At 38.1% G+C, this 53,484-nt stretch overlaps 2 protein-coding genes, 1 long non-coding RNA gene and 1 pseudogene across 3 annotated transcripts; 3 read left to right on the top strand and 1 right to left on the bottom strand.

The window, feature by feature from the left end:
- Positions 1-6,993: 6,993 nt before the first annotated feature.
- On the bottom strand, positions 6,994-22,278 carry LOC114302943 (cysteine synthase-like; annotated as a pseudogene).
- A 15,673-nt stretch (positions 22,279-37,951) lies between these two features.
- Positions 37,952-43,555, top strand: LOC145820729 (serine/threonine-protein phosphatase 7 long form homolog). Its single transcript, XM_082917331.1, has 7 exons — positions 37,952-38,023; positions 39,949-40,611; positions 40,711-40,917; positions 41,011-41,451; positions 41,552-42,625; positions 42,802-42,905; positions 43,417-43,555. Exons 1-5 carry the CDS (start codon positions 37,952-37,954, stop codon positions 42,608-42,610), a joined length of 2,442 nt encoding a protein of 813 aa, XP_082773457.1. The 3' UTR covers positions 42,611-42,625; positions 42,802-42,905; positions 43,417-43,555.
- Positions 43,556-43,769: 214 nt separating this feature from the next.
- Positions 43,770-45,060, top strand: LOC145819629 (B3 domain-containing protein Os07g0563300-like). The gene is made up of 3 exons (XM_082913565.1): positions 43,770-43,864; positions 44,230-44,569; positions 44,708-45,060. Exons 1-3 carry the CDS (start codon positions 43,799-43,801, stop codon positions 44,845-44,847), a joined length of 546 nt encoding a protein of 181 aa, XP_082769691.1. The 5' UTR covers positions 43,770-43,798; the 3' UTR covers positions 44,848-45,060.
- Positions 45,061-45,179: 119 nt separating this feature from the next.
- On the top strand, positions 45,180-49,302 carry LOC114323567 (uncharacterized). The gene is made up of 4 exons (XR_014360390.1): positions 45,180-45,562; positions 45,809-45,943; positions 47,462-48,175; positions 48,258-49,302. It is a non-coding gene; the product is annotated as an uncharacterized LOC114323567 (long non-coding RNA).
- The last annotated feature ends 4,182 nt before the right edge of the window (positions 49,303-53,484 follow it).

Here is a 53,484-nt window from a genome sequence, read left to right on the forward strand (position 1 = left end):
TTTTTTTTTCTTGATTTTTTGTATCTTTTCATTCTCTTTTTTTTTTTCTTTCTTTTTTTTGATTTTATTTCTTCTCTTTTTTGCATTTTTTGTATTTTTCTCTTGCTCTAACTTTTGCCTGGGTCGCCCTTCCGGGTTTTCGACCCAACGAGCCTCTCAAAAGGGTAAAAGTGTAACAAGACCATGCCAAATGGTTTTTGAATTTGAAGCCTCTCTGTATCTAGGAGAACGGCTGTTGCAATGATTTGCAGAAGAATCCATCATGGCTGCTCCACGAGCTTCTTCTGGTGAGATCTAATCTTTTTTATTCGACTTTGGTGCCTCTTGTTCGAGGGCTGCTTCAAAACTGGCCACACGGGCCCCCTCCGACAGTTGACCGTTGAATGTTCCGAATGAGTTCGAGGTTCAAAACGAACAGGTCGAATCTTGAGGCTGAGAGCGATCCAAGGCTGCACAATCTCAAGAGCGATTCCACACAGGTCTTCATAGGGCCGCGTAAAACATTTGTTTTTGAAAGTTTTTAAGAAAGCAACAAATCGCTCGCGCCGAAGATAGTGTGGAACCAATCTGGATCAAGCCAGGGTCCTTCTCAGTACTCACGCTAACAAGCATGGTCTCATTCATTAAAGGCTTAGCATGCTTCTCTTTCTCTCAATTGATCAAATTTTTACAAAACCGGAGGAATTCCTTCCTCTTTGTTTTTAACACAATGTTTTGAAAAAAAGTTTTGGAGAACTTAGGTCAATGCGACAATTCTCAAGGCACAAAAGAGCAGGTAGAATGCAGGACCGTTCCATTCAAAACCCCTGGCACAACTAGCCCAAAACAAACAATAAGCACGGAAACATGATAGCCGCAGCTGTTTCATTCAGGTTTCTCGGATGTAACTGGCTCCTCGACAGAAACAGACTCAAAAAAAAAAACGCCTAATTACAAGACAAAACGGTGTTCGAGGCAACAACCCCGGAATCACCTGGTATTCTATACAAAGGGGACTGACTTGCTACAATAAGACAGACCGTTAAGCAAAAAGACTGACTCAAGACAAAGAGACAGACTCAAAACAAAAGGCTGACTCGATACCCGAGCAAGAATTTACAAAGCTAGCGTTCGCAGATGCTCAAAAATGCGTGCCAGACGCCACATCCAAAATATACTGAATGCCGCCCGCAGGTGGTTCACTTTCTGATTACATACTTGCAGTATCTGCGTCCTCAAAATCCAATAACTGGGTGGTAACGGACTTGGCTGAGGTGGGCGGGAGGATAACCTCATTGTCAATCAAATCTTGCACCTCATGACGAAGGCGGAAACAATTGTCGGTTGCATGGCCTGTCTGCTGGTGGTACGCGCAATACTGGGCAGCATCATGCGTAGCAGGGAGATTCTTCGGGAGAGGCCGAGGCTCCAAGGGTTTAAGGTGTCCCCTCTCGGCAAGGATCTAAAGTGCCTTAGACAGAGGCATGTAGAGAGCATAAAAGACCCTGCGCCCTCGGGGCAGGTATTTTGAAGTCTGAGCGTTCTTACTAGACGCACAAGCGAAAGGGTCGGCAGGCGCCACCTTGGCTTTCTGATCTTTCCCAGGTGCAGGGCTGGGAATAGGAGGAACTGTTCTGGCATGACGGGGCCTATCCCGATTTTCTGACTGACTTGAACTACCCTCAGGTGGAGTGGGGAAAGCATCCTCCACAGTTTTTGCCACAACTGCGGATATCTGTTGCTTATTCATCCCCCCGGCTTTCAAAGCCTCGACTGCCCGCAACAATGGTTCAATGGGATCGGCATCTGCCTTCGCTTTGTCTTTTCCTCTGGCCTCAGCCTGATCGAGGGTTTGGGTTGATGTTGATATGTCATTACCATAGCTGGAGGCCATCTCCGGTTGGCTAAGTTCAATCACAATCCGCCCCAGTAGCGGGGGCTCCTGTGGCATGAAATTCCCGGCATACGGTGCTGCTAGTGGCGAAGTCGACATTCCATAGGCCAGATCGGCCATGGATCTCTGGAGATCACCTATCATCCCCATCAATTCAAAGGTGGTGGGCTCACGAGCCTGATACAACTGGGGGGCCCAGACTGGGTGTGTGACAGGTGACCTAGGCAGATGCGATACATCAACATTGGTTTCATCCCGCGGGGTGATCCCTTGATCTAGCGTAGCTGTCATAACCACAATCTCTTCTGAATTCTGCGTCGTCATAAGTCCTGCCTCAATCAAAGGGGAACACTAGCTATTCTGTACCAATTCTCTGGATACTCTGAACTGAAAGGAAAAACAAACAGTATTTCAGCCCAAACAGATCAACCACAGGTGTAGCCGAACAACTGCGCTCTATTGCCGATCACTGTTACCCAGAATCACTGTTCCCAAAACTGAACCTGATACCCGCAGATAACTGATTCTCATAAACTGATACTGATGCCCTCAGGTCTAATACTCAATCTTGCAAACTGATATGTACGTTCCTGTAGAGATACACTCTAAAAGCACATAGTAAGTAAAGAGAGTCAAAACACCCCTATGTTGGGGTAGGGTTTCCCTATCCTATTTTGTCAGGAGCTAGGGTTCCACTATGCATGCAGCAGTTTCCAAACAACCTAACATCGGGTAAACAACCTGTCCTAGTTTGGAATGGTCACTATGGATTCCGAATATGCACTAGGTCGAATGGTCAAAAAGGGTGTCCCGGTAAAATCAGGGTTTGTGTTCCCATACTGTCAGAGACCACAACCGGTCAGCCTTATGGTCATGCCTTGACAAGACAAGCCTCCGGCAAACCGTTCAGGAATGGCAGATGGCAAACACGGTGTCCTAGGCGCACCAATGCACATGAAATGCAAAGAAACACATAAGTGCAGTCAAAACAAGATATCATGAGTTCGAGTCAAGTTCTCTATTATCCCCAGCAGAGTCGCCAGAAACTGTAGATGCGCCCGCGTGGGGGGCCCTCGCTACAGTTGGGACTCAATTGTCACGGTTCTTAATCTGAACTAAAGAGTCCAGAACCGGCAAATCGTTTTGAGAAACAGATTTTTTGAAAGAAGTGCCAAACATGGACTGCTTTGCCAGATACAGAGTCGCCACCTAAATATTTTATAAGGGGAAATTTAGGAAACCCTGACTCGGTGCCAAAGGCCACGTGTCCGTCATCACCAAAGTTGCCTCGGCTCGGGAACTTGGGTACGATTGGGGAAAGTCAGCTATGAGCACCCCCTCTCGCCCGATCCGAAGATCGGCCTCTACTAACCATGATATCCGTTTTTGCAACGTTATGTGCTCTTATTCCAGTTATTAGCCTAGAATTACTACGTTATGCGCACAGCAAACAAGTATAGACTAGATTGCCTAATTTGGAAATAAGCATTGCATATCCGTTTGTCTTAAAAAAAAGCACTTTGGAATTTGCTACTCGCAAGTAGGCTAAAATACGGATTTCAACGAGTTTTTCCAACTCAGACAATCCAACCTTCACCCACAGGCATTCAAACAGTTTATCACATAAGCATCTAGCCACATGGTAAGCATACTGTCATGATAGCATTCACACGCATGCAGTATGCTAAAGCATGAAAACACTTACATCGTACTCCGTGCCAAAACAATAAACTAGTTAGCCAACATGCATGGTCCTAGTTCATGTCAAATTGACTAATGCAACACATACAGGATGCAATTAGAGTAGGCTCGGCTAACCTAAACATGGCATGTGAAATGCAATTAATTGATGCACGTATTCAGTTCGGAATTGAAGTACAAATGCAGTTAGCATGATGTACCGAGCCCGGTGCGTGCGAGACAAATGTATGGATGCACGCATGCATAGCATAAGGTATGCTAATTTAAACATGACCTATTACTAACCATCAAAGCAGGTAAGTAAAAGGGAGAAAGAAGTGGGGGTTGGAAGACATGCACACACTCACCCACACTTATTACAAATTCGCCCTCACTCGGAGGGACCGAAAGAATAATACAAATTAACTAACTCGCAAGCTAATTAATTATTACAAATCACCTAATTAATTAACAAATTAACTAAGCATAAGAAAACAGTAAAAGGGGCCTCGGGAAGAGGGTTCGATGCGCGCGTGCTCGGGTCTTGCTCGGAAGTGCACTGCCATGCATAGGCTGCCTCTGTTTTCCCTGCTCTGCCTCTTTGAAGACTGCCAAAGTCTCAGAATTGCTTCCTTGGACATTAGGAGACACCACCGGCTGAGTAGAATGGCCACCGGCAGTGGTATGTGACCACCGGCAGTTGGTGAAGCTATCGGCCCAGGAAAGATTGCCGGTCGGCACTAGACACTACCGGTCGGCATAAAGTTCCTATAGAATCTGCAATTGACAGCAACAGAGGGCAAGGCAGAGCATGGCAATGCAATTCAAGCAATGTATGCACCAATCATGTCCCTTATCATGTTAGTGACTCAAATGGACATGCTCCTTGGTTCTCGGACCATCAATCGCGCATTTCCATGCGTTATGGCCCAAGGGACCAAGTGTGCACATTTTGATGTCAAGTACAATGCAAACCATCAAACCAAAGGGGGCCAATCCCTATCACTAAATCAAGGGACAAGGCATGCATGTTCAACGCAACCTAAGCATGTTAACTAACATGCAACATGGTATAAAAGGGAGCATGCAAACATGCAATGCACATTAGGTACACAACCTAAGCAACAAGGCAAACAAGCATGCCACAACTATGCAAACTACTTAGAGCATGCAAGATGTGATCTAATCATGCAACATGCTAGTAGTTTGACCAAGGGAATGCATACCAAATGCAAATGATTTCAAGCATGCAACACATGCAGCCAAGGCATGCAAACATTAGGTAATGTAATAGCACTTGAATGGCATACAAGGGATGGACTTACACTAATTGGACGGCTCTAAGTTAGATCCCAAAACAGTGGCCAAAGCTTAAGAAGATGGGACCAAACACACATACACACATGCACATGTTAAGGCCTAAACACTTAAGCATCAAAGGGCATCTTTTAAGCACAATTAAAAGGGAATAATCATGGACATGGGGCATGCATTAAACTCTGAAAATCATGCAAGAACATGGCGCCAAACCAAGCAAACAAGATAGGCTAAACATGCAACAAATGGCCCAAGCATTCAAGGTAAGCTAAAGGGGTATTTGACCACACTTAGCAAGACCAAACATGGCATGAATTTAATGATCAAAAACAGAGTTTTAGCACATAAAACAAAGCCCAAAAGACCACTTAGATGGCATCTAAATGGCTTGAATTCAAAAGCATGCACAAATGCACTTTCAAGGAGCATGCCACACAAGTTCATAAGACATCAAAGGGGCATCCAAGGCAAGCATACAAGCATGCAAAGGGGACTGAAATGATGCCATAAATGGTGCCAAACCATTAAAATAAAGCAAGTAATGCATGCTGTACACTCACACACTTAAGGCCAACAAGCCAAAATGCAAAGGGGCTATACTAAACATGCCACGACTGACCAAAATGACTAAGGATAGACCTCTAGCATGGCAAAATAAGCATAAAAGCTTCACAAAGTTAGGCCTAAAACATGCTTGAGCAATGGTTTACAACCTAAGGCATGTTAAGGCCTAAACATGGCATTACAAGGTAGGTATGCTAAGCATGCATGGTGTACCAAAACCAACATACAACAATGCTATTTCATGGCAAAATAAGCATAAATAACAGCCAAGGTATGGTCAACATGAGGCTTAGCTAGGTGCTCATTAAAGAGGCAAAAATGGCCCTTTTCAAGGACAACAAGGAGAGGGGGTGACCCTCTCCTTCTTGGGACTTCAAAGCACCATTCTTACCACTGAAATCCCTTAAGATTTCAGTGGTGAGGAGGCCCAAACACCAAAGTCCCGGAGCTCACTCAAAATGGCTCAAAATGGGGCCTCTCAAGGCCTAAGAGGGGTCAAACACCTCCAAACCACAAAACACTCTAAACAAACTATTTAGAGGGCCCAAAAACAGAACTTTTTTATATTATACACTAAGCTCAAAAATAGTTCTAAGATATGCAAAAATAGTATGCAAGAATGGGGAATAAAGGAGTAAGATTGTTACCCTTGAAGACCCCCTTCACAAATGAAGCTCCAACAGCTTCTTAAACTCCAAACCAGCTCCAAAACCCTTAAAACAATCCCTTAGAACCTCAATACCCAAGGGATGGTGTAATGGTAGGTGTTTGTGTGCAATACTATGAACAAATACACCTAGAACACTCAAGAGAGAGAGATATAGAGATAGAATGTATATAAATTCTAACCCTAGAACCAGAGCTTCTAACAATATTTTTTCTCTCTAAAATGTCTAACCCTAAAGCCAAGAGAGGAAGGCTCCTCTTATAGAGGAGCCAATCTTGTAAAGCTTACAAGGTAAGCTAACAAGAAGGCCATCCCCCCATACACGTGTATGGAGGGGAACAAAATGCCAGCCAGCTGTATTAAAATATCTGCAAAAGCAGATGAACAGTAGTCGGCTGCTCAAAATTGCCATTTTGACAAAATGGACTGCCGACCGGCAACAAAGAATGCCGACCGGCAATAAACATTGTCGATGGCAACAAAACACCAGCCGGTGGCCTCTGGCCATGGCCGGTGATGTGTGGGGATGCCTTACAAGGCATTCTCTGCCCCTCCAAGGCAAAACACAAGTGTTTGGTGCAAAACCAGACACTAAACAGTCGAGTTCGGAGATCCTGGGCAAGGCGCGTAGCCGAGACCTCCGGGAACTCCAAACGAACACAAACATGGATGGTCACCGGGTGTTCAAACGGTGACGTCCAAGTCTTGAGGACGGTCAAAAATGGGGTGTCTACACATACCCTCTTGCAAACACAAACATCAACTAAACTAGTAATAGTCACAAGATTTATTTAAAAACCAAGAAGAACCAAAGCAAAATCGCCCAGAACAAAACTGCATTGCAACCTTAAAAACTTGGCATATTATCACCTTTCCAAAGCTAGGAAAAATCTCAGGGTTCAAAAGTCATATTCTCTGCCTCACGCTTCGAGGAGTCAAACAACACAGATGACAAATAACGCTCTCCAAAGCTGGGGAACACCACTTGTCAAAAACAAACAATAGAATATTTGTAGGTGGTTAAAATTCTGAGATTTGTCCAATGTTGTGTTCTGCCAAATTACGATGCAATATCTTCTAGTACATTAAAATTTGCCCAATTGAGAACAAAATATACACAAATGACATAACAAAACAGCAAAGCTGAACTTGTATGCAGAAAATCAAACATACAACAATGAGTTTTCCAGCATTTTCTGGCCTCTTAGCTATCTAAATTGCAGCAGCCGCAGCAACATCAGATGATATTCCTACCCACAATACATGTTACCATAAGCACCATCAAACTTGAGAACTAAAAAAAAAAACAAAAAAACCTAAGACATGAACTTAAGAGTTCCGTAATTTTTAGAGAGGAAAGCAATATAAAAATGCCTGTAAGACCCACAGTTGAATAATTTGGAGAATTATGTTCTTACCAGCAAACCTTCTTTCAATGCAAGAAGCTTGGCAGTTTCAATAGCTTCCTCACTTGATATTTGCAAAGTTCAAACATTAATAACTCAGCAATAATTATCAGAGATTGGCCTTTGAATATGAAAAGCAGCAAAGAATGATGGAAGAGTAATAACAATTACATAAGCTTTCTCATACAAGTAAACATGCTCCATTAAAACACGTGTTGTTATCACTATTGCACTGGAAAAGTACTTTAGCAAATCATAGCACATGTCAAAAGGTAGACCTTTTTTTTTTTTTTTAATCTGTTCTAATGTATAATGTAAACTGTTTTATTTGATAACAGGTCTTGGACTTCTCACTCACTCTAGTCAACGGTCACAAGAAATCCTGACATACATGGGATAAGTTATGAATTCCCCTTTCCATGCACTTTGACTGAACAAACCAGGAGTATTTCGCTTAGACAATTTCAAGAATCTTTTTTTTCGATGAATAAACCTATTTCAAGAATCCTACAACTTGTTTTAGGCTATTTATTCCCTATGCTAGCTGAACTTTAACAGGGTTTGTAAGTTTTCTGAATAAAACTATATATTAGACTGATTCAATAAAACAAAGAATACATCACTTATATAGAACTCTAATTCTTAAGCCTAAAAGAATACATCACTTATATAGAACTCATATAGAACTCTAATTCCTAAGCCTAAAAGGAAAAAAGAGAAACCGAATATAGGCAATATTCTCACACCCTCGCTCAAACTCAAGGTGTGTTAGCAGAAAACACTGAGAGTTTGTCAAGAAGAAACAGAAATTGAGCAGTGGTGTGAGTCTTGGTGAAAAAGCCAGCAAGTGGCAGAGTCGAAGAGATAAAAGGAAGTGAGATAGAACCAGACTGCAGATGCTAACGGACAAAGTGACAATTAATCTCAATGTGCTTTGTCCGTTCATGGAAGACAGTGTTATGAGCAATTAGAATAGCATTGTGGTTGTCACAATAGAGAGAGGTCGGAGAAGATTGAAGGACACCCAAATCAAATAAAAGACTACGAAGCCAGACAATTTCAATAGTAGAATGAGTCATAGCATGATACTCAGCTTCAGCAATAAAACGGCCAACAACAGTTTGTTTCTTACTTTTCCAAGAAATCAGGGAATCGCCAAGAAACATACAGAAACCAGAAGTGAATTTACGATCATTAACATCACCAACCCAATCAACATTAGCATAGGCCACCAAGTCTAAGGAAGAAGTAGAAGATAATAGCAAGCCCTGAAAGATAGTACTGCAAAGATAGCGAAGAATCCGAATCAAAGCAGCCCAATGTGTAAAACGAGGAGCAGAAACAAACTGACTAATCACATGGACAACATAAGCAAGATTAGAGCGAGTAACTATCAGATAGACTAAGCAACCCACAAACTCGTGATATAACGTAGGATCGTCTAGAGGAACACCATCAGTAGTGTTGAGCTTCACATTAAGCTCAATGGGGGTTTCAGAAAGCTAGTGTTAGTAAGACCGGCACGATGGATAACTTTGTTGGCATACTTGGCCTGAGACAGAAAGTAGCCCTTGGGAGAAGAAGCAACCTCAATACCAAGAAAATATCGCAATAGTCCAATATTCTTCATTTCGAAATTGCGAAAGAGATGCTGCTTGCTTCTTGACCTCAAAGATAGTAGAAGAGTCAGAACCAGTGATGATCATATGATCTTCATATAATAATAATAAGGCAATAAAACTAGCAGAGGTGGGGAAGAAAAACAATACAGAGTCATGGGCACAAGGATGAAACCCAAGCTCAGTAACAGCTGTCTGAAAACGATCATACCAAGCACGATGAGATTGCTTCAAACCATACAGAGCACGCCAAAGTCGACAAACCTAACTCGAGGAATGGTGAAGGCCAAGGGGATGATGTATGTAAACCTCCTCAGTGAAATGGCCATTAAGAAAAACATTCTTAACATTCATCTGATAAAGAGGCCAATGACAAACAGAAGCAATAGAGATCAAAGTATGGACAATAGTCATCTTGACAACAGGAGCAAAAGTCTCCTCATAATCAATACCATATTCTTGTAAGAAACCTTTGGCAACCAGGTGTGTTGTATAGCGCTCAAGAGAACCATCAGAATGAGTCTTGACTTTATAGATCCATTTGCAACCAATCAGATTCTTGCCAACAAGCAGAGGAACCAACTCCCAAGTACTAGTCTTTTATAATGCAGATAACTCATCCTCCATAGCTTGAATCCAATCAAGATCCTGACAGGCCTCCTTGTAAGACTGAGGTTCTGAAAGAGAGTAAATAGCAGACAAAAACGTACAATATGAAGGAGAAAAATAGGTTTTAGCAAAACCAAGTTTGACTACCTATTTACAGACGCGAAAGGGATACTTACGATTAGCCAAATCAGGGTCGTCAGAAGTAGGAGAATCAGCAACAGGGGCAAAGACAACTGGTGGAGGGAGAGCCTTGCGACAAAAATAGACTAACAACAGAAGAGGAGAATTGAGTAGACGAGGGAGGAGGTGAAGATGATGGAATAGACTCATGGGGAACAATAGAGAAGAAGGAACAAGCTCATGGGGAACAATAGAGATGTACTCATCAAGAGGGACCTCAGAAGGAAATGGATCAATATGAACCAAATCTTCTTTAGAAACGGAGCAATGAGAGAAGGAAGTTGAAAATAAGCTAGACACTCTAGGAAGGCAACATGGTAAGAGACATAAAGGTAGCGGGAAACAGGATCGTAACAGCGATAGCCTTTCTGAGTAAGACTGTATCCCAAAAAGACATATCGGGCACTAAGTTTTGTCCTATCTTTCAGGAAGAAGGACAAAACATGCAAATCCAAAAACACAAAGGAGAGAGTAATTGAGGAGTTGGGAAAATAGAGCCTCATAAGGAGAACGACCAGAGAGTAGGGGGTAGGTATACGGTTGAGAAGAAAAGCAGTTGTAAGAACGGCTTGCCCCCAAAAGGGAGCCGAAACAGAGACAGAAAGGAGAGATCTAGCTGTCTCAAGAAGATGACGGTGTTTACACTCAACACGACTATTTTGAACTGATGTGTCAGTACAGGAAGTTTGGTGAATGGTACCTAAATTAGCCAGATACTCACAGAACTTAGTTTTAAAATACTCCCCACCTAAGTTAGACTGTAACAATTTAATGGTAGATCCAAATTGTGTGGTGATCATAGACTAAAAGTTACAATATATTTGGTAGAAATCAAATTTATGAGTCATAAGATAAACCTAAGTATAGTGGGTGCAATCATCAACAAAAGACACATAGTATGCAGAACCCCTTTTAGTAAGAATGAGAGATGGTCCCCAGACATCAATATGCACAAGAGAAAATGAAGAAACAAAAATAGACATACTTTTATTAAACGGTAAAGCTGACGTTTTGGCAAGTTAACACCCCCAATATTCATCAATTTGACTAGGAGAAACTTTACCTAACAATCCTGACTGAGCTAAAGACCGTAAGCGATCAACAAACAAATGACCGAGGCGAGAATGCCATAAGTAAAACTGACTCAACTAAGAATCTAACTGAAACGAAGAAAGTGCAGCTAGAAAGGCGGATGAAGGGAGATGCAAGCTCCACCATATAGAGATCTCCAACTCTACGGCCAGTTCCAATCTGCTTCTTGGACACCCGATCCTACATACAACAGACAGAAGAGGAAAAGATAACATCAAAACTAGAAGCATCAAATTGACTGATAGATAATAAACTGACAGATAATTGAGGGACATAAAGAACAAAGGAAATAGTAACAGCAGACATGGCAGAGGGTAAGAAAGACCCAATAGATAGAACAGACATACCAAACCTATTAGCAATATTAATAGTAATAGGAATAGGAGAGGGAATACAGTTTTGAAGTAAGGAAATGTGAAGAGTCATATGATGAGAGGCACTAGAATCAAAAAGCCAGACAAAAGAAGGGATACCTGAAGAGGATCCAAGCAAACCTAAATAAAGAGAGGTAAGAGCAGAGGCAGATGGGGATGGCTAAGAGGTGGACAGGATATATTGAAGTTGTGCAATCTGAGCACTCAAGGAAGCCAAGTCAAGATCAGGAGCCAGAGTAGATGTAGTATAAGCGGTAGGAGGTCGAAAACTACCAGGAGTAGGACCGTGGAATTATGTTTGAGAAGATAGAGCAGGTTAACATCCCTTCTTGGGACAGTTGTTCTTCCAATGACCACTCTGATGGCAAAAAGCACACTTATCTGGATCTAATGGTCCTTTTTTGGGTTTCGCAGTGGCCTGAAGCTAATGAGGAGGTGAAGTCGATAATAAAGGAGGCTTAGCAGGAGCCAAGAACACAGAGGGAGGCAAAGTCTGATTGGTCGTCTTAAGTCAGGTTTCCTCGGAGAGGAACTGACGAACAATAGCATCCACAGGGGGAAGAGGAGACCGATGAAGGATGTCACCTCAGATAGCCTCATACTAAGGGAAGAGAGCCATTAAGAACTGCACTAAATAACCCTGCTCTCGAAACTCAATATAAGCGTCCAGTATCTTGAGACTAAGTGGTTCCATAAGAGCCAACTGATCCCAGAGACCTGTCATCTCAATATAGAAGTCCTGAATAGTCTGATCTCACTAACGAGCACTTTACATAGCTGTTTCCAACTCATACCGCTTGGCAAAGTTGAATTGTTGATAAACACCTAGTAAATAATCCTATCTCTCCTTGGCAGTACTGTACTTGGAAAACATCATTTCAATATGATCATCCACAGACTTATGAAACCAAATCAAAACTTGGGCATTATCACAATCCCAAGTATCACAGAAAGTCAGATATATTGTCGCCTTTGGGTCCGATGGACGAGGAACAGAACCCGAAACATAGCCCTATTTTTTCTGACTAAGAAGAAAATTCTTTATAACACTGGCCCGATAGGCATAATTGTCACCGGTGAATTTGCATTTGATGGCTTGGATTTTAGTGTTCAACAATGTAATAAAACAAAGTTTATAGAATGTTATGGGTCAAAGTATAAATAAAACAAATTAGGGCTTCAAGTGTAAATACCCAGAACCAGCAGCAAAGAGAGAAGTCAAGAAGGAGAAGCTAGAGTCAGATAGAGGTCGCAAGAGAGAGAGAGACCTTCACGACAGAGAGAACCACCTTACGAAGCCAAATCGTGAGAGACTGAACCCGATGGAGTCAATCGATTTGAGAGGAACAAGAGCAAACCAGGATCGCGAGTCTGGTGAGAGAGGAGATTGACCACGATCGACTTGAACAAAGACCAGACGAACCAAATGGGTCGACTCGAACCAAGACCAGATGAACCGAACCCAATCTCGAATAAGATGGGTCGCACGTATTCACAAGGTTGAACTAAAGAGTTCAATGAAACAAAAAAGCTTCAACAATGGCTGCTAGGGTTTCGAACCAAGCTCTGATACCATATAAGTTTTCTGAATGAAACTGTATATTAAACTGAATTAATAAAACAAATAATACATCACTTATATAGAACTCTAATTCCTAAGCCTAAAAGAATACATCACTTATATAGAACTCATATAGAACTCTAATTCCTAAGCCTAAAAGGAAAAAGGAGAACCCGAATATAGGCAATATTCTCATAGGGTTACCCTAACACCCTGATTTGTGATGGTTTATACACTTTGAGGACTATATAAATGCCAAGCTGCAGATAAAATGAAGCACATAACCACCAATCAATTCTCTTCATCTTTATCATTTCTTTCTTTATTTTTTTGCTTTACTTTTCATCATGATACACAAAGCGTGATGCATGATTAGATTCATTCACATGTTTACTAAATGAATGAGACTGCCTTGTTAGAAAGATTTTTGAGGCTTACTTGAACAACTTTATCAACTAAAGTGACATCCATTACGCCAGGGATGAAACCAGCACCAATTCCTTGAATTTTATGAGGGCCTCAAACATTACAGCATGTAATATGTCAAGTTCAAATAAACAAAGATATTGCTCTTCTTGAAAGCTCAAAGATTAACAAAAATTTGCAATTATAGAAATTCTAAGTATTAGGTAATGCTGTGATGGCCACCAGAAAAGAAGATAAATGGCTATTGCACATGCAATAAGTTGGTTAGATGTTCTCATACATGGTTTCAAATGTTGATACCAAAAAAAAATAAAAATAAAATTGCAGCTCAAATTATTAAAGTGAATACAGATATATCAACAGTGAATTTGATGTCATCAACAAAGTATGGATTTTCTTTTTCATGCTGGAAAATTTTACTCAACAGTATTTCCAAACTCATAACCAAGCACAAGAATATGAGACAGTAATACCCACATTGAATTTTCAACAATGCATTTCAAATTGCATGCAAGAAAACCCATATTTAAGGTTTTCTTAGTCCCTGTTAACAACCACAAACAGTATATTGGCAAAATGACATCACATATTGTACATGAAATCCATCCAAATATAAACCATAATAAGGAAGCAAATTCTTTGAAATCTCTAACTGTGCTGTTTTTGGCATAAATATTCACATAACTGAATCACTTTTAGGCATTGTTTGTATCATTATTGCAAGCACAATTCTTACGAACTTGTGCTTAAAAACATGCAGGTGTAGCATGTAGAGAGCAATAAAAAGGAAAGGGCAAACTTCACTTTACCCCGTGGTTTGGGCCATGTACGGTTTACCCCCCTAACATTTGGAAATAACCACACAACCCACATGTGGTTTGTGAACTAAAGTGTACTGTTAAACATTCCATCCAACTTGGCAAACATAAAGGGATTATATGCTCATTTTCAAATTTCAAGGGGATAAATCACACATAGAATAAAGCATAGGGATTAAAGTGCACTTTGCCTTCTAAACAAATGACGAAAATATAAAGGTATTTTAGTCTTTTTCATTAAATCATCAACGGGCCTAATGGTGCACTTTAGTCCACAAACCACAAGGGGGTTATGCGGTCATTTTCAAATGTTAAAGGAGTAAACCACACATGGAATAAAGCATAGGGGGTTAAAGTGCACTTTGTCTTCCAAACAAATGATGAAAATATAGAGATATTTTAGTCTTTTTCATTAAATCGTTAACGGGCCTAATGGTGGACTTCAATCTACAAACCACAAGGTAGTTATGTGGTCATTTCCAAATGTTAGGGGACAAACAGTACATGGCCCAAACCATAGGGAGGGTAAAGTGAAGTTTGCCCAAGGAAAGATATGCTGCTTGATTAATCTAGGGTGTACAGAGGGGTGAGCCCCAGCCTTTTGATAAAGCACTACACTTAATACAAGAAAATCAACAATAGAAGACTAGAATGATTAGCAGCCAATCTTTGCTTTTATCCAACAAATGAGAAAATTAAATCTTTTACAGAACATGTTAAAGAAAAATATTCATACCAGGTCATTCGTGACACTCAGCACACAATTTTTTGTATAAAAAATGGTGATAGGATATTCACATGACATTGACCAATGGCTAGTTACAAAGCATGTTGATCGATGGTTGTGATACAAGTCTAACATACAAAACATTCCCAACAATATTAAAACTAGAAAATTAGTCCCTTTTCTACATTCAAAGATAAGCACTAAAGCCTCCCCTTTACGACAGGAGTATCTGTGTGTGTGTGTGTGTGTGTGTGTGTGTGTGTGTGTGAGAGAGAGAGAGAGAGAGAGAGAGAGAGAGATTTTGGCATGAAAAATTATTAGAGTTTGCTAATGAAAAAAGCCAATAAAGCTTGATAGCATCAAAAGTGCTGTTAAGCATTTAGAAAAAGAAAATTGTGAAAATCTTATCGTGCTAGAAAATAACAAACAAACATTTTATAGTTTACATATCATTGACATCACTGGTCATTAGATACATTATAGACATGTTGAGATGCAACAGACAATCTGAAACTAGGTCAAGCCTAAGGAACGTGTCGTAAGTTTAGTATTTAACAAGAGAGCCTAAAGATTTTGTCACAAGGTTACTATCAGTACTGAACAAGCTACACCAAGCATGTTTTGTAATTTGCCACACAAAGCGAATCATTAGGCAACTTGAACTTTAAAAAAGGATAACATTATTTTTGAAGCAGTAATGATCCTCAACACAAGTATTGAAAGTCTTCATTATATATGAAAGCACCAACAAAATTCAGACACAAAATAACCACTGCTTATCACTCTCTCAAGTAGTGAAAAATGGCATTTGTTTGTAAGACAAGCCATTTGAAGTAGTTTGATATCTATTCACTCTTTTTTTTTTCCAATTAATTGGTCAATTTATTATGATCATCACAGAAGAATCATGAGTTTGGTCAATTAATAATTGGTAAGCCCTTGATCTATGGGAACCGACCTACACTAGCCAATGAAAAAACCTCAAAACATATAAACAACAATAAATCATTTTAAGCAAATATATATATATATATATATATATATATATTACATTGTAAGTTGTACTTCCAAGTTCGTTTCCTTGATAATTGTACATCTGATTGTAAATGTACTTCCAAGTTGTACTTTCAAGTTCGTTCCCTTGATATTACATTGTAAGTTGTACATCTGATTATTCTAATTCTTTAAATTTGAGTCGGTCAAATGTTGAAGTTTAAGGTTCACACCTAATTAGGTGAATGCTTCTAATTTAAAATGTATATTATGATGAAGCTTTAAACATTATTCAACATTACTAATGTTTGCATTGACATATTCCATAGCATATCATAGGACTACTTTGACAACAGTTTAATCACCCGAAACCCCCGCAATAGAAGTGGGGGAAAAGCCCCCAACAGACAAGTACTCTCTGCTGAAACAATTAGACTGCTTAGGTGAACTAGTCCACCTATCTAGCAGAGCAGCAAAGTACACCAGGTCTTCGTTTTTGTCAATCCTGTTACATAATAATAACTTTGTTTTCTATCATTCTTCTGCGTACAGAAACAAAGTCACAAACAAATAAGTTCATCATAGTAAATCCATAACCAAATACACAGTTGTGTCTACGTGCCCAGATGTTAGAAATTATCATGTCCAAAATCCTAGCTTGTTTCCCAAAATCACATGTAACAACCATGCCTAATGATGATTGCGAAACACAAGTTCATTCCAAATCATATATTCCAACTTGTCAAAGCCAACAAAATATCTAAAAGAAGAAAGAATGCACCAGAAATACAAGAATATTGTTGACACCAAACCAGGATAGAAAATGGGGAGACATGTTGGAAAGCACAACTCACTAGGTTTTCCTCCATTTAAAACTGCACTTTCAACTGGTTCTACACCAGATAGCTATATATGAATAAAGAAGGGCACCAGCAGCAATACAAGAAAAAGAACACAGATTAACGAGAGAGAGAGAGGAGTTCATTAAACTTTACTTTTCCAATAAAATCAGAGAATGAAAAAGATTAACCTTAATCTCAGGGTTTTGCTCTTTAAGGTACCTCCTAACACCTGTAATTGTACCACCTGTGCCTATCCCAGAAACAAAGGCATCAACTTTCCCACCTGGGCCTTTCCAGATCTCTGGTCCAGCGGTCTCTGAAGTTTTTAGAGAAGAGAAAGAGTTAGGGAATGAGTGAGACCTCATCCCCTTTTATATTGATAACAATGCGTAATTACAAGAGTGTTATCAGATATAAATTACGGGCCAGCCCATTACATCAATCAAGGGAAAATAAAATCAAATAAGAATAAAATATATGCAATATTATTTCCTATTCTAACACTCCCTCTCAAGCTAGTGCGAAGATATTTCTCATACCCAGCTTGGTGAGAATGTCATGAAATGGTTTATTCCCTATTCCTTTGGTAAGAACATCCGCCAGTTGATCACCAATCTTCACAAATGGAGTGTATATGATGCCACTAGTGAGTTTTTCCTTGATGAAGTGCCTATCAATCTCAAAGTGCTTGGTTCTGTCATGCTGAACCAGATTATGAGCTATGTTGATAGCCGCCTACAACCTCATGGAATCAGTCTGATGAATCCCCAAGTCTCTTAACAATAATCTAATCCACAACAACTTGCATACACCTTGAGCCATAACCTTGAATTATGCCTCGGCACTGGATCTAGTAACCACATTTTGTTTCTTACTACACCAAGTGACCAGGTTACCTTCAACAAATGTGTGATATCCAAAAGTTGATCGTCTATCAATGACTGATCCAGCCCAATCTGCATCAATAAAAGTCTCCACACTAAGATGACCATGTTTTGAGAAATAGAGACCATTTCCAAGAGAAGATTTCAGGTATCTCAAAATCCTCATAACTGCCTCTAAGTGAGTAGTTTTAGGAGCATGCATAAACTAGCTAATCATATGTACTGCAATAGTAATGTCTGGGTACGAATGGGATAAGTGTATAAGCTTCCCTACTAATCTCTGGTATCTCCCCTTGTCCACTAGCTCTCCCCCTTGATCCTCACTTAGCTTCTGACCCGATTCTAGAGGTGTGTCACATGATCTAGTTCCAAACATCCCAGTCTCCTTTAGCAAGTCAAGTACATACTTCCTCTGGCATATGAAAATACCATCCTTGAACATAGCTACTTCAATACCCAGAAAGTACTTCAAAGTGCCCAAGTCCTTGATTTCAAACTCCTTGACGAGGTACTCCTTCAACCGACGAATTTCTTCAACGTCATCATCTGTCAGAACAATATCATCAACATAAATAATTAAGGTTGTAGTCTTACCAAGTGATGAGTGTTTGACAAATAAGGTATGATCAACCTAACTCTGCTTGAACCCATATTTCAACATAACTTGAGCAAACCTTTCAAACCAAATCCTAGGAGATTGCTTTAGTCCATAAAGTAACTTCTGGAGCCTGCACACTTTACCCTTGGACCTAGCATCTTCGACCCCAGGGGAAATATCCATATAGACTTCTTCTAAATCTCCATGACGGAAGGCATTCTTCACATCAAACTGATGAAGTGGCCAATCCAAATTTGCTGTAAGGGATAGCAGTATTCTCACAGAGTTCATCTTAGCAACTGGTGCAAGTGTATCCTGATAATTTACCCCATAAGTCTGAGTGAAGCCCTTAGTAACCAGTCTTGCTTTGTACCGTTCTATGGAACTGTCTGCTTTGTGTTTTACAGTGTACACCCACTTACAACCAACTAGATTTTTGCCACTAAGTAACTCCACTATCTCCCAAGTGCCATTCTTGCTAAGGGCTCTCATTTCCTCCATCATGACCTGTTTCCACTTAGGAATAGAGAGAGCATCCTAGAAATTGTTAGGCAAACTTACAAATGAAATCTTAGAAAGAAAGACTTTATATAAGGGAGATAAATTAGAATATGAGACATGATTAGAAATAAGATGCTAAGTACATGACGTAACCCCCCCTCCTATTAGCAATAGGAACATAAAGATCTGAAAACTCAAGAATAGAAACATTAGGATTAGAATTACCTGGACTCTCAGGAGAGAGGAATTACTCTGGACACTCATCTAGAGAAGAAGTTGGCAGTAGAGGATTAAAAATAGTGTCTTGCATCCAAGTGACTTTATGTCTATCTTTTTCCCTGGCATAAACTTTTCCTTCTTCCTTTTCCATAACAATTGTTGGCTCAACATCCTCTATCTGTTCAACCACTGGTGGTAATGGAACAGGAATCTCTTCACACCAAGGCTTCCCTTGAAGGGATGACTATAACATTGGGGAGGTTTGAAAGTAAGACTGAGACTCAAAGAAAGTGACATCCATGGAGACAAACCATTTACAAGATGGAGGATGATAACACTTATAACCCTTTTGGGTGGCAGAGTAACCCAGGAAAACATACTTAAAAAACCTAGAATCCAATTTACCACACGTGGGTGAATGATTATGGACAAAATAAACAAATCCAAAGGACTTAGGGAGGAATAGAGAACCCAGAAGAGGTGGATCCGAACAAAACCTGAAGAGATATTTGTTTTTGAAGGACTTGAGTGGAAAGACGATTAATCAAATAAGCTACAGTGAGAACTGTTTCCCTCCAATATGCGCGAGTGACACGCATTTCAAAAAATAGGCAATGGGCCAAATCAATGAGATGTCGATTTTTTCATTCTGCAACACCATTTTGTTAAGGGGTATTAGTGCATGAAGTTTTGTGAATAATACCATGAGTAGCAAAATAACTAGCAAGACCAAAGTCAATATATTCCCCCACATTATCAGAATACAAAATTTTTACAACCGCCCCAAACTGAGTACAAATCATTCTATGAAAGTTTTGAAACACAGAAAACTCCTCACTCTTGTCTTTCATCAAATGTAACTAAGTGGCCCTAGAATAGTCATCTATGAAAGTAACAAACCATTTTTTTCCCTTTAAAGACACAAAAATATGAGGGACCCCATATATCAAAATGAATCAAAGAAAATGGAACTGAACTATTATTAATAGAAGGAGCAAAAAAAACTCTGTGTTATTTTCCACGTTGACATGACTCACTAAAAATCAGACACGTTATTTTTCTCAAAAACAGAAGAAAAAGATGCTTAAGTAGTAAAAATGAGGGATGTCTTAAGCGACGGTGCCACAGCCAAAGGTCTTCCTTGGTGGATGGTAACTAAATAGATAAACAAGCCAGCTTATCAGTCTGATCCAGAATGTTGAGACCATGGTCCTCTCTACCACTACCAATCCTCTTTCTCGTGATAAGGTCCTAAAAAAGATAATGATTAGGAAAAAAACGTCACGCTACAATTCAAATCACGAGTTATACAACTCAAAGATAAAAGATTAACACTAAAATTGGGAACATAGAGTACAGAGGATAAAGGAAGGGAAGAGGTGACATGAATTAAACCTTTCCCTTACACAGATGAAATAGTACCGTCAGCAATACGCACTTTTTCCTGACCTGAGGAGGGTATATACTCTGAGAACAAATTAGAGGAACCAAACATATGGTCGGAAGCACCCAAATCAATAATCCAAAGAACAGTCTTATGAAATAGCAATGCACTTGTAAAGGAAGCCAAGTTACGTGAGTTGGCAAAGGAAGAAGAGGATGCACCGAAGACAGTAATAGAGGCTCGACGGTCTAGCAAGTGGCGAAGAACAATCTCAAACTCTGAGGCAAACAACCCAGAAACATCAGCAGCCAGTGAGACAACGGAAGCTGAAAGTGGTGCTTAACCGTGTCAGAAAGATGTACCTGAGCATTGGTCCCTCGGTCTCTAGACTGGCTCGACCTACCCCTCAAGAATCAGGACGATCTCCTTGGCCACCAGATGGAGTCTCATGTAGCTTCCAGCAAGTCTCACGTATGTGTCGAGGTCTACAACAGTAGTCACAAAAAAAGAGCATCCTTCTCAGAGGAAAGACGAGAACCACAAGTCATACGCTCTCCATCTTCAGGGGTGCAAAAACCAAGGCAAAACGATTAATAGTGGGAGAAGCAAGCATCGTGGAGCGGCGATCCTCCTTATTCTGCACATAAGAAAAAGCTTCCTGGAGAGAATGAAGCATATCCATACCAAGTACTCTACTTCAAACTGGATCATACCGCACACTCATGCCTTCTAAGAACTTGAAGACTCGTACATGTTCTACAAACTTTCGGTAACTAGCAGAATCCATGGGGCAGACAAGTTTATAATCTTGAAGATGGTCAAATCGCTTCCATCCATTGCTAAGGAAGGTAAAATACTGGATAACAGTCATCTCACCCTATACCGACCTTTCAATGGAGCAACATAACTCAAAAGTCTGTGAGAAGTTCCTTTTGCGGGAGTAAGTGGTAACTATAACCTCCCGAATGTCCTGTGCAGTGTCCATAGCCAAATAGCCCTCTTCAATCTCACGGACCATAGAGTGGATCAACTAACCCATGATGAGAGAATTGGTGATTTCCCACTGATTATAACTAGGGTCCGTAGTGCTAGGTCCCTGTATTCTACCATCAACATACTCCATCTTCCCTGTGCTCTTCAAAAAAATAGTCAGACTTTGCGGCCACGCTAGATAATTCTGACCATTGAATAGAGAAGATTGCTGACTAACCCTAATAGGCAGTCAGGGAGCCTAGGAGGACTGTTCTAGAGTGCCGAGGGCCTGGGCAAGGGGTGTCAGAGGGTTGGGTGGGACTGGTGTTGACTCTTGGTGTGAGAAGGTATGAAAGAATTAGGTTATGGCTGGATTAGGGTTGCTAGGGTACGGATGGCTTTAATACCATAAAGATTTTAGAGAAGAGAAAGAGCTGGGGAATGAGTGAGACCTCATCCCTTTTTATATTGATAATAAAGCGTAATTACAGGAGTGCTATCAGGCATAAATTATGGGCCAGCCCATTACAATAATCACGGAAAAATAAAATCAAATAAGAATAAAATATATGCAATATTATTTCCTATTCTAACAGTCTCATAATGGACCTAAACAGATGATATATATCAAATAATTAATCTATCCAATCAACTACCAACATATGCTGATAAGTGATAATACAGAAACTGAAAAATACTGGTGCCATAATACCTTTGGGTTGGCAGGGTTTTCAAATTGCTAAAAAATGTAGGCATTGGGGGTCTTTTCCTTTATTTCTTCCACCTTTTGAACAGCCCCTTTCATGTCCCTAGCAGGATCTGTAAGAACCAACTCAGCTTCAAAAGCTCAGAGAATAATTCTCCTTTCCAGACTCATAGAAGCAGGCATGGTAATGATTAGTTTACAACCCTTAGCTACTGCCATAAAAGCCAAGCCAATACCAGTATTACCACTGGTAGGCTCAATGAGGACACTCTTCAGCAATTATCATTTGGGCAGACAATAACAAAGGAAAGTTTGTCAAGCTCCCATGAACATTGTAGAAGGAACAAGCATAGTGTACAAGCATGTTTACAGTAATTAAATAATTCCCTTTATCTGTAGCAACTTAATACAGTTCATATAAAGGCACATTTCTGTATGCGATTAATCAAATGAACTTCTCATTTTCAAAACCATGGTTTTGTGAAATAGCAATGATAGCCACATTGGTACTAAGATGGAAAGAAGTGAACATACATAATAGAGGAAGAGTAATCCCTTTATCTGTAGCAACTTATTTTTGGATTTTTCAAATTTTTTTAGAATTTTTAAATAAATAAATATATATATATATATATATATATATATAATTTTTTGGTTTGTCTTGTCGAGCTGAATCTAGAACTTCAAAGTTTTTTGATTTTTTTTTAAAAGCTCACTAAAAATGAAAATAAGCCCAAAAAAAAGAGTCAAAAAATAACAAAATCCCAAAACAACACTTAAGCGTTGTTTTGGATGATTTAAATAAGTGCACATTTTGATTTTTTACGAAAGGATATTGAGAAAATTAAAGAGGTGACGTGATCCAAAAAAGATAAAAAATAAAAAAATAAAAAAAGGCTATTTTAATGTACCCTAAACAAGCTCTTAATATAGATCATGAAAAAGCAATGTGGCCTTCGAAAATTTTCATACAAAGAAAATTTCAAGCAGGAAAAATGAAAAAATATTGATTCAAAACTAAAATAGAAAATTGTTGAAAAATCCAATCTAGCAATTACGTAAGGCATTAGGTCTAGTAGATATTTTTTGTTGGTAAGAGTTTCACCATTTGTGAAATAGTTTGGTGAGAATTCCTTTTGTTATTTTGGAGGACATTTTATTTTCAATGTTACCCTTTAATCTATCTATTGAATTTTTTTAACTATTTGTTCAAATTTTTTTTTCTGTTTAATATTTTGACTATATGTTCAATTTTTCCCCTTATCTATGCAAATATCTATCCAAATTTTATTATCTGTTCAATTTTTTTTCTTATCTATTTAAATCTATCTTTCTAAATTTTATTATCTGTTTAATTTTTTTCCCAGAATTTTATTTGTTGATTTTTTATCTATTCAAATCTTTGTTATTAAAATACACCAAGGCACTGTCTGTTCAAATTTTGAATAGATCTATTCAAATATTGAACAAATCTGTTCAACAACAACAATATTTATATTTGTTCATTTTCTTATCTATTTAAATTTTTATTTTTTTCCTATCTGTTGAAAATATCTGTTCAATTTTTTTGGATCCACTATCTGTTGATAGTTCTTTGCTCACATCTCTCTCTCTCTCTCTCTCTCTCTCTCTCTCTCTCTTTTATGATTTTGTTTTTGAGTCATTTCAACAAACACTTGGAGGTCCATACCAGATCCACCGATCTTATACAATGATCAAACACACACACATCAAAATAACAAAATTAATAATAATAATAACAAAAAATGCGACATATTACAACACAACATAGAGGAAGAGAGATCTGAAGAGAGTTTATATGTTAAAAACACAATAGATTTGTGGTTATTCATCACTAGTATGAACTCTTGGAGGCTCCAAACTCTCTAAATTTATGTCATCGTAGACTAGATTGGATTCTCTCTGTAAAACCCTAAATTTTCCCAATTCAACACCAACATTGTTCTCAAACTATAGATTATCCAAGTTCTTACCCAAATCAATAGCTCTTTTCGCCTTCGTACAACCACCGTCGACGATCACAATCTTGACTCTATTGACGATGTTGATTTGAGGTAAAAAGTCTTTTGTAGGGGCAAGAAAAGTCATCTCTCGAACTCTTCGACAGAGACACTATAACGATCATAATGGGAAGGGGCTCCGATGATAGCGATTCAACAGAGAAGATCAGTGATTTGATAGAGAAAGGGAAATTAGGGCATGGTCGATGAAGATATTTTTGGAATGACATTGTGTGGCAAGATCGACGATAGTGCGATCTGATTATCGACGGCAGATCTCGATCTGACCTGATCGTTGAAGGCAGATCTCGATCTGACCTTTCACATCGCCAGTACCGTCATTAAAGTCTTGCTTTCTTGCAAAAGGGTGGAGATCTCTTGACGCCGTTTTGTCTCTACCAGCCGTGAAGTCTCTGTCTGAGAGGGAGAGAGCAAACATGCTCCTCAAGAGGGCGAAGCTGCAGCAATAAATAGTCAGAGGAAAGTCGACTTAGCGCTGAAGGAGAAAGAAATGGGGGGGAGGTGATTTAGAGAGAGAGAAGGGTGATTTAGAGAGAGATAGTAAGGGTTATTATTGTTGCGACCCTAACCCGCCCCTATGGGTTTAGCATCGTAACCGGCCAGTAATCCTTGGATTACTAAAGGCCTCTTGGCTCAAATAACATATAGTTAGGGGCTACAGAAGTGAATATACAACATATACGTAGTCCAGTGAGCTGTGGAGACATACATGGGACAAACAACTTAAAACTTTTATAAACTTGTGAGTGACGACAAAAGATATAGTATTTACACATCACTCCATGCACATGTTATCAGAATTCTTGTCCAAATACAAAACATGGTATAAACATGATCTAGTACTATTACAAAAGCAGCCACTAAGCTTGACTTCATCAAGAACCTCCTCAGAGGCACAAAGGTTGGCTGACAAAAACTGTAACATAGGCCGTCAACTCTGGGCCTGGTCACGTGCCTGCTCACCTACATACATAATATAAAGTGAGCAAAAGCCTAGTTAATAATAAAGAGTAAAGATTTTATTGAATGATGTCCATACATAAACAGATTCATAGGTATAGTTACATTTGTATTCAAAGCTCGTACATATATCAAATCATAGTACATGGTACATCCATTAGCATTAACAAATTTGATGACTCACAAGGGACGGCCGTGGAGGCTTTCTGATGACTCATGTGCACAGAGACGTTTCTGATGACCCATAAAGGGACGCATATCATATGATACTAAGGATGCCACGAATACATTTCAAAATCTGGGACAATCATTCATTCATTTCAAACATAGCGTAGCATTTCAGGAAACTAATCATTTCATGTCATAATGTTCAGAAAATATTTAACATTGAACATAACTTTATAAAGTTATTACTCACAGATAATTGGTAGCTCCAAATAGATAGCAGAGTGAGCAATTCACTTATCTTGAGGCGCGTGACCTACATAACATGGCAGATTCATACATTGAAACATACGCTCGGTTGCACATAACTTATTTCATTTATTCTTAGTGTGTTTCTAGCCTTTAACCTCATTATGGAGTCTTAATCATGGCCTAGGAGTGCTTAGGATGGAATGAGGATGCTAAAATGCAGTTGGAACACTTAACAAAAACTTTGCTGAAACAGGTGTCTCGCTCGAGAGTGGCTTCCTTCGCTCGAGCGGACATGCCAATGTAAGTGGTCGCTCGAGCGCACACTCCTTCGCTCGAGCTGTCCACAAAGCATGAAAAAGTTCTGGTTGCATGCAATCTCCGCTCGACGGTCGTTCGAGCGTGAGAGCCAAGTCCTCGCTCGAGCATAACTTTTGTCGCTCGAGCGGACTGCAAAACACGCAAACTTCTGAGAGCATGCAATTTACGCTCGGGCCACACTTTTGTCGCTCGAGTAGAAATGTGAAAATGAAAGTGGTCGCTCGAGCATGGGAACCTTCGCTTGAGCATGGAAGCAAAATTCTGGGTTTTCCAGATTTGCTTCCAAAGTTCAAAACAAGAATTCAACACTTCAAAACTCATCCTTTTGGGTCAAAATTTTGGAAAACATTTAAAAACTCACAAAACATCATGCTTTAAAGATCATTTCATGAAATCAAGGCCCAAAAACATGTCAATTGCTCACAAATTCAACTTAAACTTCACGAATACTCCAAGAACATAACATCCATGGAATGATTTGAGCCACAAGTTTCCAAATCATGATAAAATGAAATGAAATGATGTAAAACATGATAAATTCCTACAACTAAGCTCAATTTATGACATACATGAGAGAATTCCTAGCAAACATGCTCCAAATGTAATGAAATGTACATGCATATATGAATTGATCTTCCTTCCTACTTCTTAAGCTTGATTCTTACATCTCCTAGCTCAATTCACTTAAATTCATGGATGAATCAACTCAACTTCTAGACTGAAGGCTTGGTTTCTTACCTAAAGTCTTCAATTCTTTGAACTCTTGGTGAATCCTAACTCAATTCTCTAATTCTCCTTTAATTCCTAGCAATTCTTCCCTTGCTTCTTGAGATCAACTCTCACTCTCTAATTCTCTCTTCCTCTCACGTTTATGAGCTCAAGGGATAGGAAATGAGGGTGTAAAGTAAAATAAGAGAGTCAAAGTAGCCTTATATAAGCTTAATTAAAGTGGCTTAATTAAAATTGACTTAGGTAAATCACATTGACATTAATTATTCTAATTTAATCGTTCCAAATCGAATTTCAATTGAACCTACCATAAAATTCTAAAAATCTCACATAACATATATACCAAGTCAACTTCTGAATCAGATGCCGATGAGGCCTTCAATTCGCAAAATATAGCAAAATCTCAAATAGATATTCTTACAATAAACAGATAGGAACACAAATAATGCAACATATATGTAATAAATCCAAAATTTGATCTTGGTAATTTATTAGGCACATGAAATCATTGATTAAACGTTAATCATGGGTTGGGGTTGTTACAATCTTCCCCTCTTAAAAGAGTTTGGTCCTCCAAACTCGAATTACCTTCATTCTGGAAGAACACCGGGTCCAAAAGGAACAGTTCATGATATCTTTTCATTATGTTTTCTTCCGTTTCCCAAGTTGCATAAGTACCTCCATGGTTTTGCCAATCAACTTTTACTAATGGTATTTCTTTATTTCTCAATCTTTTGACCCTTCGGTTGACAATTTGAATTGGCCGTTCTTCGTACGTATAATCATCTTTCAAGAGTACATGAGTCGGTTCAATGACATGGAATGGATCTCTCAAATACTCTCGAAGCATAGATATGTGAAAAACATTGTCCATGTGTTCCATTACTGAGGATAAGGCCACTCGGTACGTTACCGGGTTGATCCTTTCGAGAATCTCATATGGCCCAACATACCTTGGGGCCAGATTGCCCTTAACACCAAACCGAGTTTGTCCTTTTATAGGGGTCACTTTTATGAACATGTGGTCCCCGAGTTCATATTCTCTGTCTCTACTTCGAACTTCTACATAGCTCTTCTGACAACTCTGTGTAGTTTTCAACCTTTACTGAATCAATTTCACATTTTCGGTTGTTTCTTGAACAAGTTCCGGTCCCAACAAAGGTCTATCACCTACCTCAGCCCAATATATCGAAGATCGGCATTTTCTCCCATACAAAGCTTCGTAAGGAGCCATTCCAATGCTTCAATGGTAGCTGTTGTTGTACACAAACTTAGGTAATGGCAAATAGGTCTCCCAATTTCCTTGGAAATCTAACACGCACATTTTGAGCATAACTTCTAAGGTTTGATTGGTTCGTTCAGTTTGACCATCTGTCTGTGGGTGATAAGCACTACTCAACCTCAGTTCTGTCCCCAAAGCCTGTTACAAACTCTGCTAGAACCTTGATGTAAACTTCGAATCTCTGTCAGACACAATAGATACTAATACGCTATGTAATCTCGCAATTTCATTCACATACATATTAGCTAACTTATCTGCATTATAAATAGTTTTGACAGGTAGAAAATGGACATATTTAGTCAAACGATCAACTATAACCCAGATAGAATCCATACCTCGAGAAAAGCAAGGCAATCCTACAATAAAGTCCATGGTAATGTGCTCCCATTTTTATTCCGGTATTGGACCAGCTGTAACAAACCAGCGGGTCATTGATGTTCAGCTTTAACTTGTTGGCAATGTAAACATCTAGTCACAAAATCTGCAATGCACTTTTTCATTCCAGGCCACAAAAAATTTTGTTTCAAAGCATGATACAAATTCTTTTTCTCTCTCATCTCTCATTTTCAACCATTTTTTCTCTTACACACATATCTATTCAAGTACAACAAAATATCAAATCATTCCAAACACCCAAACTCTAAAACTATTTTTAAAATATACAACCAAACAAACTAAAAAAAATTATAAACTCTCTTCCCAATTATTATTATTATTTTTTAAAATTTATCTCAAAATACAAACCAAACACACCCATAGGCATCGAACTCAATATATAGGTAGGTTGGTCATTTTGCAAAAAATGTCCTTATAAATATATTGGGCTTGCTTGGTTTGTATCTCAAAATATAATTTTTGAGAAATTTTTTTAAATTTTGTTTAGTTCAAATTTTTTGAATTTTTTTTTTCAAAATCACTTTTTCTCTCCTATATATCAATTAATAACTTTTTCTCTCTCCTCTTTCATTTTCAATCATTTTTTCTCTCACATGCATCTACTCAACTATAACAAAATATAAAATTATCTTAAACTCCTAAATTCCAAAACTATTTTCAAAATATACAATCAAACAAACTAATTTTTTTTTTAAATTCTCTTCTCAATTTTTTTGAAAAAAATTTATCTCAAAACATAAATCAAACACACCCACTATTTTCACACATACACTTTTTGGGTAAAAATAAATTCAAATTTAAATTTATGGTATGAGAGCCTAAATTTAAAAACATGTGAGAGGAAAAATGCGAATTGATTTAAAAATTGAAGAACTGCAAACGGAAACGGCAAACAGAGGCTGTTTGGTGACAAGGATGCCAACTAGTCTATTATTGAATTTTGATTGGTGGGTTACACCATATCATTATTGTGACATGGATTACCAGGGCCAATTTCCCTCTTTGTGCCATTTTGAACATTTTAGTCCCATTTTAGGGTGTACTTTTATCTTTATTCCCAAAGTAGGGTAAAACGGTTTTTCAAATGCCGTTTTTCAGAAACCGGCTTTCCCAAAACCGTTTTCATCGATTAAAATAATAATAAAATTTGAAAATGAAAACCGGCTTTTCTAAAGCCGTTTTTGATTAAGATTTTAATTATTTTGAATTAATTAAAAACGGTTTTTGTAAAACCGTTTTCCAATTAATTTTTTTTTAATTTATATTTTCAACATAAATATTTTATGGCCAAAATTTTTTTTTTTAAAACCGGTTTTAGAAAAACCGTTTTTTAAATAAATATTTTATGACCAAATTTTTTTTTTTTAAAAACGGTTTTAGCAAAGTCGTTTTTGAGAAATTTTTTTTTTTTGAAAACGGTTTTACAAAAGTCGTTTTTGAACCAAAAACATTTTTAATAAAAACCGGTTTTAGAAAAGCCATTTCATTCCTTCTTCTCCCTTACGAAAGCCGTGTTTGATCCAAACCAGTGTTTGCTCCAACCCATCTTCTTCTCTCTCTCTCAGCCGAAGAAGACCGACGAAGAGGCCATGTTTGATCCAACCCATCTTCTTCTCCCTCTCTCAGCCGAAGAAGACCGACGACGAAGAGGCTGTGTTTGATCCAACCCATCTTCTCCCTCTCTCAACCGAAGAAGACCGGCGACGAAGAGGAAGCACACCACCGGCGGAACACCTTCATCAAACACCCACTTCAGGTTTGTATCGCATAAATGAGGGATTTCATTTTAGATTTGGGATTTTAAATTTTGAAATTAGGGTTTCAGATTTGGGATTTTAAATTTTGAAATTAGGTTTCAGATTTGGGATTTAAAATTTTGAAATTAGGGTTTCAGATTTGGGATTTAAAATTTTGAAATTAGGGTTTCAGATTTGGGATTTTAAATTTCGAAATTAGGGTTGTAAACTTTTCATTCAACAACGCCAGAATTTTTTGAATAATTTTCTCGTCAGTTCCATGATATAAAAATGATATTTGTGAATAATTTTTCAAATTAATTTGATAGGTTGTGATCACATATATGAAAATAGTTTCCATGATATTTTAAAGAATTTTGTAAGATTGATGAAAACTTAGTTAATATTAGGAGCTGTAATGATGAATAAATCAATCAAATGCCTATATTTAGATGAATAGCATGATGATTCCAACCATTTCTTCCTAATAACAAGCCAATATCTTATTGAAGACCTAACAACCACCTTCAAAATGAAGTATGTCTTGAGATTTATCATACAGAATGTGATTGAAATAGAGATTCAAGGAAAAGAAAGAGAGAGAGAGCTTACATGTGCAAATGTAGTTATATAAATGTATCAAGAATAAGAGCTGCAAAAGAGAAACCCAAAGAAAGAGAAAGCTCTCTCACAGATACAAATTGGTGTGAGAAGCGAAGCAAAGATAAGCTCACAACCAATATAGGAGAGAGAAGTGCAAAGATGATTCTTCAGTTCTCTCTCTCTTTTAGAACAAAGCTCAAGATAATCAACAACAAATGACAGTTTTTCTAATTAATTTGAGAGAGAGAGAGAGAATTGCTGAGTTGGGGATTGTCAATGAGAGTGTGGTGGATTAGCTTAAATAGAATGGAAAGGAATGATTGGTAATGATTTGCTCTAGTTGAAAAGTCAGGTTAGGGTGTCAAAGAGGGACAAGTGCACATAGAAACATATAATTAGAGAGAGATAGAGAGAATCCATGTGAAAGGAAAGTGAGGTGGATTACGATGATAGAAGAAGAGAAAGAAATGGATGGTAGAGATTGGTTTTTGTAGAAAAGAGGTAGGGGTGTTAAAGAGGGACAAGTGCACATACAAACCTATAGAGATATAGATAGATACAAAATAGTCAAAAGAGTATTATCAGCCACGTTTTATATTGATTCATTCAACTCTTTATTTGTTTCTTAGCTATTCACACATGCATCCCTACCCTATCATTACACAAATTTTTCTCCTATGTTTCTGCCCAACTTCCGGATATGGTAAGAAACACTCCCCATGCAAATATGTCTCCAATCTCTCTCTCTCTCTCTCTCTCTCTCTCTAGAACTTACGTATATCGCACGTCTCTCTCTCTCATCAATTGATATACGCGGCAAATACAATTCTTAACTTGAGAATTTGATGCATATCGGATACATGCTTGCTATAGAATTTTTGAAATTTAGGAAAAACAAGATAAATGTTAAAACATTAATAGACGTAATACGGCATGTCTTTAGAATCATGTGAAATTTGATCGAAATATGAAAAATTACATGGCCAACAATATTCATTGCTTCGTCATGGCATACGATGAATTTTGAACAATTTTTAATGTTTATGTCTTCAATTTTGTAATTTTGCTAGTTTTGAAAATAATTGATTCACATATAACTCAATTTAAACGAATCCAATTGGGACTAGATTTTTTTTTGTTCATAACATGTATTTTTCATTGTAATTTTTAGATTTGAGCTTAACGCAAATATTTTCATTTTTAATAATTTTTATAATTCCTTTGATTTAAGATTGATGAGCACATATTGTTTTTTTCATTTTATCTTTTAGCTTAATTAGAACCTCGTTCTATTATAAATAACTATTGTAAACTTTAGAAAAAAAAAAAACCAATTTATTTTGGAGAATTAGTATTATTACCAAAGAGAATATCTTTTTATTAAATTTGTTGTTGTTGTTTGTGTTCGAATGTTCATCTCATTACCTTCCCTGCATCAATACCTCTGAGACCAATTACCGTAAGGGGCCTATGGTGGCTGTATTGCTGTCAAGGGAAAGACAGGGCAAGGGTAGTTAAGTAATTCATTTTACATCATGAAGGGCAATAGAGTAATTTACTTATCAAAGTTAACATCGTCAATATTCTACTTGTTAAATATAGTAACTATATATTTTATCTATTATACATACCATATTATATTCATTACTATACTTAGATTTATCTCCTTCTATATGAAGCAATCTTGTATACATTATTACAACATTTAATATGATACAAATTTCTCTTTCTCTCTCTCTCTTACATATTCTAATATAGTATCAGAGTTAGGTTAACTACTAAGTAATTTTTTGTATAAATCCTGCGTTGGGATTGATCTCTCATATTAGTTAGTCAATACAGCCGGATATCAATCCAAATATATATATATATATATATATATGTATTTTTGAGATCATATTAGTCAGTCATTACGGCCGGATACCAATCAAAAAATATATATTTTTTTGTAAGTGGGTTGAGGAAAGATTAAAAACAAAGGACAACAATGAGTTGCTTGGAGTTTTTGGTGATTGAACATCACATTGTTGTCCTCGAACCCCCTACGGCCATTGATGGACACTTGGACTTCATAATTTTCTGAGACTTTACCTGTTGAGTGATCAACATGGAATTAATATGCCAAATGACCGAGGAATGGAGGGCTATATTTTAGAAGATTTAATTTTAATTTCTACATTTGGATTTTAAATTTGTCAATAGAAATGGCAAGAAAAAAAAAAGAAAAAACAAGATAAAAAAATTCATAATTCTACAAGTTTGGGAATAACAAATGCCTTCAAATAATAATATAATAGGTTTGAGAAAACTTCACAACAAACTTAACATATTTTTCCTTGTATTTTAATTACTTTTTTGTTAGTACATAAAAAGAAAATTATAAATATGTGCAAGAAAGATCCTCAAAACACATATAAAAAGAAAAAGCCCACATCTACAAAGGGAATCAAACCTTTTGTGAAGAAAGGAAAATTCTATAATTCAGAGCCTCTAGATATAGAAGTCTGGCCCGTTTGGACCAAGCCCTACAATAAGCCCACAATTTTCTTGTATGAGCCCACAGCCTAGCCCAACCCATTACATCGTATGCAATAACAACAGATCTAAATCGAGCCCACAGCCTAGCCCAACCCACTAAGCTTTTTTTTTCTTTGTTTGTTTGTTTGTTGTTAATTTTGGCTAGTACTTTGTTTGGTGGTACTGTATGGGTGTGCTTATGTGATGTCAAACTTGGGTTATAAATTGATGTTAAAGAAATCAAATGTTGTTATTAAAATGTGATAATTTTAATAATCTTCTCTAATAGGATCAAAATTTCGTTTCCCTACGTTCTTTCGGTTAGGTTGGAAATGAAAATAGAATTGGAAACTTTTTAAACTTTTCGAAAAGTTTAAAAAACAACAAAAGGATTTGAAAGTGTCTGAAAATATTTAGGAAAAAAAACAAAAACTTTGATTGATGTTAATAAATTCTCAATAGTTAATTACTTAAACATGTTGAGTGTTATGCACGCTTAGTTGGATAAAGGGGTTTCCCATTTTAAGAAAAGTATATTTAAGTAAATTGCGAAATTCTTGTAACAGTAGGTATGGAAAAATAAACAATCGGTGCATTGCTCCTTAATGGATTTTATACTACGAGCACAATTGGTAGCTAATTTGTTCTCACAATAAAGTCTCAAAAAATCTTTTTTGGTTGGTCTTAATTGTTGTGGTGATTTTTAGCCAAAAGACCCATGCCTAAAGGCACTCCTGTGTAATATATGTGGTGTTTGGTCTCAAATGTGCTTACTTCATTATTTTGAAATAATTGAGTTACTTTGAATGCAAAGTGTAGGTATGGAAGTTGTGAGCATTATGTTCTATTGGGGTGGAAAGATTTTGAGCAATCGCGATGAAGGTGTGTCCTACGACATCGAACCTCAGGGGTTGTATAATGTGTACAGGGGGATAACATTGTCCGAATTGGAGGCTATGATGGTGCCGAAGGTTGGTACGCATAGGGAAATAATGCGATTAGAGTTTAAATGTAGACTCCCATGTCGGGGGCAGTATAGGTTGTTGCCAATCAAAGATAATGAGACCTTAAGTAATGTCTTAGACCTCCCACATAAATTAGGCCCTGATTATTTTTTGGAAATCTATGTGGAGAAGGAGAGCAATTTTGGTAGCACAGGGATGCCATTTCCGGTGGGTGGGACATTCACTCAAATGTTGACACAATTGCAATCCCCTGACAATACACTTACACAGTCTGCACACATGTTCCCTGCAGATTACCCTCTATTCAATCATTCTCAGAGTTACAATGAATTAAATGCATCACAGAACGTAGATGGTTATTACAGTGCCGAAGCAGGTCCAAGTGCTCCGACAACGTATAATCCGATGGTTCTTACAACCCCATATCCCCACTGGAATGAAGAATGTCCACCGGTTTGTAATGTTCAACGTACACCGGAGACGGCTGTCCAAAATTATGCATACTCCGATGATACAGTGCCATTGTCTGACGAGGTTGGAGTAAGTGATGAAGATTCTGTGGAAGATTTGGATGTCGCATGGGAAGGTGCAGACAATGACTCCGGCGATGATGAAGTTGGAGGGCATCATGATATGCAGGAGGTACACACAAATGTCCATATCCCTTTCTACCATAATTTGCATTTGGACAATGATGGTTCCATCACTAGCCATGATGTTGTCGAACGTTGGCCATTGTGGGACTTCGAAACTGCTCATTTGGAGAAAGGAATGATATTTACTGATAAGAAAAGACTAGTGCACGCTGTTCAGTTGTATAACCTGAAGCGCAATCGAGAATGCAGGGTTGTAGAATCCAAAGGAAACAGTTGGGTGGCCGAGTGCAAGCACGGCTGCAACTGGAGGGTTCGGGCAACGAAGTTGAAAGACAAAGATTTCTTTCAAATTAGAAGGTTTGAAGCGCCGCATCAGTGTGTGTACCCCAGAATGAATAGGGACAATTGTAACCTCAAGTCCGAGGTCATTGCTCATTTCATCAAGGCACAAATTGCGGTAAGTGCCATGGTAGATAGATTATTGTTTTTAGGATTTCATTATGACTGTAATGTATTCAAATATAATTTATATTTGCAGATATCACCAGAATTGCCTCTTGCTACCATAATTGAGGTCGTGAAGGAGAAGTTTCAGTTCACTATATCATATAAGAAAGCGTGGCTTGCAAGGACGAAGGCAGTTGCAATGGTGTTTGGTGACTGGGACGAGTCGTACCGAAGGTTGCCTAGATATATGGCTGCATTGCAGTCATTCAATCCAGGCACAGTTGTCATATGGGACATGATTCCGAATTTGCACTCTACCTCAATCGGAACTGAAATGTACATGAACTATGTGTTCTGGGCATTTAAACCTGCAATAGAAGGCTTCAAGTATTGTCGTCCAGTGATATGCATTGACGACACACACTTGTACGGGAAATACGAAGGGAAGATTGTTGCGGCCACTGCAGTGACTGCTGCGGACAAGATTATACCTCTTGCCTTTGCCGTTGTTGACAAGGAGATGATCGAGAGTTGGGGTTGGTTCATTACTCTGCTTAGGCGACATGTGTGCCGTGACCGAGAGGGGGTCACATTGATATCCGATCGACACACAGCTTTGCTTAGTGTCCTGTCCAGAATTTGGGACAATCCAGCAGTTCAACCAAGAGGGTACCATAGGTATTGCTTGCGACACGTATGTAGCAATTTCAATGAAAAATTCGGCAATACAGTAGCCAAGGATCTTGTGTGGAGAGCTGGTTCTGCACGGCAAGTGCGGAAGTTTAATAAGATTATGGACGATATCTACAAGCTCGAGAAGAATGCTGAATGGTGGTTTAGACGGATGAACCCTATTCATTGGACATTGTGCCATGATGGTGGTTGTCGTTGGGGCATATTGACGACAAACCATATAGAGGGCTTCAAGGGTGTATTGAAAGGCGCACGCAGTGTTCCCATTACAGCATCAGTTGAGATCACTTTTTATCGGCTTGTGAAATATTTTGACGAGGGCAGGACCATTGCTGAAAATGCAAGTAATCGGGGTCACTTGTACACGACTAATGTTCAACGATGGATTGACGAGCACCAAGCTAAAGCGAATGTGCATATGTTGGTACCGATTAATAGGTAATTTTTATTGGATGCATCGAATTCACTACACTTTAACATTTTGCACTCGTCGATCATTGATGTTGTGTCATAATTTTATCATATATGCATATTCATCCACGTACATACATTTTTCCTGCAGGGGAATAGGGGAATATGAGGTGAGGACAGCACCGCATGGGATGGGGGGTGGTGCTCGTCAAATAGTTAGTCTCCGACCACCGAGTTGTTCATGTGGGAAGTACACATTATTTCACTTGCCATGTTCCCACATGCTTGCTGTGACAGCAGACTTGGGCGAGGACCCTTTTCCTTTCGTTGCACCAGAGTATAGGTTGGAAGTCCACAAGCGTATCTTCGGGCAGAAGTTTAGGCCCATGCCGCACGAGCAATATTGGCCTGACAATGATTACCCAACTTTGCTTGCTATTCCAGCTCGACAACGTGAAGTTAAAACAGGTCGTCCTCAACATAGCCGCATACACAACGAAATGGATACTTCCAGACAAAGTGGATTGCACCATTGTAGTTTGTGTTTGCAAAGAGGGCATGATAAGAGAAAATGTCCAGTGAGAATCCGATCGATTCGACAGTAGTTGTTTGTCTTCTTTACATATTAGTTCCACGCTACTTTCTTTGAATTGGAGTCAGTATTCAGTGAATTGATAATGTATTTACGACTTCAATTACTAATGACATAGATTTGGTCAAATGTGGCAAATCTCTCTAATTGCTTTAGTTGTTGCAAGTGTCCTTTGTGCACTGGATTGTGCAGACTTTGGTGCGTTGATGGTCGATTGTGTCCTGACCTCGATGGACACCAGTTTATCTAATGTTACAAAAATGCAAATATTCACAGAATGACTTGATAATCACCAATATAAATGCAGTTTATATTGAATGTGTGTTTTGCCACATTTTTTTTATGTGGGAAACTAATTTTTTTTTAATTTTTTTTTCCAACATCCATTACGTGGGTGAAGGCCTATTTTATGAATTCAATCATTTCTCGGACATTTACTCCGTATTCGTATATGCTTAGTTCTTGTAAAAACTTTGACTAATGTATTTCAAATCTACATAAAACCCTTTTCAAACTTTCGTACTTCTTTCCTGTCCAAATGACAACTCCTTTAAAGTGAAAGCACGTTTTTTCATGTCTTACAGGTTGACGTGACAACACACTGACAGTAACTTTAATCACATAGGTACAATGTGAACCTTATCTCCTATGACAATAATGTGAAATGAATTACTAATCACCAATATAAATGCATGTGATATTTAATGCGTTGCCACATTTTGTTACGTCGTGAATTTTTTTTTTAGTTTTCAAAAATTCATTACGTGAGGGAAGACCATTTTATCAATTCAATCATGTGTCTTAAATTTAGTACATATTGGTAAATGCTTAGTTGGTGTAAAAAGTGTGAGTAGTGGATTTGAAATATACTTAAAGCATGGGTTTTCATGTCATAAAGCTTGACGTGACAACGCACTGACAATATCTTTAAACTCACGGGTACCATGTGTACCTTATCTCCTATGACAATAATGTGAAATGAATTACTAATCAACAATATAAATGCATGTAATATTCATTGCGTAGCCATATTTTGTTAGGTGGTGAACTGTTTTTTAGTTATCAAGAAATTTTTCCAGGCAACCCTTTCTTTTTGTTTTCCCTAACTTGTTGCAGTTTGTATACCTGCAATATACTGTCAGGTCGTATTCTAATTTTGTCAGCATATGTATGTACTGTTGTCAAAATTCTTGTTATCGGATATCCATTTCATATATGAAAACTTGTGCAGGTCTATGACTCATTTAGCAAAGGAGATCCCATTGTTGACTCATCAACATCGAGCTGATACAATATGGCGTCAGTCGGTATGAATTATTTACTTATAATCGATATTTGAATACTACACAAACACTGTAGTTGTTACATAATATAATGTGAAACTGTAAATGTTTGTCCATAGAGAGAGAACGAAGAAGATTATATTAAATGGACCGCTAGCTTAACCAAAAAAAAAAACTCATCAAAATTGGTTATATAATCATCACAAAGGACTTTTAATATAAAGGACTTTTAAATACAATTCCTAAAATAAAAGAATAAATAAATATCACAAACAAAATTATTTTTTATAGAGGTTGAATTCATAATCTTATAGCACAAAATAATATTATATAATCATCCAATCAGAAGTCCTAGTTTATCACCCATTACCTACTCAAAAAAATTTTAAATAATCCAATTTCAGTGACTCATAGTACCATCGGAGTGTGGAAAAGTAGATCTGTCTACTTCCTTACTTGAACAACATTATTTCATTTGATAAATTTCAATAAAAAATTTTAAATCTAGGTGGAGTTTGCCCTTTCAAAAATAGTTAAGTGTTGTAACAGCGGGAACCACCCGCTGGTTGTTGGAATTCATGGTACGAACTGTTTTCACACTATTAACCCACATTGACTTTTTCAATTTTTATGAGACAATTTTCAGAATAATTTACATGAATTGTTTGTAGTTTTTTTTTTAACTATAATTTCAGAGTTGCGTATTGCCCTGTTGTTCCAACTTTTATTTTTAAATAAGTTGAAAAAGTTAATTACCATAATGTTAGCAAAATAATGCTTTCGGCGTCTTTTTTATTGCTGACCTTTAACTTACAATAAACTGTACCAAATAAACACATGAACGGGTTCATTTGAGATGTGGGTTGACTCTTTGGCTTTTTAACTTTTTGGCTATTTTAGCCTGGGTCTAAAAAGCCTCACTTGGGATAGGCTTTTCGGCTTTTATAAAAGATAAAATGAAATGAATATTGTTTAGATGTAACATTTTGTGTTATTGGCTTTTTTGCCTATTTTGTCTTTTTGCCATGGCAAACGAAGGACCAGCTGTTTATTTCTTGTCAAAATTGTCATCACGTAAGTAGTTGGGAACATGAAATAAATAACACCACATGATACTCTTGGATGACTCAATAATTATCCTTACTAACTGGCTAATTTTGTAGTACTCTAGGAGAAAAATATGTTGATTCACTTTTGTTTAAAATTTAAGAAATAATAAATAATTCACTTAATATGTTATGATTTCTCATTTGTTGATTCATCTGTGAAGCGTTTTGCCAATTCCGAATAACATAATCTTCTACTTGCCAGCGATTTCTTACTTCATATTTTCACTGTCCTAAAAATTATATAAAATAAGAACACAAACAATTTCAATTATTGACAAAGTGACTATTTTAGCTTGTTCGTCTACTTAAATTACTTTTAACTTATTTCATACTACAACAACTTGCATTAATATAGTTCGAGCGACATTTTTCATTTCAAAATAAAGGACTTTAAACTCTTCAAAATATATTCATTATATGTTATATTAGTCTGTAATATTTCATTGTATTCATTTGATCCCCAACTTATTCAATTCTTATCTCAATGATGAAATGACGGCTTAGTTATATTTTATGCCCTTCTAATTTAACTAAAAACCACATAAACCCCCATTGCACTCTACAATAAAGGAAACAACCCAACTTCGTTAACAGGTGTACCAAACATTCTAGAACTTATATTAGGTTTGATGGAGCCTTTTATTTGTATGTCATGACACTGCAAATCTGTGTCTGTATGTATTTATCTTTGTACATTTACACCACTTACGCACTATGCACCACTAAAATGTTGGTTATCTCACCCACTGTTTCAGTTAATAGAAGATGGGTTCATTATGAAAATTCAATTGTCATTTGTGCAAGCATTATGTCTCTTACACACAACGTTGTCTTGTGCAGGCGAATGATCAGCCGAAATTGAAATGCCGACGATCTGATTCAGGCTTATGGGACACCGCCTTGGACCATAGAGTCCTACGTTGCCTACTCCGTGCGGGGTTCTACGGGGTGTATCGGATTGGACCTATTCGATTGGACCACCATCTCGTTACAACTCTCGTAGAGAGGTGGCGCATAGAGACGCGCACATTTCATTTTCCTGTTGGAGAGTCCACAGTTACATTACAAGATGTGGCTATTCTATTTGGCCTACCGGTTGATGGACACGCAGTCACAGGAAAAGACCCAGCAAATATGTTGGATGATTTGATAGCACTATGTGTGGAGTTGTTAGGAGCAGCACCTACACAAGAAGACTTCATAGGCTCATCACTTAAGTTGAAATGGATATCCGAGCATTTCCGTCACCTTCCACATGATGCATCCGATGAGACGGTTCATCATTATGCTCGAGCCTATATTTTGTGGCTTATTGGGGGGGTCCTCGTCCCCGATAAGTCACAAAATATAGTCAAGATGATGTTTTTGCCACTACTTAGAGACTTTGACCGTATCCAGGAGTACAGCTGGGGTGGTGCCACATTGGCATGCTTGTATAGGATGTTGTGTCGGGCAACTAAGGCTGATACGAAGGAGATAGCTGGCCCACTAGTATTGTTACAAGTGAGTTGCAATGACTTGTAGTTTTATCTCATATTCTCAATTGCCATGTTTTCTAAATTGCCTACTGTAATAAATTAATAATGGCATCATTCATTGTAGGTTTGGGCGTGGGAGAGACTGAGCAGGATCGCCCCTAGTCGGAAGTCGAACATTGCTGCTGTCGAGCGTCCCATAGGGGAGGGCGACCAGCTGTTACCACCTGGCCCGCGAGCTTGCAGGTGGAGGGTTCCCTTCAGCCATGAGGTGATATCGACTAATGTCGGTGTCATCTTCCGGGACCAGTTCGACCGCATGGTGGAGGGGGAGGTTTGTAATTTGTTCATGTGAATTTACCCATTTTTTTGTTTGTCAACCTCCGTTGTACGAATAGATCTCTAAATTATTGCATTGCTATTGCAGTTCATATGGGAGCCTTACGGGACGGAGGATGCCATCATAGCCAGCTTCCCATCGTATTGCACTGTTGGTCGAGACATATGGATGGCGCGAGTGCCACTTATATGCTTCGATATCATTGACTGGCATCTTCCCGACCGGGTGCTTAGACAATTTGGGCGAGTTCAGAGTGTGCCTGATCGCTTTGACGCCCACTTGGCTATGCATTTTAGGGATAGGCGTGGCAAAATGGGCATTGATTGGGCAAACGAATACCAGTCATTTATTGGTGAGTGGAACAACAGACGTAACACCATTGTCCATGCTGAGAGGAGCAATGAAGTGCTTACATCTTCGGACCCATACATGTTATGGTTTCGCCGCCATACACGTCTAGTGCTTAGTAATCCGAGTGACATTGCTGCCTTCGGATACCAAGGCGTCGGGGGCATTTTAGAGGGATTGGTAAGTTATTTATATTCTCCAAAACAACATTTGCTTAAGTTTGTATATGTTTGTTATTTGGCATTGATGGTTATGTAACACAGCTACCATTACATTACAGGTTCGTAGAGTTGCGAGGGCATATCACATGGCAGACGCTGCCCATATTACACGCGATGCTACAGAAAAATCGGATGCCATTGCCGAGATACGGGAGTTATTGTACGATGGTTTGCAACAGGCACACCGACGTGACCGACTAGATTTCGGCCACTTTGGCGAGGATCCTTATATGGGGGTAGATATTACAGTGCCATCAATGCCGCACCCGAATATGCCATCCACTGAGCCATCGACATCAATGCCATCGACATCAATCCCTCCACCGCATCCTACCGCACGTCATGCACATCAATCGGACTATTTCGATATGGAACACTTTGGTGAGGGACCTTCCATGGTCCTGTCCCCTCATGGTCCATCTACAGCAATGCATACACCGCTGACTTCCCCACCTGAATGTACCAATTACACATCCCAGTTTGCCCCTGAGGTAGATCCTCTAATGTCTGAACATACTTCCACACACCATGGCCATATATTGGACCCCTCCTGGTCACCACCCCCATATAGGACAGCAGTTGGTACCCCGGTGACTCCCTTAGCACCACTGTCTACTGCATGTCTGTCTACTATGATTCCCTCTGCATCGACATTGACCGCACCCGACCCTTTGACCATACCATCATCTCCTACCCCACCATCATCTCCTACACCACATATATCCTTCACCTACCATGTTGATCCATTCATTACCCATGACTTCCACATTGACGGGGAGGGGGAGGGCCAGGTCCATGCACCTACCAGAGGGACACGTAGGGGTAGAGGCCGAGGGCGAGGGCGAGGGCGAGGGCGAGGGCGACGCCAAGCAATAGACCATGACAATAATGCAGCGGATGATGGCGCTTCACAGCTTAGTGCCGTATGTGAAGGTGTGCCAGAGGTGGTATCAAATGATTGTACTGCAGCCATTGGTGATGTGCAGCCAGCTTCTATAGAAGCGGGCGAGGGAGTCGTACGTGCGGCAGCGCAAGATATACTGAGAGTATATAGTAAGAGACCCAGGAGACAAACCCATGGAAGGGGTTGTGGAACAGGGGGAAAATTAGGACATTAGGAACAACCAGCATTGGTAAGTATATTCAAAAATTATGTTCAGGTGGTGTTTTCACGTGGATTAGTCTACATTGTTTAAGTTGTGGCTTATTATGTAGTTCTGGCTTTTGGCTTATCTTATCTTGTAATTGTCGCTTATTTTATAAGATTCTAGATGCTGATGCTGCTGCTATTTTTGTTACTATTTTGAAGGAAGGGGTAGGTGCTTGCTGTGTTGCTGGTTGCTGGTTGCTGGTTGCTGGTTGCTTGCTGCTTCTTCATTCTGGTTGCTGCCGACTGTGTGTTGCTACTGCTGGGTATGAATTTTATGGTCTTAAAATAGCTTTGGATGTGTCAATGTCTTAATAATTGGTCTTAAAATAGCTGATAATTGGCTACTGCTTCTTCATTTCTAGATTGATCAAGGTCTTAATAATTGATCTAGGCTAACATTGTTCACTAGCAAAATGGGCATATGAAGTTGCAAAGTTAGACATAATTTTTAAAATCTTCTCTAGAGGCTTTTAGAAGTTCAAACCATTCTGACGACATGATTTGGCAACAGATAAACCTGTGACATAACTTGGAAAAAAACAAAACTCAATCAAATTAACTATAGAAAGCTCATTAACTTTTGAATTTTTTGCACACCTCATAGTTGATGGTGAGGAGGTTTAAGTTTAAAAAGTAGTAAGTAATAACTAATTGTTAGTATGTACCCATTTCAATTGCATATTGGTCCCTTGATCTTTGGTTTTTTCCTTTGTAGCCCTTTTGTTTCATATCTGCAGGTGACTGATTACCTCATTTTTTTGGGGTCTTTTATAGCTTCTTGCTTCATCCCCCACTGCAAAGTCTCTACGTCTACAGTATAATTCCACAGAACCAAATTCAGTAGATGAAGAAGGTTAACCCACAAACGCTGGTTAGCATCCCTCCTGTGGAAACCAATTCCCTCAACAAAGAAAGTTGCTGGCTCAAAATCCCACCAGTGGTGATTGAGAACTAGGTCAGTAGAAAATAGAAATTGTACAAAACCTCACGTGCTTTCTTCTGTAGAGTTGACATGAGATTAGGTGAATTGTGTCTTCCTAGGACTTTTTTAAAAATTTTAATTCTTTCTTGTCATATGGTAATTTATTGCAAATCTTTTAATGTTATTTTTTTTTCTCTGCAGCAAATTCATTGTGGATGCATCGTGTCATTCCATATGTTTGTACTGTTGGATGCTGGAGGAATTGAGTGCATAACGTGTGCAAGAAAAAGTTTCATTTTGGTGAGTTTTCTACATTTTTTTTAATGATTATTTATTATTATTTTTTTAATTTTTGCGACCACTGGGTTATCAGTAATGCCATATTAGTGAAACTTGCCAGGCAAATTCCATGTATTAATGCTGATTCTCTACTATGGGTTGAATTGTTTTGATATCCTTTTACTAGTTAGTTACTGCAACTAAAACTGAGCTTATCATATGATTGATTCAAATTATGGATGGGCACGGGGTGGGACCAGGTCTAGTGTCTTTTCTCTCTTAAGGATTATCTAGCAGCCTGCTTCAACTGTCACATAATAATATTATGCTCCTCTGCGTCTACAAAAAAATCATGTTACAGTCCAATATCTTATTGCATGTTTCAGACACCAAATCCTGCCTGGCCTCCACCTTCTCTCTTCCTTCTTGTAATGCCTGAAAGAATTAAAGACCTCTCTACCAAAACTTGGCGTCAGATGGCTGGATCAGGTCCAGTGCCATGGCGGCAAGCACCCAGTTTATTCAGTTCTTCGGCTGCCCAATCTGACTTGCAACCAAGGATGCCTTTTGAAGTTCACATACCAAGTGGCATTGATAGACTTGTTAGCAGTGAGCGACCATCTGCCTCTTCTTTGGAGAAGAAGAAAGTAGATGATTCATCTGCAAGATTAATGAATGGTACCCTGAAGCTTGGTACATCCGAAACACTTGAAAATGGGAATGCAGGTATTGATCTTTTCCTACCTATATATGATCCAATGAATGAAAGTTTATTACTTGCTATGCTCCTCCTACATCCAGGGGAAAGTTTTCTAATATTCACCGTGAGTCGTTGGTTATCTTGATGTGGGCATTTTGTTGCAGGAATCAACTGTGGTGAGCAAGCTAATCAAGAGCTACATGGTGCTGTGTTTAAGATTTTACATGGTGCTGATCAAGAGCTCCAGCAAATCTCTGGAGAGTATCCTATTGTTCTACATGGTGCTGTGTTTAAGATTTTATGATATGTTTACCCAATGATATTGGTATTTAAGATTATAGTTGTAGAAGCAGGTTGTTCTGAATTCAGATTTCCTGTATGCAAAATCTTTGAAGTTTAATTTTTTGGTTTTCACAGAAGATGCTAAAGTTTATTTTTATTTTTATTTGGTGAAAAGGCTATTTTAATGTGCAATTAAACAATCTAGTTTCTTGTTGTCCTAAATTTTTCTAATTTGTAATTAAGCAGTTTAGCACCTTATTAACCTTAACCACATGTAAGCTCAAATTCTGTAATTACTCCTTTATTTGAGAAGATGTTAAGTGCCAGTGATGCAGGGAGGATAGGTCCTTTTGGTTGAGACCTCGCTTACTGTTGTTCCTTATTCATCCCTGCCTTTTCATCTTTGGAGTATTTTGTCTGCATGGTTTGGTATTGCTTGAATATCTTTCATAATTTATTGTTTATCTCTGTTCACTGATGAAAAGAATTGTTAATGCCTATCTTGATCATTTAGTGACGTAGCATAAAAGTTATGCTTGTGCATTTTGGTGGTTTTTCAATTGCTGTCTCTTCACTTCAACTTCCCTCTCCTAAGTGGCCCATGGAAGTGTTTGATTGAATTTATAGTGAGTTATTTCTGTGCTGAAGTTTGATTTTATTTCTTCAGTAACATTTAGTCGGATAGAGAGCAAAACTGTCCACAATGCCAAAACCATGAAGGTTGCTCTGTCCTGCAGGTAATTTTGTTGTAGGTATCTCAAGGTTGCTGTGTCGGTTAAATAAGTTGGTTAGAGTTTGCCAGCATTGGCCTTGTGAATTTGCAGCATGGCTTATGCAAAAATTACATTTCTATCATTGAGTTAATTGAACTCTTTTTTGTAATCAGTAAAAAATCAATTTAGCTTCTTCGTGCTTCCTGTTTTACTGCTCAAGTATTGCTTAATATTTCCCTTCTTTCTTCGTTTCTTTCTTTCTTTGTGCAGCTTGGAACATTTTTGGCTGGGGCATTATTAGCAGAAACAAATTTCCGAACACAGATTGAAGCTGATATAAGGCCATTTAGAGGCTTGCTGCTTGGGTTATTTTTTGTTACTACTGGCACTTCCATTGACATGCAGGTAGTTCCATGCTTTTATCCCATGTGTTGTGTTTTAATTATGGTGCACTGTTTCATATTCATTCCTTGGGTACAAGGTTAGGGTGATGATTTCGTAGAGTGAGGTTTTGGAGATGAAATGTCAACTGTTTGGAGGGTGTTAGCAGTCACATATGAAAAATAATTCAGTTGTTTCTTGTGGAAAAGAAATTTTTGGGAATTTTACCTAAATTCCTTAGATGTCATCAGTCATAACGTAAAATGAAGGAATTTAGGGTTGAGATTTAGGAGGAAGAAGAAGAAGAAGTTTTATATATTCAAATAAGCATTAACCTCAACTTTACATCAGTCAAATATATATACAAAACCCTAACATGGCAATATGACCATCGTACCCTCAACTCAGGTAAATATTAACAATAGAACAAAAGAACAAAATTTAACTTCCCAACCAAAGATGGGAATCATTTATCTACTTAACCTATCCTTTGATATTTTTGTACTCGGAACTACTTTTACTCATATATGCTCTTTCTGATTTGCAAAACTTTACAACAGACGGAACTACTGTATGGATGTCACGGTCACCTTCCCCATCATAAATACGAGCTGTGACAACAGACGGAATTTAATAAGCCCGTGTAGGTTGGGAGTTGAGCCGAAAACGCGTTGAACTTAACCGAAAAAGGGCGTTAAAGGGGCGAAAATATGAAACAGCCCCCGAACTACCATATGGATGTCACGGTCATCTTCCCCATCATAAATAGGACCTGTGACAACAGACGGAATTTAATTAGTCCGTGTAGGTTGGGAGTTAGAGCCGAAAACGCGTTAAACTTAACCAAAAAAGGGCGTTAAGAGAGCGACAATACAAAACAGCCCCTGAACCACCATTCGGATGTCACGGCCACCTTCCCCATGATAAATAGGACCTGTGACAATAGACGGATTGTAATTAGCACGTGTAGGTTGGGAGTTAGAGCCGAAAACGCCTTAAACTTAACCGAAATTTGGCGTTAAAGGGGCGAAACTGCGAAACAGCCCCCGAACCACGTTACGGATGTCACGGCTACATTGCCTGTGACAAATAGGACCTGTGACAACAGACGAAATGTAATTAGCACGAGCAGGTTGGGAGTTACAGCTGAAAATGCATTAAACTTAATAGAAAAATGGCGTTAAGGGTGCGAACAAGCAAAAGGGCGTTAACAGTGCGAAAAAGCTAATTGATAAACTCACTTTGTTGTTGTATAATTGATATTGTGTGTTCTATCCTCATAAATCATTATTTGCCTATTTTAGTTGAAATAACAATATATTAAGCTGAAAGGAATCATTGACTGATTTTTATTAATGTAGTCTTGGTATATCAATTAGTATATTCGTTGTGTTATTCATCTAAAATCATCTAAGTTAGTTATCTAATTTTTTCCTTCTCCATAAGCTAACTCTACTTGTTAAATAAATTTAACCATATTCTGTTTAAAAAAAAATCAAGCTCTGCATTTTTTATTACTTACCTCACTGGTTTTTGTTGCAGATTGATAATGTTGGCATGGATACAGTGATGTGTTTGGGCCAGATTGATGATGTTTGCATGGGCGCAATTTACATTATATATTTTTTTTTTATGGAAAACATGTACAGCTGATGTGTTTTGTTATTAAGGTTTTTTTTTTTTTAGTTTGAATTGTAATTGTTGGTTCGGATAGTATATGTATTTGTTAGATTATACTATATTTATGGATTCTTATTTTCTTTGATATGTACGGTTAATAGTTAAGTTGTGTATATGATTGAAAATTGAATGCTACAGGCTGTGGAGAAATATTTTTATTGAATGGTTGAGAATTGAATGAATGAATGGATGGATGAATAATTTTGAATATGCACAGGTTACATGTGACAAATAATTGTATGAAATAATTTTGAATGAATAATTGAATGAAATAATTTTGTATATGCACAGGTTACAGGTGAGAAATAATTTTGGATGAATAATTGAATGAATGAATGGTTGTGGAGAAATAATTTTGTTAATGTGGTTCTTATATGAATTCACCTTGTGTAGGTTCTACTTACTACCACAATGATTCTGCCTTGCCTACGACCACAGTGGCCCTGACAGATAATTGTTTGAAGGGAATGACCATATGTCAAATTTTAGGGTTTAATGTTAAGGGTTGGTGTGGACGGCTTGTGTTTTCACCATCTCAATGCCTGATATTTCCTGCTCCTAAGCCTTCCTTTTGTTGTAAGTCTGAATATACACTTCAGTTAGCTTTTTCTTCACGTCTGGCAACCAAGTTTCAAATTTATTGTGCATTTCTTCTCAGGTGTTGTCCCTGCATTTCATCCCATTTTTGTCCCTCAAGATGTCGACACATTTGATGTTGAAGCAGCAAACATTGCAATGCCGAGTCTGTCACCTGCTCAATCTAACAAATAATCTTTGCTTACTCCTCTTGGTCAACCTTTAGGTTCTTCTCTTTCGGGGCCATCAGGTCTCAGCCCTCCCCCCAAAATTTTACAAGGAAACACCATGACAAATTCAATTGTTGAGGTATTCAAGCAGGCTGCAGTGTGCCTTCAGCATGATCTTCTCAATGTTTTGAAGTCCAAGGATTTTCATGATCATAAGTCTATGATCCTAGAGGCCTGTTTCATTTTTTGTTAGATGCTCTGTTTGTTGATTCTCAACCCTTTAAAGAACAAGCGGAGGAATTTATTGGTTGTACAGCATAACTTGATGAAGTAGAATTGTCTATTAACAATTTTGTGTATAATGATAAAGGCTTGTTCCTTTCTTTATGGTTGCACCTCTTATTTATCTTGAGCTCTTTTATTCTGATTTTTATGTTGAGCAGTGACTTTCAAATCCTTTGTAAGACCAATCCAATCCAATCCGATCTCTCATTTCCAATTCCAAATTCAAACTTTTTTTGAATTCTCAGATCATACCAGGAATTACAAGAGGAAGAGGAAATCAGCCTTGCGAAAACATTGCTATATATAGCACATGTAATTTGAAGTCCGATTTAATAGGGTTTTTGTTTTGAGTAGTTGTTGTTAAGGGTAGTTTATATTTTATTGAACTAGTAGGGTTAAGTGTGTTGGATTGAAGAAGTTTTGTTAGGCTGAATAGAGAAAATTAGGGTTAGGGTTTATGATGGAAGATTGATTGATAATGGTGCGGCTGTTGGGATTGATTGGCCAATTTCCCTGTTTGGGGCATTTTGAATATTTTAGTCCGACTTCTAGGTTGTATGTTGTGTCATATCTTCGTTACTGGAGTGTAAGACAATGTTGTTGTTCATCTAGCGTATGGATGTATTTCAACTATTTGTTATATGAACCTGAAGTTTATGAAATAACTATATCTATAAGTATACAAATCCATTCATTGAACTATTTGTAGAATTACAAGAACTATTGAAAAACAATTGAAATATCTCCTTTCATTGATAACATAGAGAATAAGCATTACAAATCCATTACAAGATAAATGGTTTGGTCATTCATCCAAACAATTTCATTCATTATCATCATCATCGGACATCTCAACATCAGATTCATACATAACATCCATGCTCCAGGCGAAGTACTGGTGTGCATCATCCATTAACCCATCTTCGGCACGCTCATTTGCGGTCTTCATTAGTGAGGACCTTTGCAAACGTTGGGTCATGCGATTAACTTCGTCGCGGATACGATGCAATGCCCTTTGCAACAACTGTGGAGTGTCAGTTGGCATACGCATGGCTAACCGGCGAGGAAATTTAATATTAACTTCACGACATAACTCAACGAGAACGTTTGATCGAGTTATGCGAAATTCCCACTCAGCTCTCATGGTATTGATGGTGGCACGCGAGTAACGCAAATTTGGATTTAATGGGTATTGAAATTCATCTCCATCTGCAACCCAATAGCGACCCATTGCTGAATATAGATCAACCACCGTATATCTCATGATGATATCGCTCGAAATAGCTGTAAGACTTTTGTTGTGGTATGATGCGATATTTATAGTATATATATATACATGGTAGTTGTATGTATGAAATTATTGTAAACAACTATGCATCAGAGTTGTCATGTCAACTTTTATGACCTGAAGAACTATGCATCAACTTGATAGGAGTTGTCACTTCGACTTTTATGAATTGCATAATTTATTGCTATTTCAAAACAAAAAGTAAAAAATTTGTGAAAAATTATTTCAAAAATTTAATAGAGCGAGTGCAAAAAATGAATAGAGCATTTCCTGTTCGATCACATGCATGCCACCGGCCTTATACAGTGCATTCGGATGCCAGGACTCCACTGTTGTCAAGTCATGAACGAATCTAAGGCATGTAGCATCGGCTGTTGTGCCGCAGATGGTGTCAGCCTGGCTACTGTAAAAATGTAACTTTACCTTCTTTCAAAGGCAAGTTGAAAATTAAGAGGTTGTTTGGGATGATCTAAATAAGTGTATTTTTTGTCTTCTTACAATATGTTTGTACAATATATTTTTCTACCCATTGTTCAAACCACTTTTTCTACAATTTTTTTCAAGCAATATTGTCTGCTAATTATGTTCTTAATAGAATACCCTACAAGAAAACCAAAAGCATTCCTTATGAATTGTGGAAAGGTCGACCACCTTCCTACAAATACTTAAAAGTGTGGGGGTGTTTGGCAAAAGTTGAAGTACCTGTTCCTAAAAAGACTAAGATTGGACCAAAAACAGTAGATTGTGTGTTTATTGGTTATGCTCCGAATAGTAGTGCATATCGGTTTCTGACTTATAAATCAGAAATACCTGATATAAATGTGAACACTATTATAGAGTCAAAGAATGCTGTGTTTTTTGAACATGTCTTTCCTTACAAGAAAGGACAGGAATTAAGCTCACAGAAAAGAACTTATGATTGTATACAAAGTCAAGAGACTAATGACAATCAAACACAAGAGACTAGTAATGGTCTCGACCAACAGGATTTAACTAATGAACCAAGACGAAGTAAGAGAGCGAGAACATTTAAATCCTTTGGTCCAGATTTTCTGACATACTTGTTAGAAAATGAACCTCAAAGCTTTAAGGCAGCAATGACAGGTCCTGAAGCACCTTTGTGGAAAGAGGCTGTTAATAATGAAATTGAATCCATTATGCAAAATCATACTTGGGAATTGGTGGATCTTCCACCAGGTTCTAAACCTCTTGGATATAAATGGATATTCAAGAGAAAAATGAAAGCAGATGGTTCAATTGACAAGTATAAAGCAAGACTTGTAGTTAAAGGTTACAGACAAAAGGAAGGTCTGGATTATTTTGACACATATTCCCCTGTGACAAGAATAACATCCATTCGCATGCTTATTGCTATAGCAGCGTTGTTTAATTTAGAAATACATCAAATGGATGTTAAGACAGCTTTCTTAAACGGTGATCTAAATGAAGAGATCCATATGGAACAACCCGAAGGGTTTGTAGTATCAGGGCAAGAAAAGAAAGTTTGTCGACTTGTAAAATCCCTTTATGGATTAAAACAAGCACCTAAGCAATGGCATGAAAAATTTGATCATGCAATGCTTACTAATGGGTTTAAGATAAACGAATGTGACAAATGCGTCTATGTTAAAAACACTGACCAAGGATATGTCATAGTTTGTCTTTATGTGGATGACATGTTTATCATTGGAAGCAGTCAAAACATGATCAAATCAACTACGCAGATGCTTAACAAAAGATTTGATATGAAAGATATGGGGGTCGCAGATGTTATATTAGGAATGAAAATTACTAAAACATCTGACAGATATGCATTATCTCAATCTCATTATATTGAGAAAATTCTTGATAAATTTATCAAGGATGATTTGAATTTAGCTAGAACATCTGTAGACATCAGTCTTTATTTATCGAAAAATAAAGGTGATGCAGTTTCTCAGTTAAAATACTCCCAAATCATTGGAAGCCTAATGTACCTAATGAATTGTACTCGTCCTGATATAGCTTATGCTATCAGTAAATTGAGTAGGTACACTAGTAACCCTGGAGAAGACCATTGGAAAGCGATCATTCGAGTTCTTAGATATCTAAGATTTACTCGTGATCATGGTTTGAACTTTACTCAATATCCAGCAGTACTCGAAGGTTATTGTGATGCCAATTGGATATCGGATACTAAAGATTCAAAATCCACTAGTGGATATGTCTTTACTCTAGGAGGCGCTGCTGTTTCTTGGAAGTCCACGAAACAAACTTGCATCGCACGATCCACAATGGAATCCGAGTTCATTGCTTTAGACAAAGCAGGTGAAGAAGCAGAATGGCTTCGTCACTTCTTAGAAGACATTCCAATGTGGCCAAAACCTGTGCCAGCTATTTGCATTCATTGTGATAGTCAATCTGCAATAGGCAGGGCACAGAATCACATGTATAACGGTAAGTCACGACATATTCGTCGTCGACATAATACCGTAAGGCAATTGTTGTCAAACGGAATAATCTCAATAGATTATATAAAATCTAAAGAGAACATTGCGGATCCGTTAACAAAAGGTTTGACAAAAGAGCTAGTGTATAGTTCATCAAAGGGGATGGGATTAAAGCCTATTACATAAGAGTCGTTATAATGGTAACCCTACTTATATGACTGGAGATCCCAAGAACTAAGTTCAAAGGGACAACTAAGTTATGTATGGCTCACCAGAAATCACCAAGGGATTAAAAATTCCCTACCCATTCCTATGGTGAGAGTGATATCTGCAACATATGTTGTCTGCAGGGGTATAAGGATAAGCTTTCCTTTTAATGATTACTTATATCTTAATTAAGGCATAAAATCAATATGAGTATAAGGAGATACTCACAATAAGAATCACCTATATGAGTGTTGAACTGGGGCCGGTTCTATGAGAATGAAGAGGCTAAAATTCTCTAGAAACACTTATGAAAACCAGGCGCGTTCAAGGCCAAAATGAACACAACAGTGAGAACCACGATGTGTTAGAAGATATTTTGTGTGAAATCTATTGTCTTGGCTTACACAAACGGCTGAACAATTCAAGGCATCGCGTCCATTGGTTAGCCAGTAAGTCCGATAGGTTATCACTAGGGAAGGTTCAAGGCCGAAAACTACCTATCCTGATGCAAGATATTTTCGACTTATACTCTTTCGTAAAAGTCTGCATATTGTTGCATTTCCGTTGTCATCAAATTCCATTCATGTGTGGGATTGTTGGAAATGGTAGAAAAATTCTAGGTAAAACTAGAATTTTTTCTCAAGTTTGGTCTATTTTTTAGGTGGGCCCTGAGCGTCGATTTACTCGGGTCAAAGTGGTAACGCATTCTATGCCGCGTTGTGATTCACGTGGTATATTTGGTTGCTCAAAACTATTACCGAGTGAATGGGAAATTGAAGCCAAAGTGTGCTCCATGGAAATGGAGTTTTGGTAGAAATTCCTTAAGGTTGTAAATTGGCTTGTCCCACATTGATTTGGTGGGAAGTTTTGAAAGGGTTTATAAGGCTTGGGTTAGATACTTGGGGTGTGCCCCAAGGGGTACCCAAGTGT

This window comes from Camellia sinensis, chromosome 2 (assembly GCF_055761805.1).
Source record: "Camellia sinensis isolate YWXY chromosome 2, ASM5576180v1, whole genome shotgun sequence".
Lineage (NCBI taxonomy): Eukaryota > Viridiplantae > Streptophyta > Magnoliopsida > Ericales > Theaceae > Camellia > Camellia sinensis.

Coding starts and splice junctions, on each gene's coding strand:
- LOC145820729 (XM_082917331.1), top strand. CDS start 37,952: ATGACTCATTTAGCAAAGGAGATCCCATTGTTGACTCATCAACATCGA. Junction 38,024..39,948: donor ATACAATATGGCGTCAGTCG/GTATGAATTATT, acceptor TGTCTTGTGCAG/GCGAATGATCAGCCGAAATT. Junction 41,452..41,551: donor GGGGCATTTTAGAGGGATTG/GTAAGTTATTTA, acceptor ATTACATTACAG/GTTCGTAGAGTTGCGAGGGC.
- LOC145819629 (XM_082913565.1), top strand. CDS start 43,799: ATGTTTGTACTGTTGGATGCTGGAGGAATTGAGTGCATAACGTGTGCA. Junction 43,865..44,229: donor CAAGAAAAAGTTTCATTTTG/GTGAGTTTTCTA, acceptor TGCATGTTTCAG/ACACCAAATCCTGCCTGGCC. Junction 44,570..44,707: donor ACTTGAAAATGGGAATGCAG/GTATTGATCTTT, acceptor ATTTTGTTGCAG/GAATCAACTGTGGTGAGCAA.